At 50.7% G+C, this 70,243-nt stretch overlaps 4 protein-coding genes across 4 annotated transcripts; 2 read left to right on the top strand and 2 right to left on the bottom strand.

Moving 5' to 3' along the window:
- Positions 1 to 12,144: 12,144 nt before the first annotated feature.
- LOC147412412 (olfactory receptor 14A16-like) lies at positions 12,145 to 13,110 on the bottom strand. Its single transcript, XM_086481402.1, has one exon. The coding sequence runs from the start codon at positions 13,108 to 13,110 to the stop codon at positions 12,145 to 12,147; it is 966 nt and encodes a 321-aa protein (XP_086337528.1).
- Positions 13,111 to 21,962: 8,852 nt separating this feature from the next.
- Positions 21,963 to 28,930, top strand: LOC147412411 (olfactory receptor 14A16-like). The gene is made up of 4 exons (XM_086481401.1): positions 21,963 to 22,032; positions 22,532 to 22,748; positions 27,454 to 27,582; positions 27,967 to 28,930. Exons 1-4 carry the CDS (start codon positions 21,963 to 21,965, stop codon positions 28,928 to 28,930), a joined length of 1,380 nt encoding a protein of 459 aa, XP_086337527.1.
- Positions 28,931 to 43,452: 14,522 nt separating this feature from the next.
- LOC147412410 (olfactory receptor 14C36-like) lies at positions 43,453 to 44,244 on the bottom strand. Its single transcript, XM_086481400.1, has one exon. It carries the CDS (start codon positions 44,242 to 44,244, stop codon positions 43,453 to 43,455), a length of 792 nt encoding a protein of 263 aa, XP_086337526.1.
- Positions 44,245 to 60,842: 16,598 nt separating this feature from the next.
- On the top strand, positions 60,843 to 61,778 carry LOC147412409 (olfactory receptor 14J1-like). Its single transcript, XM_086481399.1, has one exon. The coding sequence runs from the start codon at positions 60,843 to 60,845 to the stop codon at positions 61,776 to 61,778; it is 936 nt and encodes a 311-aa protein (XP_086337525.1).
- Positions 61,779 to 70,243: the final 8,465 nt, after the last annotated feature.

Below are 70,243 nucleotides of genomic sequence, written 5' to 3'. Positions count from 1 at the left end.
ATTGGGGCTGGTCTTGTTTAACATCTTTGTTGGTCATCTGGATGAGGGGATTGAGTGCTCCCTCAGTGAGTTTGGAGGTGGCACTATATTGGGTGGGAGTGTTGATCTGCTCGAAGGTAGAGAGGTTCTGCAGAGGGATCTGGACAGGCTGGATCAATGGGATGAGGCGAATGCTATGAGGATCAACAAGGCCAAGTACCCGAGTCCTGCACCTGGGTCACAACAACCCCACACAGCGCTACAGGCTGGGGATGAGTGGCTGGAAAGCTGCCCGGCAGAAAAGGCCCTGGGGGTGCTGGTCGACAGGTGGCTGAACATGAGCCAGCAGTGTGCCCAGGTGGGGAAGAAGGCCAACAGCATCCTGGCCTGTATCAGCAATGGTGTGGCCAGCAGGCGTAGGGAGATCATGGCGCCCCTGTGCTCTGCACTGGTGAGGCCACACCTCAAATCCTGTGTGCAGTTTTGGGCCCCTCACTGCAAGAAAGACGTTTTGGTGCTGGAGCGTGTCCAGAGAAGGGCAACAAATCTGGTGAAGGGTCTGGAGAACAGGTCTTGTTAGGAGCGGCTGAGGGAACTGGGGTTGTTTAGTCTGGAGAAGAGGAGGCTGAGGGGAGACCTTATTGCTCTCTACAACTACCTGAGAGGAGGTTGTAGTGAGGTGGGGGTCAGTCTCTTCTCCCATGTAAGAAGTGATAGGTCAGGGGGAAATGGCCTCAAATTGCACAAGGGCAGGTTTAGATTGGATATGAAGAAATATTTCTTTACTGAAAAAGTGGTCAAACACTGGAACAGGCTGCCCAGGGTAGTGGCGGAGTCACCATCCCTGGAGGTGTTCAAAAAACATGATTCTATGATTCCATGATTGTTGCATCTGTCCAGATATTTGCAACGCTCATTTAGGTGACATCTGCTGCAGTACTTGCTAAAATAGACAGCTAAAATAGACAACTAAAATATGCTGTTGATATTAAACTGGGAGGAGGGGCTGACACGCCAGAAGGCTGTGCTGCCATTCAGCGAGACCTGGACGGGCTGGAGTGGTGGACAGAGTGGAATCTCATGAGGTTCAACAAGGGCAAGTGTAGGAACCCGCACCTGGGGAAGAATAACCCCCTGCACCAGTACAGGCTGGGGGGCAACCTGCTGCTGGAGAGCAGCTCTGCTGAGAAGGACCTGGGAGCTGTGGTGGACAGCGAGTTAACCATGAGCCAGCCATGTGCCCTTGTAGCCAAGAAGGCCAGTGGTATCCTGCGGTGCGTGAAGAAGCGTGTGGCTATCAGGTGGATGGAGGTTCTCCTCCCCCTCTGCTCTGCCCCGGTGAGGCCAAATATAAAGTACTATGTTCAGTTCTGGGACCCCCAGGTCAAGAGGGACAGGGAACTGCTGGTGAGACTCCAGTAGAGGGCTACAAAGATGATGAGGGGACTGGAGCATCTCTCTTTTGAGGAAAGGGATAGGACCCTGGGTCTGTTTAGCCTAGAAAAGGGAAGAAATTTTTTGTGCGCATCACCTCCTATAACCATTCTACCTGCAAAGCCAAAGCAAGAAGTATTGCCATAGCTAGAACCTACCAAATCTAATTCCTGCGGATCCCGCGGTAATGTTTTGTTGAGGTGTTGAATGATCAATGCCGTTGTCAACCCCGTCTTATTTTTACCTCCTTTTTTACAATTAGGCAGAACCTGGGTTTGTTTGAATATTGCAAAGCATGTGCAATTGACAACACTTTCGATTAAGATGGAACTATTTGAGACAAACCTGGTCCAATCTTGCGGATCGAAATATGGAACTCCAACAAAGCATGTTCGGAAAGGATCAGAAGGAGTGGCCATAGATAGACAAAAGGCATTGTTCCCTGTTTCATTGGCCCATGTTACCCACATATTCTGTCGGATGTCAATTCTATGCAGAGCAGTTGTCATCGTCAGTAGACTGCAGGCTATCACTGTTTGTCTCCACATCCTTGTTTGTGTCCGGTATATATGGCCTCACCCACTTTGCTGGAACCCACAGTGGTCCATTACCTGTAAGTAAGCACATATATCCCCTACCCATTACTTTTAATTCTGCTGGTCCTTCCCATTTTCCTGTTTTTAAATCCTTATAGAGCACTAGGCCTCGTGTTTCTTCCTTCCAGCACGAACCCATTCCTCTGCCGTGCATTAACATAGGTGGCTCCTCACTGTTCCCTGCTAAACGTAAAAAATTCAAAACATACAATGCTTTCATTAATCGATCATTAGGTGACCAACCCTGGGTTCCTCCTTTTTGTTTTAACAACATCGCTTTTAGTGTCTGGTGAGAGCGTTCAACAATTGCCTGACCGGTAGGAGAGTGAGGTATACCTGTATGATGGTTAATACCCCAAAGATTGCAAAAGCGTGCCAAGCGAAGTGAAGCGTAAGCAGGTGCATTATCTGTCTTAATTTCAAGTGGAATACCTAAAACAGCGAAGCATGCATAAAGATGTCGCTCAACATGTCGTGTGGTTTCTCCAGTCTGTGCGGTAGCCCAAATTGCCATAGAGTAAGTATCTATACAAACATGCACATATTTCGAACGTCCAAATTCTGCAATATGAGTTACATCCATTTGCCATAGCTGAAGTGCATGCAATCCTCGTGGCTTGACACCTTGACCCAGACCAAAGCCTAATTTCTGACATGAAGCACAGGATTTAACTATACCTTGTGCATCTGCTAAGGGAATATGGAATTGTTTGTGAAGCACTTTAGCTGACTGATGGAAAAAATCACGAGACATGCGAGCTTGTTGAAATGCATCTACAGGTGGTCCTGCCCATACAGGCGCTACTAACTGATCAGCACGGTTATTTCCTACTGCCAAACCTTCATTAGCTAGATGACTACGAATACGCATGATAAAGTAAGGATCAGAATGCATGTTCAATAAATGCAGTAACTGACTTAACAATTTGCCTAAAATTGGATTAGATACTGTTTTTAGCATAGCTCTCTCTAAACGACGCACTATACCTACTACATACAATGAATCAGAAACAATATTAATAGGTTGTTGCGTCCAGTTTGAAAATGTCCGTACCACCGCTTGTAGTTCAAGAGTCTGTAGTGAATCGTTTGAGTCTCCTTGGATGATGTGTTCCTCCCAGGTACCTGTAGGTGATTGCCATGTACTGACAGCCTTTTTTGATTTTCGTCCTGCATTGGTGAATATTGTAAGTCCTTCCACTGGAACCTCAGATAATTTTGGAGTTGAAACAAAATCTTGATTAGTTAAAAATGTTAACATTTTGTGAGCAGGAAATTGATCAGTTAATTGGCCTGAAAAGTCACATAATGATGTTTGTGATTCCATAGAATGTCGTAAATTCCAATCAAGCCAGACAGATGCTACTGGTAACACTATTATTTCTGGATCTTTCCCTGAAATCTCTAGTAGTCGTGATCGTCCTTTCATAATCAGAAGAGCAAGTAATTCAATTCTTGTTACAACAGTTTTATGTAATTGCCTAGGTAAGAAAAGCCATTCCAAAATTGATAAAGGGTCAGTTTTTGATTTGTCCCATTGCATAATAAAAGCAAATGGATATTTTCTGTTTTGACTAGAATTAACAACCATTAACATAATTGGTTCGTTCTTTACAAATCTTGATCCATAATGAGATGTTAATTTTGCTGAAATTGTTTGTAATGCAGTTTTTTGAGATGGGCCGATTTCTCTAAACTCATTTGCATGACTGCTCGTTCCCAACAGTTGAATCAGAGGGCTTAAATCATCATTAGTAATTCCACAAATATTTCGTACCCACTGGGTGTCACCAACCAATCTTTGTACATCTGACAATGTTTTAATGTCTGTTTTCAATTCAATTTTCTGTGGCCTTATTTGAGAGTTATAATCCATCCTAAATAGTACCATGGAGCTTTTTCTTGAATTTTTTCTGGAGCAATTTTCAATCCTTTTTCTCCTAATTGGGCGATGAGTTCAAATATGAGCATTTTTGTGTCCAGGTGTTCCCCAGCAATTAATATATCATCCATATAATGATATATCAAGTACTGTGGATACTTTTTCCGAATTGGTTCTAGCGCCCAGGCCACAAACATTTGAGACATTGTAGGTGAATTTTTCATGCCTTGTGGCAGCAAAATCCAATGATATCTTTTTGCTGGTTCAGCTCTATTCACAGAGGGTACTGTAAAGGCAAAACGTTCCGCATCATCTGGATGTAAAGATATTGTGAAAAAACAATCTTTTAAATCTATTACCAGTAAATTCCATTTTTCTGGAATCATGGATGGCAATGGTAAGCCTGGTTGTAAGGCTCCCATATCCTCCATTACTGCATTTATAGCTCGTAGGTCATGTAGCAATCTCCACTTTCCATTTTTCTTTGGTATTGTAAAAATTGGAGTGTTCCATGGACTTACTGACTGCACAATATGGCCTGCACACAATTGTTCTTGTACTAATTCCGAAATTTTGAGCAGCTTTTCACGGGTGAGCGGCCACTGATCAATCCACACTGGTGTCTTTGTTTTCCAATGTATCTTGAGGATAGGCTGCTCCCCAGTAGCCGCAACTAAAAAGGGTGAGTCACAATTTGTGCTTTCATTTGGCTTAGTAGGTCTCTACCTACCAGTGTAATTGATGTATTCATGACATAGGGCCTAGTAGATACCTGCGCCCCATCTGGAAATGTGAATAAAATTACTTCTTTGCTAATTCTAGTGGATTGTGTCCCTCCAATACCAAACACACCCAATTGAGAGCTAAGAGTTGGCCAAGTAGTGGGCCAATTGTGTGCAGCTATGATTGTAACATCAGCGCCAGGATCAATTAACATTTTTCTAGTTATTTTAAGTCCATCTGGTCCTGTCATCATTATCATCATTTCAGGTTTTGTCCGTTTTAGATCCAAAGCAAAGTATACGTCTGGTCGACCAATAGAGCTGAACCCTCCATCGTTGCGTTCGATGTCATTGGATGAAGGTACACAGGCATGGAAAGGCACTTGTTGAGCAATTTTGCCACCTTTTGGAATAAGAACAGGTGGAGTTAATGTATATACCATGATTTTAATTATCCCTGTGTAGTCTGCGTCAATAACTCCTGGTAATACAAAAATACCTTGACGTGATGTGGATGACCTGCCAATTAATAATGCTGATAGTCCCTTTCCTAATGGTCCCTTTAAATTTGTGTCTATTAAGGCTACTTCAGTATTGAAAAGTGTTGAATCTATTGTGGTTTCCAGATCCACTCCGGCACTTCCTGAGGTGGCAGCATGGAGGGAACTGATTCCGGATTTGATTTTTGAGTCAGAATTGGAGAGTGTGCAGGTAATCCCTGATTTACTGTCATCACACGAGGGAATAACGCGCTCGATTTCCAGTTTCCCTGCCTATGGCAGTCACGAGTGTGGTGATTATCCTTTTTGCAATTTACACACCAGTTTTTACCAGCGTGTTGAGCGTGCTGTTTACATTGGCTCACAAGGTGACCCATTTTTCCACAATTGAAACATTTCTTTTGCTTACTTCCTGCCATTCTATTAAAGAAGGGTCGAACTGCACTGTATACCACAGCAGCAAGCATAGATGCAGTACCAGTAGTGCGTTCTACAACTTCAAGCATATCCGCTACTTGAGCATCTCTAGGTAGTGTACTTAAAACTCTTTTTGTTCTATCATTAGCATTTTCAAAAGCAAAAATTTTAAATACCTTTTCCTTCATTGCCTCATCCAAATCTGGATGACTTTTAATAACCTGATGTAAACGGTCAATGAAAGCAGAAAAGGTTTCTTGTGGATTCTGCTTAATATTGGCAAAGGAATATACTTTTCCTGGTTCCCTGATTGAAAACATTGCTTGGTAAGCTAACTGCTGTGATAATTGTAATGCCTCTCCTAAAAAACCTTGTTGTAAAGCCGCGTTTGCAAAAGGACCTTGGCCTGTTAGCATTTGTGCTTGTACCCCATACAATGGATCCCCTTGCTGCCTTGGTCGTGCAGCCTCCTGGTCACAGAGTTGTTGCCAGGCCTTGGAGAACATAAGCTGCTGAGAAGGGGACAAAAGAATGTTAGCAACCTGTTGTGAATCAAGTGGTAACAAAACACCTGCTGTAAAAATAGTTTGTAATAATTGCTGAGTATAACTAGATTGAAGCCCATATTGTGATACTGTTAAACGTGCTTTTTCAAAGATTTTCCAATCAAATGGTTCCCATTTTCTACCTCCTGCTTGATCTGTAACAATAGGAAAGGCAGACGGAAGAAAATTTCCTTCAATTAAAGCATCACGAATAACTCCTTTCCATCTTCATCCTGGTTCTTGTTCATTTAATAACGTATTTGAAAATGAAGTAGTTGGCACAGGCATTTCTGACAAAGGCACTGGTGGTGACGATGGTACAGCAAAAGAATTATTTTGAATAATAGTGTCCGGAGACTCTTGTGGATGTTTTTTATTATCATCTTCTCTAGTGTTCAATTCCGATAGCTTGTTCACGACTTACCGCAAAAGCTCATCAAACAGCTCTTTTTTTTTCTCTTTCGTTTTCCGGAAGAGAAAACTCTTCCTGTTGGCGAGAGGGGCGGGATTCTGGGTGGGATTCTGGGTGGGATTCCGGGTGGGTCGCTGTGATGCGGGGATAAGGGCGGGATTCTGGGCGGGTCACTGTGACACGGGGGTAAGGGTGGGATTCTGGGTGGGTCGCTGTGATGTCGCCATAAGGGCAGGATTCTGGGTGGGTCGTTGTGTCGTCAGGATAGGGGTGGGATTCGGGTGGGTCTGCTGGTTCTCGTACTTCCCCCTTTTCTTTGCCCACGCCCCCTGGTAGTTTTTCCACGTTCTCTTCTGAGTCCCTTCTCACTGCGATCGGGTCGGCGCCATTATGGCGCACCTCCTCCTCCGAGGGTGCGGTCCCCGCAGAGGCCCCACTAGCCCCCAAACTCGCTGTCTGTGTCTGATTAGCAGGGGTCAAGGGAGGTGGAACAGGAACAGAAATTCACGTAGAAAAGGTAGAAGTAGTAGTTGTTGGCAAAAAATCGCCTGAGGAGGGGGTAAAGGCAGCAAAGGCAGAAGCTGCAGCAGCCCTTTCAGCTTTCATACTATGCAACATCTCCATAAGCAATTTCCATAACGTGGCGTACTTGCTGCTTCTTTTGCTCTTGCTCCCCCCGAGCTTATATCTTCCCATAACTCTTTCCCTATGGCCTCCCACATAGCGAGTTCAAAAGCAACTCCCATGGAAGAGATTAAACTTCTATTCCATGCCCATAATAACAGCCCTTTAAGAGCCGAGGATTCATACTTGAGTCCTCTCACTCAGAGTATGTGCTGGAGCAGATTTAGGACAGCCTCCTGTTGCTTGTCCAACCCCATCTGTCTCCCCGACCGCTCACCTGGTGAGGGTGAGATTCCATAACCGTTTCACGATGAGGTGCGCACCTTCCTTTTCTCTCCTCCTTCCTGGTAACTATGTGAGTCACCGCTTAGCGACTGGGCGGATCGCTGATACTCTTTGTATCTTTTTTTTTTTTTTTTTTTTTTTAATTACTCCGCCGGGGCAGCGGATCTCTTTCGGTCGGCCTTCCACCCTCTTCCTCTCCAAGTATTGCAACTTTGTTCTGAGGAATCTGAGGGTCCCTGTTCGGGCACCACTTGCGGGAGCTGCGTGAGGACACTGACACAATCAATGTGATCTAACAAGTGAACCTTTATTTCCGTGTTTCCAGTGCAATTTATAACCCTCCACCACACCCAATAAATACTGATTGGCTTCATCGCAAATAACGGCCCATAGTCCAACCCGACTGGCCACATTGCGAGTCCTGTTCAAATCACGTTCACAAATGTTCACACCCATCTTCTTCAAGAAATTAAAACTGCGTCATTAATGGCGGCTGTCTCTTCTCCTGCCCCTGTAAGATGTTCATGCCCCCTGCACCGCAAGTTGTTTACGCTTTCAGCAGTTCCGGTACGTCCCAGCTCGGATTCTCTGGAAAGGCTGGATTGTTCACATGTCCCTTATTTCATGAGTGTCCTCCCACACACACCAATCTTTGTCATTAAGATAAAGACTGGGAAATGACACTTGTTACATGACCTGAGGCAGATCAACGCTGTGATAGAAAGTATGGGAGCCTTACAACCCGGAGTCCCCTCTCCCACAATATTTCCATCAAATTGGCCGATAATTGTAATGGATCTAATTGTTTCTTTACAATTCCCCTCGCAAAGCAGGATTGTTTTCGCTTTGCTTTCTCCGTTCCAGCTATTAACAATAGTGCACCCACGCAACGCTGTCACTGGACTGTCTTGCCTCAGGGAATGAAGAATAGCCCTACTATCTGTCAAATGTGTGTTGCAGGGGCACACTCTCTGGGGTTCGTGAACAGCCCCCGCAGATACTGGTGTATCATTCTATGGACGATATCTTGATTGCAGGGACTGAGTTGACAATTTAGAAGGAAGTGGTCAATGAAGCGTTGAAGGCCCTACAGTTTTATGGACTCGAGGTAGCACCTGAAAAAGTACAAGAGGAACCCCCTTGGCGCTACCTGGGGTGGAAAATAATGGAACGAACTGTAGAACCCCAGAAGGTGGTCTTGAAATGGGAAATCACAACGCTAAATGATCTGCCAAAAATCTTAGGTGCTGTCAATTGGGTTAATCATTACTGGGAATCAATAAAGATACTTTACATCCTTTGTTCATGTTGTTGAAGGGTGGCCCTGACTTGGATTCGTGACGTAGTCTAACACTGGAAGCGCAACAAGCTCTAGCCCTTGTTGAACTTGCAATTCAGTCAAGGCAAGCGGGCCGACTAAGGGAGGGTCCTGGCCTCCAACTTTTTATTATAAACACATCCTCTCAACCCATGGCATTATTAGGACAATAGGTGGAGACTGAAGCAGACCCCCTCATCCTCATAGAGCGGATCTTCCTGCTACATCAGCCAACAAAGACCATTATAACCAGGGCAGAGATGTTTGCAATGTTAATATGTAAAGGGCGGAAACGGGCAGTACAATTACAAGGACAAGAAGTATTAATTCTCTATGTACCATTTACAAAAGACTGTCTGGGATGGAGAATGGCAAATAGTCTACCCCTTCAAACTGCGCTGCTGAATTTTACTGGAAATATCAGTATTCATTTACTGTCACACAAATTATTCGTGTCTTTTAAAGACATGCACATCATCGCCCGACCCTGACGCAGCCGAGTTCCCGTACCTGGGCGCACAGTATTTACCGATGGCTCAGGAAAATGAGGACGAGCAGTGATAGTTTGGAAAGAAGGATGAAAATGGGAGAGGGAGATTCGTACAGTCTCAGGAATGCCCCAAATTGTAGAACTGGTTGCAGTTATTAAGGTGTTCCAAAGGTGGAGTGAACCTTTGAACATAGTCACTAACTCACAGTATGTTTGCAGGCTCGTTCAAAGAATAGAAAAAGCTTCATTAAAAGATGTCAATAATGAGCAGTTATTTTCCCTGTTTAAACAATTATGGAGTTTGATCAGCAACCGGGTAAGTGATTTTTACGTCCTACATATACGAGGCCGTACTACTTGACCTGGAGCTATAGCAGAAGGGAATTGGGAAGCAGACAGATTGACTGCCCTGGCCTGGGCGGCGCCTACACCACAAATCTTCAAACAAGCCCAATTATCACATGAATTTTTCTACCAATCTGCTCGAGCTCTTCAAAAACTACTTTGTTTTTTTCTGCAATGATGCTCATGCAATTGTGCGTATGTGTCCTGATTGTCAACAATTTGCGGCCGCAGGCCCAACTGGAGTTAACCCTCGAGGTCTCCAAGCACTTAAATTATGGCCATCAGATGTGACACGTCTCAGAATTGGGAAGCCAGAAGTGGGTACGTGTTTCAGTTGATACCTATTCAGGGGCGATATGGGCAACAGCTGAATGCAGGGAAAAAAGCAAGGGACGTTCTTAGACACGGGACTGCTGCCTTTGCAGTATTAGGAATACCAGCAACTATAAAGACAGATAGTGGTCCCAGATATAACAGCAAAAAGACACAAATGTTTTCACAAATGTGGGGTGTAAAACACGTCATGGGCATTCCACACTCTCCACAAGGACAAGCAATCGTTGAACGCACTCACCAAATTGTAAAAAACATGCTGCAAAAACCAAAAGGGGGAATGCAGGGGGAAAGCCCGCAGATAAGCTTATGGAAAATGGTCTGTGTCTTGAATTGTGTAGACCTTAGAAACGACATAGGGGACCAACAACCACCTCTAATTAAACATTTTTTAAGCCTAGGTTCCGGAATGTCAGATATACTAAACCCAAATGTGAAGGTTGGGGTGCGTTTGCTACAGAGAGGGAAATGGGAAGGACCATTCATGTTAATAACGTGGGGTAGAGGGTATGCTTGTGTTTCCTCAGATGAAGGACCAGAGTGGATTCCAGTGCAGTGTGTAAGGCTATGGCTTGAAAAAACAAAATATGGGGATGGCGATCTACCTAATCACGCTGCTGGGAGTGGAAGTGTTGATCACATCAATACAGACTATGGGACATATGATGAAGACGCTGACACCCCAGAACAGCAGTAACATACGGGTATCTTTGGCTCATGCCTTGAACCAGACAGCCTTCTACGTCTTGATGGCACAACCAGAACAGCCTTTTCACACGTGCCTTGTTGGACTACACATAGATAATGTAGAAGTAATTGGGAAAGAAGTAACTGCATTACGAGGGTTGATAGGTGTGCATTGTAATGCAGCTAGCATCCTCATGACTCCTTTAGCTACCTTATTAAACAATCGGGGCCTGAGGGAACGGTTGGAGATCTTAATCAAGGTTGGGTTATTGATTTTATGTATAATCACATGTATAATTTTAATATTACCATGTTTCTTATCTTGCATATAGGGAATGATCCTCTGAACGTTAGTAACTGTCTATACGGTAGAAAAACGAAAAGGGGGAATTAAGGAGGAACAAGGGATGGAAAGAGTTGACAGGATTCAGGCAGGTCCTGCCCTGAGCCTTGAAGAAGAGTAAAGGAAGAGAACAGGGAAGTAAATAGGTGCAGACCCTTAGACTCGAGAAGAACACAAGCCGGCAGGACAGCACCCAATGGTGCTAGTGGTAGTGGCGCGTGGACAATGCCTGTACACCAGTCACAGCTTACTTAGTGGTGGTTGTACTAGTAGAGAAAAGGATATAATGATGCTGTGGCAAACAATAAAGGTCTTCAGTTTCTCCCCAATAGGAGTCCGTGCCCTAAATCCTCCCCAGCTCAATGCTGTTTCCTGTCGGGGGCACTCGCCAGCCCAGCCAGCCCAGCCCAACCCTCAATCTTGACTCCTTTCTGCCGTCTCCCCAGTCGAGCCCAGCAAAGCAGCTCTGCTAGGACTGGTGTCACAGAAGGAAACGGAGGCCACAGAGAACCTTCATCCAGCCGGCATGCTGAGGAGATCCCCAACCCAGGTACCTTGCAGACCCACGTGCCAAACTTGCTCCCCACGACAGCAGGAGAAAACTGGCCTCGGGGATCCTCAGGAAGGTCCTTTTGACCCAGGGAAAGGGCAGCCTGACCCAAGCTGTCACCCACACCACAGGGTTTCTCTTTCCATGTCCCCCCTGCACACACACACGGTGCCCTGCTCTTCTCCCAGGACATCCCATCTCCTCACAGAGACTTTTCCCTACAGAGCTCATCTCTGCTGACCTGGATGGCCATTCCTGCACGCCCTCCCCAGGCTCCCCACAGACCCTGAACTGCTGGTGCTGCTCTGCAGAGACAGTGGGCTGTGGTGGCCAGGACCATGCTGGTGAGGCAGAGAGGCAGACCCGGCTCAGGGTGGCTACTGCCCCCTCCACCTCTGCACACAGATGCTGACCTTGCAGCTCCAGAAAAGAACTTGGAGAAAGGAACTCAGACAAACAAGTCGGTGCAGGGCCCTTTATTTGGTTTAAACACACAGACAGCACAGCTCCTGATTTACACAAAGTCTCTGAGGCACACAAGGCAGGCAGAGACTGACATAGAAATAGGATGAAGAATGGCAACATTTTTGAGGACAGAATACTCCCCAAGCAAGCTAAACCCCAAAGAAACCAAATCAAACAACCCACCAAAGAGAGGCTGGGCCTGTAATGAGTTCCATTACTAGTGATATGCAGGGGAAGATGGGCAGTTCATTGGTGCTCCTGCAAAGCAACCGGTCATCAGTTTCCTCAGGGCGTCCTTGAGCTCCTGGCTCCTCATGCTGTAGATGAGGGGGTTCACTGCTGGAGGAACCACCGAGTACAGAACTGCCAGCAGAAGGTTCAGGAGTGGTGAGGAGATGGAGGGAGTCTTCAGGTAAGCAAAGAAGCCAGTGCTGAGAAACAGAGAGACCACGGCCAGGTGAGGGAGGCAGGTGGAAAAGGCTTTGTGGCGTCCCTGCTCCGAGGGGATCCTCAGCACGGCCCTGAAGATCTGCATGTAGGACACCACAATGAACACAAAACACCCAAAGCCTAAACAGATACCGACCACAAGTACCCCAACCTCCCTGAGGTAGGTGTCTGAGCAGGAGAGCTTGAGGATCTGGGGGATTTCACAGAAGAACTGGTCCACAGCATTGCCCTGGCAGAGGGGCAGTGAAAATGTATTGGCCGTGTGCAGGAGAGCATAGGGAAAAGCAGTGCCCCAGGCAGCTGCTGCCATGTGGACACAAGCTCTGCTGCCCAGGAGGGTCCCGTAGTGCAGGGGGTTGCAGATGGCAACGTAGCGGTCGTAGGCCATGACTGTGAGAAGACAATACTCTGCTGTGATCAAGAAGACAAAGAGAAAAACCTGGGCAACACATCCTGCGTAGGAGATGGCCCTGGTGTTCCAGAGGGAATTGGCCATGGCTTTGGGGAGAGTGGTGGAGAGGGAGCCCAGATCAAGGAGGGAGAGGTTGAGGAGGAAGAAGTACATGGGGGTGTGGAGGCGGTGGTCATAGGCTACAGCAGTGATGATGAGTCCGTTGCCCAGGAGGGCAGCCAGGTAGATGCCCAGGAAGAGCGCGAAGGTTAAAAGCTGCAGCTCCCGTGTGTCTGCAAACGGCAGGAGGAGGAAGTGGGTGATGGAGCTGCCGTTGGACATTATTTCACTGCAGGAATAGGAGACTGTTGAAAGAGGAGAAGACATTGACAAGCGAGGACAGATTTCATTGAGCCAGTCTTATGCAATTTCTTTCTGATAACCCCCATAATGGCTTCTTTTTTAAGGGTAAATTCAGTCATTTCCTTTTTGTGAGGTCAGGATTGATGAGCAGGGGCTCTGCCCATGGGCTCCAGAGAAGTCAGACCTGTGCTATTGCAGAGGTGACAAACAGCCCGTGCATTCGGTAGGTGTTCCTGGCAATGGGTGCCTTCAGTCGAGTGACAGGCATTTGCCTCAGTGACCATGTGACAATTGTCCCTATTTATTCCAGTGTGATGGAGTCAGCACCCAGACCAGCTGTGTCTGAGAGGGAAGAGCCCAGGGAGGGACCCAGCCCTTCCAACTCTGCTCTCCTGAACAGCAAAGTCTGGGTCGGAATCACTCACGGCCAACACAGAACCTTTCTCACCCCCATTTTCCATCTCCAGGCTCTCTCCAGACATGGTAACAGCACCGTGCCTGTGGGGGAGAACGGGGCTGTCACTACGTTCCCACCCTCCCCTGCTGAATTGCCCCGAGCATGAGGGAAGTGCACTTCAACCTCTTCACCTCAGGGATGTTCTGAGGTGCCGGAAAGACAGTGCCCAGCACCTCCCGTAGGGAGGATCAACTTGTTTCCAAGTCCCACACCCTGCATTGCCCACAGCCCCCCAGGATCAGTGACTCAAATGCATCTGAGATGCCTAACGCTCCCCCCACAACCCAGACCTTCCGAAAGCAAGAAAAGGAGCAGCAGGAATTGGAGAAAAAAATGCAGAGCAATACCCTGATCCTTCTGCAAATGGGGAACAGGAGAGGAAGACAGCTGGCACTCGGGAAAGCCTTCTCCTTACACAGCAGAGCACAGCACCTCCACGTTGGTGACATCCCAGGCCGGTTGCTCTCAGTCCCTTTTCTCTGCACTAGGAAGAGGTTTATATGTCAGAAGAGATCAGTCTTTGCTGGGGATCTGTCCTTCCACTCACAGCTTCTCCCCACAGCTCCATGAGGAGCTCCCAGGGGCAGGATGAGTGCTGATGTAGGCTGGTGACAGAGTCCATGCCCAAGGTCACAGACCCCCATGGTGAAGACCCCCTGCTTGGAAGGACAGCCCTGGTCACCCCTGGGTCCACACCCACCTTCACACGTTCAAGCCATCCCCACCAACATTCACACCCCACAGCCATCCCCACCAGAAGGCAGCCGTCACGCCCTGTCCCTCTCACACTGCACTAGGGAAGCCCTGCTCTGCAGCCCGTCTTCCTCTTCTCCATCACAGACAGATCCCAGAGGTTGGACACATTCAGCAGATCCTGCAAGGAACCACCGACACATCGCCCTGCACCCAGAGACTTACTGTGTCAGAGGCTGGGAAGAGTTCTCCTCCAGTGAGCTCTCAGCCATCCTCCCACTCTCCCCTGCCTTCAACCTCTCTCTGCCCCGCTCCTTTCTCCTTGGTGCCCACAGGCAGCCCCCTCAGCCCTGCTGCGCTTGGCAGAGCAGCTGCTGCTGGGCAGAGCTGTCTCCCTGCAGCTCTGCCTGCTTGCTAGGAGCTCTCTCTGTCCCAGGAGCCCAGCCCAGATCAGCAGCACAGCAACAGCCCAAGAACTTTTTAATTATCTCTCCGGTGGTTTAGTGTGAAGTTCATGGATCACAGAGACTGAGAGGAAGTTGAGGAAACCTCTGGAGGAGTCAAAGTCAGATGCAAACTCCAAAGTTTCTTGGAGCACTAATGGGTTCCACAGAGGGATGTTACTGACAAATCTTCCTTCTGGGCTGGTTGAAGAAGAAACCTGGATTCAGTGAGGACAGATAGGCAAAGGCAAGGTGAAGGTGGCTCTGATGCTGAGTAACCCTTGGTGTGCTTTATCAAGCCAAAAGAAAGCCCTGACTCCCCAGCCCCTGCAAGGCAGACCCTGTCCCTCACCCATTCCTCAGGGTTCTTCCTGGGGCAGGGTGATGTGGGGATGTGCAGTGCCAAGGGCAGGGCCAAGGTCCTCTGCTTCTGGGGTTGTCCTGGGTGGGCTGAGGAGGCACTGAGGTGCTGGTGCCATAAGGCTGAGGTGTCTTCTGGTAGGCCTTGGGGGCTGAGACAACAGCCCTAGCCAAGGGGAGAAAGACCTCGGCTCTCTTGGGGGCTTTGTGTCTTGCCAGAGCCCTTGACCATCTCCACCACAGGATGTCCTACAGTGTCCCACACCCGCGCTTGCCATTGCACCGTGCAGATCAGACTGTGCCCAGGAGAGGCCTGAGCAACACCTGAGGGACCTGTTCTCCCTTCCCAGAGGCTGGAGGTCAGGACCTGTAGCCTTCATGGAACACCCCCAGGTTTCCTCAGCATCAGAGCCACCTTGACCTTGCCTTTGCCTGCCTGGGACGAAGGGAGCTCCTGGCAAGAGGGCAGTGCTGCCGAGAGCTCTGCAGTGTCCCTCTCCTCCCAGAATCACAGAACCAAGGAGGCTGGAAGGCAGCCAGCCACCACCTTTTCTGGGCTTCCCCTTCATGCTTGGTTTTAGCCAGCAGCTCCTTTTTCAACCATGCCAGTCTCCTGCCACCTTTATGTGACCTCTAGCATGTCACGACGGAGCATTCTGGATCGAGAAGAGGAGATCCTTGTCATCAAACAGCTCTCTGCACCCATCTTCTCTGCAGCATTGTAGCCCATGGATTCTTCTAAGAAGTTCTCTCAGCAGGCCAAAGTCTGCTGTCCTGAGGTCCTGCTCTTTGCTTTCTTCCTTTTTCTCAGGATGGTCCACTCTACCTTCTCACCCCGGACTTTTCCATTCCTCACCAGCTCTTCTTTGTTTGTAAATGTTGTGGGTTTACCACAGCAAGAAATTAGCACTGTCCTGCCGCTTGCTCTCCTCCTTTTCCCAACATCAGTGGGACAAGGGATGAGGAAAGGAAGAGTAAAATCAAGAAATCTTGGGGGTTAAGATGGTCACTTGGGGTCATTGGCCAGATTATTTCTTCCCCCAACCTCTTGCACCCTCACCCCGCTATTCACTGCTGGGGCACAGTCAGAAACAGAGAAGGCCTTAACACTTTTCAAACACTTTTCAGAAACTGATAGGTCATTAGTGTGTTTTCAGCATTGTTTTGGTCAACAAAACTGAGACATAGCGCCACGGGAGCTTACATGAAGAGAAGTAAGTTCAGCCCAGCCAGACCCAGTCCAGTCTCCACCTGTTATTCCATCCCTTTTGTGTCATAGTCCGGTCCCACAGTATCCAAAAGACCCTCATATACAACCACCCCCTACCAATCACGCTGTTTACAGACAGCTATCATTGCTCTAACTATGGGCCACTCCTCTTAAATGTCCATGAAATTGTCCGTGAAGTGTCCACTGAGTTCATGTCATCCATAACTTCAGTTCTCTTAGGTATAGGGATTATGCAGGTTGGGAAAAGTGTGTTGTGTGGAGTTACTGGTCACGACAACTTGCTCAGGTTGGATCAAGTTAACTGGCTGGACAGCCGAGAACAGGGTAGTGGTGAACGTAGTTCCATCCAGATGGTGACACAAGCAGTGTCCCCCAGGGCTCAGTATTGGGGCCGGTCTTGTTCCACATCTTTATCAATGATCTGGATGAGGGGACTGAGTGCTCCCTGTGTGAGTTTGCAGATAGCATTAAGTTGGGTGGGTGTATTGAACTGCTTGGGTGTAGGAAGGACCTGCAGAGGGTTCTGGACAGACTAGATTGACAAGCTGAGGCCAATGCTATGATGTTTGAACACGGCCATGTGCCGGGTCCTCAATTTGGGTTACAACAAACTTCGGAGGAGATATTCAAAACCCACCTGGACGCAGTCCAGTGTGACTTGCTGTGGGTGAACCTGTTTTAACAGGGGGGTTGGACTAGACGATCTCCAGAGGTCACTTCCAACCCTCACCTTTCTGTGATTCTGTGATTCTGTGACCTTGAGGAGAGGAGCCCGGGCATGATGAGGGAAGCCGCAGTAGCCAGTGGCAAATGCTGACCATGAATAAGGCCTGCTACACACAGGGCTGTATTAGGGGGAGAGTGGCCACCCAGACAGGAGTTATCATGGCCCTTGACTGAGCACTGGTGTGGCCACATCTGGATTAGTGAGTCTGCATGTGGGGCACTCTGTTCTGGAGGAAAGGGAAGGAACTGGAGAAGCTCCAGACAGGAATTGCAGTATGGAGCTAGGGGCCTGTGTGGAGGGCTGAGGGACCTGAGCTTCTTTAGGCTGATGAAGTGCATGCCCAGGGCTCTATAATAACTGCTTGAAGGTTTCTTCCAGAGATGATGGAGCTTTTCTCCTGTAGTGGGAAGAGAAGGAAACCTCCACAAAGTGCCGTTCGGAAGGTTCAGACTGCATGTGAGGAAAAAGAAATCTCCCTCCAAGGGTAGCCTTGTGGTTGAAGTGATGCTCCATAGGGACTCTGGATTCAGCCCACGGCTTTGTGTTTCAAGGAACAGGCGGTGAGGGAGGAGAGACATCAGTAAAGGTCTAGAAATGCTGAGGGCAGAGCTGTGTGGGAAAGCAAGATGGGTGTGTGCAGCCGGCAAGGGAAGAGGGGCAGGCGTGGCAGAGTGCAGGACAGCCTGCAGCAGAGATGGCCGAGGGCTCTGGCAAGGCTCAAAGGCCCAACAGGAGCAAGGCCTTGGGCCCCTTGGCTATGGCAGTGGCCTCTGCCACCAAGGCCTCCCAGGCAGAACTTTCCGTTTCTCCTTGCCCGTTGCTTGGGGAAGGCGGGAGGGCTTGTCCAGTTTCCCTGCCTTTGGCACTGCTCCCCCTCACACCCCACTGCCCCCGGGAAGAGCCCTGAGCCCCCCGCGAGGGGCAGGATCTGCCTGCCCAGGGCCTGAGGGTCAGGGTTTGGACTTTCTGCTGGGTGAAACAAAGCCAGGGTTTTCTCAGCACTCCAGCCCCCTGCACAGGGCCTTTGCCTGCCTGCAAGCACAGCCTCCAGTTCTCTGCTCTAAGGAGTCCCTGGGGAGGCTGTGTCAGCAGTGGCCCTCAGTGGGGCCAGTCAGTCCTTCAAGGGACTTTGGGGTTTGCTTCTGACTTTGACGACTTGAGCAGTTTGCTCAGTTTCCTCTCAGTACCTGAGATTCCTTTACTTAAGGCCAAATACCCCATGGGGCTCATTAAAAGACAGAAAGCTCTAAGGAGCTATTTCTCTAACTTTCATTTTCTTCAAGTCTTCGAGATTTCTACAGCTAATTGTAGTTCTTTCAGAATGTAGGTACAGAGGAAAACTGAATAGTGCACCTTATTGAAATTAATTTAAAAGTGTATTTTTAATCAATTGTCAGTTTAGAGAAGACGTGATAGTAGGATTCTGTAATTGATATAGATGCAGAATGTCTCCTCAGCAGGTCTGGACAGCTAGGAACAGCAGTCCCTTGAGGTCTGACACTGTACGGACAGCTTTGCTGCTCACCTCCTCTACCTCCTCATTGCTGTGTTTGTTCAATGGGGATTTACATCCTCTCTTAGCTCAGACTTCTCCACTCAAGTCTGCAGACAAATGTCACATCTCCATTGCACCAGCTCCCCCCTGCTTTCCTTAGAGAACTGCCTGCACACAGGCACAGAAGGCCTTCTCCCATGTGCCAACAAAGAAAAGGAAAGCAGGACCAAGTCTCATCAACAATAAAACACACTCCTCAACCGTGTGCTAAGTACAAGGTGTCTCTAATGAGGTGCCTTTGACAAGGGATAATCCTATAAGAAATGTGTTAGATCGATAGAAAGGTAGGTATAAACATAATGAAAGAGTTGGCGAGAGAAAAGTAGACTACTGAAATGCTTTTAGTCCCTGAAGTTCAAAGCAGCTTCATAGGTGAGATATGTCTGAATGAACAAGCAGTAAAGGAAGGAGAAAGCTGAAGAATAATTGAAAAGGCATTTTCCTGGGCAGTTGTCATCCGAAAAGGTGACTTTAGAAATGGTCATATTATCAGGACAGGTGAAAATACAAGAAAAGGCAGAGAAATCAAATACAGCGTGTGACAGGCAGAGTAGTGGTAATGCAGTTCCAGGGGAAGATCACCATTGCTTTGGCAAAGACCCAGCTGGCCCCTGGCCTCACACCTCCTCACCCGCCATGGCCACCACCAGCACCAGCACAAGCCAGCTGCCTGCTCCTGCTGGGACTGACACAAAGCCTCCAGTGACATCCCCAGCAGCGGCACAAGCCTGCTGCACACTCCTGCCCTAGCAGCTCCTGAGCCATCAGGGACAGCAGGAGGAGCTGCACAAGGCAGGGGCTGCTCTTGACCTGTCCCCTGTGCAGCCACCTATGACGCCACCCAGCACGACCCATTTAGCTTAGTATCCCGTTTTAATGTGAAGCAAGAACAGCGTGGGTAGCACTGACCCAAATGTTCTGAATTTTCCTTCCACAAAGGAACCTCAGAGCACTCCGGAGAGTCTGGCGGCTCTAAGCGACCCATGCAGTACTTTAGCCCTCCGGCAGCCTGTTCTGGGCAATAAAAGCCTTCATGTCTGAGCTGCGAGTGTAGTTCACTCACACGCACCTCACTCAAAAAACCAGAGGTGGGGAATGCTCCACTTGCACTTTTGACACTGACACTTCCTTACGGAGCCGGTTACCACGTCTGCCCCAGCCAACCGCAGCTTCTTCCGAGCAGTCATGGGGATGAGTTTTCCCCCAGAGAAGTTCTTCAGGCAGCTCAAGGGATGTTTTACTTCATTGCTGGGCGTCACATGTCAGTGATTCACTCCAAAGGTTACGAGCTGACCCCTGTTACACGCCCCACAAACGCAGACACTCCACAAGAAGCGGACACCTGACTAGGATGAAAGATTCCACAGTGAGGAATGATTAAGGCCCTGCCTGGAACCTCCTCTATTACTCCTGAATTTGACACCTTCTGGATGGAAGAACTAAGGCTAAAAATGTGCTCTACTGCCCATCGGAACACGCACAGAGTTTCAATGTAATAAAAAGCATTACAAAAGAAAGCTGACAAATCCTTCATGCAATTGGAATTTGAGAAGTAAGCTTGCACTGAACAAGGCAGAGCTCTCCTACATGTTTTCTGATTCCTAAGGTCCATTTCTTCCCAACAAACGTATGAAGAAACTGTAAACAGTTTGCCACCTAATTTTAATAGAATCATTACAGCAGTATTAAAAAAAAAAAAAACCCACAACCATAAAAACCCTCACACTCAAGGATTTCAGGAAATAGATATTGTCAGCAATAAATCCATTCCTTTAAACAGGAAGGCAGATACAGAAAATGACACTCTGCTGCCACAGAAAATGACATGACATTTTCTCAAGATGAAACTCAAACATATTAAACATCAGTCGCTGAGATCAGCTGCTTGGGGATGGGCCCAGCCAGCAGCAGATCTCGGTGTTCAGGAGCTTTCCAGAGGTTTTCCTGCTGTAGGGAAACACGAGGGGAGCGACGAGACCCGCCCGGAGCCAGCAGCTCTTGCGGGGAGAGGCGGAGGGGCTGTTGGCATGGCCAGAGCAACGGCTGTCACCGGCTGTCACTGCCTGCCCACAACGGGAGCCTGCGGGGAGCAAAGGAGCGGAGCGAGCAGCTCCCGCGGCATTGTGCGGGGAGGGCGCTGAAGCTCCGCCAGTTGGAGAGGCCGAGGGCGCTCATCCTCCCTGACCCTCGAGGCAGAAGGGTGGGCACTCGTGGCAGAGCCAAGGCTGCAGCTCTGGCTGGACACTCTGCACCACCGGCCCCGGCGGGGACCAGTGCCTCCAGCCAGACGGAGCTGCTGAAGGGAGAGGCTGCGGTTCAGCCCTCAGCCTGGGGGAAGTGCCTTGACCTTCCTCCTGGGGAAGGGGTGGGGAACAAACGCAGCTGCAAAAGCTGTGCTCAGGTGGAGGACCTCCTGCGGCAGGCAGCTGAGCTGCAGGAGATGGTCACGAGGCTGCGGAGCACCAGGGAGGCAGACAAGGAGAGAGCTAGCTGGATGCAGGGGAACGCAGCAGCGGAACCACAGCCTCTGGCCAAAGAGCCTGAGGTTCTTCCACCAGCACACCCAAAACCGCTCCCTCCGGCCAAAGAGCCAAAACTCTGCCACTGGCACACCCAAAACAGGGGGAAGCCAACCCTAGTGCAGATTGCGAACTGGTGCAGGGAAGATCCAGAAGGAGGAAGAAGCCTTCCTCAAAGCCTGAGGTGCTCCTGCAGAACCACTTCATGGCTCTGCAGAATGAGGGGGGACATAGACAATGCCTTAGAGTTGGGGAAGGCGGATAGATTGGTTCCCTGAATTATAACCAGGGCAACCAAGAAAAAGTGTTGGGTAATAGTAGTGGGGGACTCTTTTTTGAGGGGTACTGAAGTGCTTGTTTGCCGACCCGCTGTCTAGAGAGGTTTGGTGTTTACTGGGGGCTGGGATTAGGGATGTCACAGAGAGACTACCAACCTGGTACCTCCCACAGAGCACTCTCCGTTGCTGCTGTTTCCTGTGGGTACCAGTGACACAACCAGAAGCAATCACAAGAGCATCAAGAGGGATTCCAGAGCCCTAGGAGAGGCAGTGAAGGACTCAGAGGCCCAGGTCTTCTTTTCCTCAGTCCTCCCAGTCAAAGGAAAGGCACTTGAAAGAGCCGCCAGCTTCAGGAAAATCCATGAACGGCTGAAGGAATGCTGCCATAACCAGGGCTTTGGCTACTTGGACCACAGGAGTCCCTGTGAGAAGCCTGGTCTCCTGGCGGCTGATGGGGTATATGTCTCAGAGAAGGCGAGAACATCTTTGGACAAAGGCTAGCCCATCTAGGAAGGAGGATTTATGCTAGATTGGCTGAGGGAGGGGATCCTCAATCCATTCCGCTTCGATGCCAGTGCCAGAAATAGATGCCCTGGCCCTGGAGACGGATCGCACACCAGTGAGAGAGCACATCAAGTGTAAGAGAAGGAATTCCAGCCAGCAAGCACTCCAGCTGGGAAGTCGGCTTCACTGCGGGGAGGGGCCACACATAAATGCCTCTGTGCACCTCATGGAGCGTTGGGAACAAACAAGAGGAGTGAGAGGTGTGTGCACATCCACAAGGCTGTGATGTTACAGGCATCACTGAGACGTGGTGGGACAGCTCCTATGACTGGAATGTGGTCATGGATGGCTGTGTCCTTTTCAGGAAAGACAGGCCAACAAGGCGAGGTGGGGGAGTTGCTCTTTACGTGAGAGAGCAACTAGAATGTGTTGAGTTCTGGCCAGGGGTGGATGAGGAGCGAGCTGAGTTTGTGGGTGAGAATGAAGGGACAGGCTAGCATGGGAGATACTGTTGTGGGGGTCTGTTACAGGCCACCTGACCAGGATGAGGAAGTGGATGAGGCCTTGTACAGGCAGCTGGCAGCAGCCTCACAATCACAGGCCCTGGTTCTCATGGGCGTTTTTAACTACCAGATATCTACTGGAAGGCCGACACAGCCAGCCATTCACAGTCCAGGAGGTCCCTCCAGTGCATCGATGATAACTTCTTGATACAATTGGTGGATGAGCCAGCAAGGAGGGGAGCACTGCTGGATCTCCTCCTCACTAACAAGCCAGGTCTAGTTGAAGCAGTGAAGGTCAAGGGCAGCCTTGGCTGCAGCGACCATGAGATGATGGAGTTCAGGATCTGGTGTGATAGGAACAGAATAGCAAGCAAGATCACAACCTTGGACTTCAGCAGGGCCAACTTTGGCCTTTTCAAGCAATTGCTTGGGGAAATCCCATGGAACACGGTACTAGAAGGTAAACAGGCCCAAAATAGTCGGTTTATGTTCAAGGACCAGTTCTTCTAAGCTCAAGAGGTGAGCATCCCAGTGGGTAGGAAATCAAGAAAAGGAACAGGAGACCCGCGTGATTAAACAGGGAACTAATGGTCCAACTCAAGTGGAAGAATAGAGTCTATAGATCCTGGAAAGGGGAATGGCCACTTGGGAGGACTGTAAGGCTCTTGGAAAGCTAAGGCCCCCTTGGAGTTTAGCCTTGCAATGAGGTCAAGGACAGCAGAAAGGGCTTCTTCAAATACACTAAAGATGAAACTAACACCAGAGGCAATGCAGACCCACCTTTGAATGAGGAGGGTGCACTGGTGACAGAGGTTATAAGGAAGGCGGAGCTACTGAATGCTTCTTTGCCTCTGTCTATACTGCTGGAGACTGTCCTCAGGAGTCCCATACCCCTGAGGCCCCAGAGGAAGTCAGGAGAATTTGCCTTGGTTGATGAGGACTGGATTAGGGATCAGTTAAGCAAGCTGGACATACATAAATCCATGGGCCCTGAGGGGATGCACCCGCGAGTGCTGAGGGAGCTGGCGGAAGTCATTGCTAGATCACTCTCCATCATCTTTGGTAAGTCGTGGGGAACAGGTGAGGTGCCTCAGGTCTGGAGGAAAGCAAATGTCACTCCAGTCTTCCAAAGGGCAAGAAGGAGGATTCGAGTAAGTACAGCTCTGTCAGCCTCACCTCCATCCCTGGAAGTGTTCAAGATGAGGTTGGAACGAGCCTTGAGCAACCTGGTCCAGTGGAAGTAATCCCGGCCATAGCAGGATGGTTGGAACTCGATGATATTTGAGGTCACTTTGAATCCAAATAATTACGTGATTCTGGGTTTCTATGTTTCCATCATTGACTTCTGCAAAGTCACTGGGCATCAGCAACTTGTGTTTCTCTTCAATGTGGATCCATCTGTTACTTTTGGGAGAACAGAGGTGTCCTTTTCTTTGTTGCACACTTGTTCTTCTCAGTAAGGGGAGGTGATAAGTCTTGGGTCTCCAGATAATGGTGCAGAAATTATATGGGAACAGTGTTCCTGTGTCCTAACGCCTGTGCAATCTGATGTGGAATTGTGGCATCAGAGGAGAGAAGTTGATGGTGAGGAGATCCTGAGAGATGCCCTGAGGCAGCCAGTCCCTGGGTGTCAGGGTGTGTAGGCAGGTGCCTAGGGTGGTTATCACCTCCCAATGCCTGTTCTTTGCAGCCTGAAAAGGCAGGTAATCCCGCTACATGGACACACTACCTAAGAGAAGGGTGCCTTGCCTACCCCAGTGAAACCCATGAGCCACTGTTTGGTGCTGTCAGAAGAGCATGGTTGAGATATGGACCCAAGGCACCTCTGAGGATTCCATGATTGTGACACAGACATAACAATGGAGGACACCATGTTTGGGGTGGGAACCCAAACCACACTTGAGGGCACCAGGGATGAGATAGGGACCCAAGCCCCAACTCACTAGAGGAATCACCCCAGCAGATGTCCAGATGGGCTTGAGATCGAGGAGTGGACCTGACCACTGAAGCCATTGCAGGTGTTATTCAGGAGTGTGACACATGCACCATAGTCAAGTGAGCCAAGCGAGCAAAGCCTCTCTGGTGTGAAGGATGGTGGCTGCGATATCAATCCAGAGAGGCCTCACAGATGGGTTATATCACACTGCCACGAACCTGCCCAGGCAAGCGCCATGTGCTTACTGTGGTGGAAGTGACAACCAGATGGTTGGTAACATGCCCCGTGACCCAAGCCACCCCCCAAAACACCATCCTGGGCCTTGGAAAGAAAGTGCTGTGGCACCCCAGAAAGACCTGAGGCAGACAGCAGGATTCCTTTCTGAAACACCCTCAGAAGCCCCTGGGCCAGGGAACGTGGCAATGATTGGGTGTGCCACATCCCCTGTCACACACCAGCCTCCAGAATGATTGACCAAGAGAAGGGACTGTTAAGGGCAAGGTGAGAGCAAAGTGTGTTGGGAAATAAAAGGGGTGGGATGCAGCCTGGGCAGAAGCTGTTGCTGAAGATTTTTTGCACAGTGTCAAGGACTGTTCTGTTTCTGACTTTGCCCCACCAGTGAATAGACCGGAGTAGTGAGGGTGCAAGAGGTTGGGGGGAGACACAACCAGGCCAATGACCCCAAATGACCATCTCAAACCCCAAGTTTTCTTGCTTTTTACTCTTCCTTTACCCCCATCCCACTGAGGTTGGACGAGGGAGGTGATCAAGCTTCAGGGTGGTGCCTAATTTCTTCCTCAGGTTAAACCACAACATTTATAAAAAAGGAAGAGGTGGTGAGGAATGTAAAAGTCCAGGGTGAGAACTTAGTGTTGAGGATCCTGAGAAAAGGGAAGAAGGCAAAAAGAGAAAAGACTTTGGCCTGCTGAGGGATCTCCTTGGAAGAATCTCATGGGCTACAGCCCTGCAGAGAAGACGGGTACAGAGCCTTGTTTGATGCTCAAGGATCTTCTCACCATGATCCAGAATGGTCCGCCTATGACATGCTGGAAGTCACATAAAGGTGGCAGGAGGCTGGCATGTCTGAGAAAGGAGCTGCTGGGTAAAACCAAGCATAAAGACAAAGCCCAGAAAAAATGGCAGCTGGCTGCCTTCCAGCCTCCTTTGTTCTGTGATTCTGGGAGGAGAGGGACACTGCAGAGCTCTTGGCAGCACTGCCCTCTTGCCAGGAGCTCCCTTTGTCCCAGGCAGGCAAAGGCAAGGTGAAGGTGGCTCTGATGCTGAGGAAACCTGGGGGTGTTCCATGAAGGCTACAGGTCCTGACCTCCAGCCTCTGGGAAGGGAGAACTTGTCCCTCAGTCGTTGCTCAGGCCTCTCCTGGGGACAGTCTGATCTGCACAGTGCAATGGCAAGCGCAGGTGTGGGACACTGTAGGACATCCTGTGGTGGAGACGCTCAATGGCTCGGGCCAGATGACAAGCCCCACCCCCCCACACCCCCCCCCCCCGAGCCAAGATCTTTCTTCCCTTGGCTAGGGCTGTTATTTCAATGCCCAAGTGCTACCAGAAGACCCCTTCACCTTACGGCACCAGCCCCTCAGTGCCTCCTCAGCCCACCCAGGACAAACCCAGAAGCAGAGGACCTTGGCCCTGCCCTTGGCACTGCACATCCCCACATCACCCTGCCCCAGGAAGAACCCTGAGGAATGGGTGAGGGACAGGGTCTGCCTTGCAGGGGCTGGGGAGTCAGGGCTTTCTTTTGGCTTGATAAAGCACACCAAGGGTTACTCAGCATCAGAGCCACCTTCACCTTGCCTTTGCCTACCTGTCCTCACTGCCTCCAGGTTTCTCTTTCAACCAGCCCCCAGAGAGGCTTTGTCAGTAACGTCCCTCACTGGAACCCATTAGTGTTCCAAGAAACTTTGGAGTTTGCATCTGACTTTGACTCCTCCAAAGGTTTCCTCAACTTCGTCCCTCAGTGTCTGGGTTTCACGGACTCGGCGACAAAACCACCAGAGAGATCATTAAAAAGTTCTACTACTGTTGCTCTTCTGTTGAGCTGGACTGGTCTCCTGGGACAGAGAGAGCTCCTAGCAAGCAGGCAGAGCTGCAGGGAGACAGCTCTGCCCAGCAGCAGCTGCTCTGCAAAGCGCAGCAGGGCTGAGGGGGCTGCCTGTGGGCATCAAGGAGAAAGGAGCGGGGCAGAGAGAGGTTGAAGGCAGGGGAGAGTGGGAGGATGGCTGAGAGCTCACTGGAGGAGAACTCTTCCCAGCCTCTGACACAGTAAGTCTCTGGGTGCAGGGCGATGTGGTGGTGGCTCCTTGCAGGATCTCCTGAATGTGTCCAACCTCTGGGATCTGTCTGTGATGGAGAAGAGGAAGACGGGCTGCAGAGCAGGGCTTCCCTAGTGCAGTGTGAGAGGGACAGGGCATGATGGCTGCCTTCTGGTGGGGATGGCTGTGGGGTGTGAATGTTGGTGTAAAGCCAGGGGTGCCAGGACTGTCCTTCCAAGCAGGGTGTCTTGAACCCAGGGGGCTGTCACCTTGGACAGGTTCTCTGTCATCAGCCAGCATCAGGACTCATCCTGCCTCAGGAACTCCTCATGGAGCTGTGGGGAGAAGGTGTGGGTGGAAAAAGAGATCTCCAGCAAAGATCTGTCTCTCCTGACACATAAAGCTCTTCCTTCTACAGAGAAAAGGGACTGAGAGCAACCAGCCTGGGATGTCACCAACGTGGAGGTGCTGTGATCTGCGGTGTAAGGAGAAGGCTTTCCCGAGTGCCAGCTGTCTTTCTCCTCTTTTCCCCATTTGCAGAAGGATCAGGGTATTGCTCTTCAATTACTCCTGTTCTTTTTCTTGCTTATGGAAGCTTTGGGTTGTGGAGGGTGTGTAACGTATCTCAGCTGCATTTGAGACACTGTTCCTGGGGGCCTCTGGGCAATGCCGTGTGTGGGACTGGGAAACAAGTTGAGTCTCCCTTCAGGAGATGCTGGGCACTGTCTTTCAGGCACTTGAGCATCTTCCTAAGGAGAAGAGGTTGAAGCACCCTTCCCCCATGCTGGGGACACCTCAGCAGGGGAGGACGGGAACCTCGTGACAGCCCCAATCTCCCACACAGGAACACTCCTGTTATTATGTCTGGAGAGAGCCTGGAGATGGAAAATGGGGGTGAGAAATGTTCTGTGTCAGCCATGAGTTATTACAACTCAGACTTTGCTGTTCAGGAGAGCAGAGTTGGAAGGGCTGGGTCCCTTCCTGGGCTCTTCTCTCTCAGACACAGCTGGTCTGGGTGCTGACTCCATCGCACTGGAATAAATAGGGACAATTGTCACATGGTCACTGAGGCAAATATCTCTCACTGGACTGAAGGCACCCATTGCCAGGAACACCTACCGAATGCACGGGCTGTTTGACACCTCTGCAATAGCACAGGTCTGACTTCTCTGGAGCCCATGGGCAGACGCCTGTTCATCATTCCTGACCTCACAAACAGGAACTGACGGAAAGTCCCCTAAAAAAAAGAGAAGTGATAGTGGGCGATATTTTTGAGAAATGACATAAGACTGGCTGAGAGAAATCTGTCCTCACTTGTCAATGTCTTCTCCTCATTCAGCAGTCTCTCTTCCTGCAGTGAAAGACCATCCAATGCCAGCTCCATCACCCAGTTCCTCCTGGTGTTTGCAGACACACGGGAGCTGCAGCTCTTGACCTTTGGGCTCTTCCTGAGCATCTACCTGGCTGCCCTCCTGGGCAACGGACTCACCATCACTGCTATAGTCTTTGACCACCACCTCCACAAACCCATGTACTTCTTCCTCTTCAACCTCTCCCTCCTCGACCTGGGCTCCCTCTCCACCACTCTTCCCAAAGCCATGGCCAATTCCCTCTGGAACACCAGGGCCATCTCCTACACAGGGTGTTTTTCCCAGGTTTTTCTATTTCTCTTTTTTATTGCAGCTGAGTATTTTCTTCTCACTGTCATGGCCTACGACCGCTACGTGGCCATCTGCAAACCCCTGCACTACGGGACCCTCCTGGGCAGCAGAGCTTGTGTCCACATGGCAGCAGCTGCCTGGGGCACTGCTTTTCCCTATGCTGTGCTGCACACGGCCAATACATTTTCACTGCCCCTCTGCCAGGGCAATGCTGTGGACCAGTTCTTCTGTGAAATCCCCCAGATCCTCAAGCTCTCCTGCTCAGACACCTACCTCAGGGAGGCTGCGGTGCTTGTGGTCAGTGTAATTTTTGGCTTTGTTTGTTTTGTGTTCATTGTGGTGTCCTACGTGCAGATCTTCAGGGCCGTGCTGAGGATCCCCTCGGAGCAGGGACGCCACAAAGCCTTTTCCACCTGCCTCCCTCACCTGGCCGTGGTCTCCCTGTTTCTCAGCACAATGTTTTTTGCCTACCTGAAGCCCCCCTCCATGTCCTCTCCATCTCTGGACCTGGTGATGGCAGTTCTGTACTCGATGGTGCCTCCAGCAGTGAATCCCCTCATCTACAGCATGAGGAACCAGGAACTTAAAGATGCCATTAAGAAATTGATTCTTTGCACATTTTTCAACAGTGAAAAAATGACTACCTCTCTCCAAAAATGATTCATGAAATATCTGATTCCAGACTGCTCTGGTCTTTTTTCAGTGAGGTTTGGTTTCTTTGAGGTTGGAATATTTTTTTTATCGTTGGATATTTATGTTTTTTTTTTCTTGTTTTTGTTGTTCTTACTATTGCTGTTATTGCTGTTATTTTCATTCATGGCTACTTTGTTACTAGACACATATTTGCATTTGCATCACTCTGCCTGAGTCATGGACGTGTTTTGAGTCACTTCATGCCCGTATAAATGTGTGTCTGGCACTGGCTCAGAGTTTTGTTGTTTCACGTCAGTTTGCTAATAAAATGTGATCCCCCTGGTGCAGTGCTTTCAGGCTGGGCACTTTGTCCAAAGCAGCCTGAGGACCTGCACCTCTCAAGTTCCTCTTCCTCCACGGTATTTGGAATAAAAAGCTCAGGGTTCACAGAATTTTAGAGACATAGTGCTGGACTTACGAGTCACTCGTGGGTGTCTGGTGACATGTAAGGTGGTGAGTGTAATTGAGGGATGTACCCAGGGCCCTCCCACAGGTGACACTAAAGTCACCCATCCTCTAGGAGGGGAATGTAGAGGTGCCGGGAGAGCTGGGCAGTTCTGCAGGGACAGCATGTTCTTGGGGATGTGTGGAGATGGAAGTGGGCTGCAAAGATGGGGTTTTGTGCTGAGAGTCCAGGGCATGTGCAGACCTCCTCTGGGCACTCTCCAGTTCCTCCCACCTGTCTACAGCAGGAATTCCCACAGAGGGACACACTAGACCAGGTGTGGGCACCCCAGGGCTCACTGGACGGGGATGAAAACTCAAGACGTCTGGGTGGACACGCTGCCCTTAATGCATCCCCCTGTGCAGCTGGCCTTGTTCGTGGTGAGTGCTCACTGCTGGTTGTGCGGTGTCCCTCATGGTGCCCAGGCCATTCTCCCCTGCGTCACCGCTCAGCCACTCATGTCCCAGCTGGACCTGATTTATGGGCTTGTTCTTCCCCCCAATGCCACTTCTCCTTGTAAAACTTCAAGAAGTTTTCCACTCATCCTAGAAGGGATCTCAGGACTTAAGGCAAGTAAACCATTGACAGTGGAGAAAGAACAGTAAGGGTTGGGCAGTAGGCATGTTAGGTAATGTTAGTTTAAGACGTAGACCTAGGTAGATTCACCACAGCATGGGTCCCTCCAGGAGCCCGTCTTAGACCGTCTATGTAGGAGCTGGTCCCAGGATTTCCTCCTTTTCCTGTTCCCTCATGCACCGACAAGCACACAAGTAAATGTCTCTCTGCAGCACAGAACCACAGAACTATTGAGGCTGGAAGGCAGCCAGCTTCCACCTTCTCTGTGCTTAATCTTTATGCCTAACTTCAGTCAGGATCTCCTTTCTCATCCATTGCTGCCTCCTCCCACCTTGGTGAGGATTCCTATATGTAGGGTGGACAGTTCCGGGTCATGAGGAGCCGACCTTGACCATCAAAACAGCTCATTGCAGAATCCACCTACCCACAGGCATCTCCCCATCTAAGGCTATCAACATTTCCTTCTTTAACTCTTATGCAAATCAGTCTTACAGTAAGAAAATCTATTACCTTTCTTAAGATAACTCTATGTAGTTCCCAGTGTATACTGATTTAACATGCTTGAGGAAGCAAACTAAAGGACACCAGCTCATCACAAGGACCAGAAGAACAGCCCTGCCATGGAAAGAAGGCCTTTGTTTCTTGGAATCTTAGAGCTGTTCATGAAGATAAAGGATACCCCTGGAGAACCACGACAACGCTGGCATCCCAGCCTCTCTAATGCATCTGTGAAACCCTCCCAGTGTCTGCCATCAGACAGAAATAACTATCACAAGACCAACTCCAGGCACATCTGCATCCGTACACAAGCAGGAGAATGCTGACGGATGGTGACGCTGGAGAAGCAGAGCTGCTTTTGAAGTTTTACTAGGATTAGTAATTGGTGGTGTGTGTGTTAATTAGCAATTAGCTAAACCGCCTTCTACCATGAACAGTAGAAGAACCCCCTGTAAAACCATGTTTGGTGTACCCTAGTTTAGCTCAGACACCTCAAGCACATTAATAAATATTCACCCGCTCTAACTCTGTACTTTGTGTCCCAGCCTCTCTTTGTGGTCAGCATGGGTCAGGTGTAAATTTTGACAACCCAAGTGACGGATTGCCACCACTGCAGTGCAGCAAGGTCTGGCCCTTCTCTAGCCAGCAGCTGCAGACCAGTGCAGGAACACACGGCACATCACACCCGATCTCCACTCGTGTCCCTGCACTCTCAAACTTCTCTTTTTAAGCTCCACCAAACTTTCCTCACCCCCATGATAATACAGTCAAGGAACAGAGAAACACTTTTCCCAGTGGGCCTGGCAGCAGCACCTTCTCTTTCCTGGAGACCACCTTCACCTCCACCAAAGGCCCTCAGGGGCAGCACAGACCCCACTGACAGCAAACCCATGTCTTGCCAGGGATGCACTTCCCAGCCCTCTTTCTCTTTGCCCTTGGGGACAGCGGGATTTGCTCCCTCCCTTGGCATCCAGGTGCAGCTTTCTTTGTCCATCTGCTGCCCACTCGACCGTGTCTGTGCTCTGAAGCAAAGCCTTTGCACACACGGGGACTTGGACCCTCTGTACCAGGTTTTCCTAAGACAAGTCAGGGCTTGGCCGGGAGCCACAGCTGAGGTGCCACAGCCCACATGTGCACCAATGCCCTCGACCAGGGGTGCAGACAAGCTGGGAGAGAGACTGTGCTTTTTGACATGCATTGAGTAACGTCCAAGGTGTGGTGGGAAAAGTCACATAGCCTGGAGTTCTGCAACAGATGGGTGCCAGCTTTTCACAGAATCCCGGAATCAGTGTATGGTGGGGTCGGAAGGGCCCTCTGGGTATCATCTAGTCCAACCCCCCCTGCTAAAGCAGGTTCACCCACAGCAGGATACACTGGCCTGCGTCCAAGTGGGTTTTGAATATCTCCAGAGAAGGAGATTCCACAACCTCCCTGGGTAACCTGTTCCAGTGCTCTGTCACCCTCACAGTGAAAGTTTTTCCTTATGTTGAGACTGAACTCCCTGTGCTCCAGTATATGCCTGTTGCCCCTTCTCTACACCATCAAAAAAAGCCTGGCCTCATCCTCTGAACTCCCGCCCTATAGATATTTATAAACGTTGATAAGATCTCCTCTCAGTCTTCTCAAGGTGAAAGAGCCCCAGGTCTCTCAGTCTTTCCTCAAAAGAGAGATGCTGCAGTCCCCTCATTGTAGCAACCCTCCACTGGACTCTCGCCAGTAGTTCCCTGTCACTCTTGAACTGCTGGGCACAGGACTGGACACAGCACAGCAGATGTGGCCTCCCCAAGGCAGAGCAGAGGGGGAGGACAACCTCCCTCCACCTGCTGGCCACGCTCTTCTTCATGCATCCCAGAATAACACTGGCCTTTTTGGCCACAAGGGCACATGGCTGGCTCATGGTTAACTTGTTGTCCACAACAACTCCCAGGTCCTTCTCTGCAGAGCTGCTCTCCAGAAGGTTGACCCCCAGCCTGGACTGGTGCAAGGTGTTATTAGTTGCTCTTTTCTCTTGTCCAGGGATGTCCCTGTCCCCAGAGAGCCTTTCCACAGAGAACTGTGTCCCTGCTGGCCCTGATGGCAACTCCTGCTCGCTCCACATGCCCACCACATGGCCCCAAGCTGGTGGTGCTGCTCTGCAGGGTGAGGGTTTCAGGGGTCCAAAATCCATGGGAAGACAATCCCAGGCAGATCCCTGTGGATCACGGAACTTCTTCAGGGTCACTGGGCAATCACAGGTGAAGTCTCAGCACAGGCTCATTCCTAACACCTCACCCCGTACACTCCTCCTCTGAGCCCATACACAACCCAAGCACGGCAGCACGGCCTCATGGTGGGTATTTCTTCAGCCTGTTCTTAATTGCAGCTTTGGAAGAAGACCTCCAACCTCAAGACACGAGCGCTGAGGAAATGCCCTTTTATTACAGAGATACAGCACAGCAGACCAGCTGTACCATCGTGTCAGACACACGTCCAAAGGCCTCTGGGTCAGACAGACTGGGTTCCTGCCTTTGGAGAAGTGGAGTGGCTTCAGACATTCCTGAGCAAAGAGAGTTCTCCTGGGTGAAATGCCCAAAGCACAGGAGGTTGCTGAGGTAATGGGGAATCACTTGTGAAGAACCATTGGCAACTTATTGCTGCCGACAGACAAGTGATTGAAGCAGCTTCTTCAGTGTGTCCTTGATCTCCTGGTTCCTCATGCTGTAGATGAGGGGGTTCACTGCTGGAGGAACCTCTAAGTACAGAAAAGACACCACAACATCAAGGGATGGGGAGGAGATGGAGGGGGGCTTCAGGTAGGGAAACACACCAGTGCTGATAAACAAGGAGACCACGGCCAGGTGAGGGAGGCAGGTGGAAACGATTTTGTGCAGTCCCTGCTCCGAGGGGATCCTCAGCACGGCCCTGAAGATCTGTACTTAGGACACCACAATGAACACAAAACAAACAAACGCTAAATAGACAGTGACCACAAGAACTGCAACTTCCCTGAGGTAAGCATCTGAGTAGGAGAGCTTGAGGATCTGGGGGATTTCACAGAAGAACTGGTCCACAGCATTGCCCTGGCAGAGGGGCAGTGAAAATGTATTTCCCGTGTGCAGCACAGCAGTGAGAAACCCACTGCCCCAGGCAGCTGCTGCCATGTGGACACAAGCTCTGCTGCCCAGGAGGGTCCTGTAGTGTAGTGGTTTGCAGATGGCAACGTAGCGGTCGTAGGCCATGACTGTGAGAAGAAAATACTCTGCTGTCATCAAGAAGACAAACAGAAAGAGCTGGGCAACACATCCTGAGTAGGAGATGGCCCTGGTGTCCCACAGGGCTTTGGCTTTGCAGAGAGCGGCGGAGACCAGGCCAAGCCAAGGAGGGAGAGGTTGAGGATGAAGAAGTACATGGGGGTGCGCAGGTGCTGGTCACAGGCTACAGCAGTGATGATGAGTCCGTTGCCCAGGAAAGCAGCCAGGTAGACGCCCAGGAAGAGCCCGAAGGTCAAGAGCTGCAGCTCCCGTGTGTCTGCAAATGGCAGGAGGAGCAACTGGGTGATGGAGCTGCTGTTGGACATTTGCTGCTGTCAGGTGTGGGGGACTCTTCAAGGATGGAAACACAATAAGTTAGCAGAGACTTTCCAAAACACGAAAGCCAGTTCTCACACGCCCTCCCACTGTTACACACACACACACATTTCTAGAAGCTTTTCCTTCAGCTCTGTGGCTGGAGCTCTCGTTGGTGTGTCATGAGGAGCAGGACCTGTGCCTGCTGGCAGCCAAGGAGTTATCCTGCTCTGCAGCAGGGGGTTCACGGGAGAGGAGGGGGCAGAGACCAGTCCTGGGGTTCGACTTTGTCAGCTGAAAGCACTCCTAATACAAAAGGGCTGGTCAGCACCTGCACTCCCCATGCCAAGGAACCAGGAGGGCAGAAGGCAGTCAGAGAGGTTTGGGGGGGTTTTACAGCTCCCCCATTTCCCCTGGGTAGTTTTCCTGGATGCCAGAAACCCTCAGCACTTCTGCTGCACTGGAAGGCATTGCAAAGCCGTGTGAGGCAGGAGGATTGCCTGTGGTTTATTGCGGAGTGAGGGGAGCTGGTCTGCCCCTCCGCCTTGTTCCCAGCTGCCCTGGGCTTGCACCTTTCTCAGATGGAGGAGGATCACAATCCCATGTTACCCTGAAAAGCAACTCGACACTGCTGAGAGCAGAGGGATCCAGTGCACACCACTCAATGTCCCACTCTTTCTCAAGGTCCCAGCACCCCACTTCTATCCAAGGACACTCTTGCATCATTTCACCAACCCAACAGTATTTCCACACTTGTGAGATCTTTCTGTTCTCCACGTGGCATTCAGATAAAACAGAGGTTCTACGGGACAGGTTTGCATCCTGGAGGGCAGACCAAAGCTGGCAAGGACACCTCAAGGAGACAGCCAAGTGACCTAGAGATGGCATCTCAAAAAGGAAGAGTCAGCTCCTACTCTGGCTCCACGGACTGCATGGACCAGACCCTAGAAGGTGACAGGACATCTGGGACACTTGTTCCAAGGACACACCTGGATGGGACAACACCCAAGATCAGTGTGTGACTCTGCAGATGAAGCTCCCATTCCCAGAGAGACTGACAGCAAGAACAAGAGAACAATGCAAATAACTGAGAGAAGGGAAAATGCAGGGAGGGTCCAGCTGAGAGAGGCCAGGGCAGAGGCAGCCGCACACGCAGGGCAGCGTCCCCCTGCCCCAGCTGGCCACACCGCCGCCCAGACCCCAACATGGCCGGGCAGCTGCTCTCATCCCCTGTGCTCTGCAGAGGGCCCTGGGCACGGGGCTGGAGAGCTGCAGCACGGCTCTGCTGGAGCTCTGGCTGCAGAGGAGCTGCTTCATGGCTTGGACCCCCAGAGCCCAGAGGGCAGAGGCTTTGGTGGGTGGGAGAGGAGGCAAGGGGGCTGGCTGAGAGGAAGGGCTCTGCACTGGTGGGGATGTCCAGGGGTTTTCTGAATTCTCCCTTCTACAACATTCCTGGTTTTAGTTTCCTCTCATTCCCAGATCATATCCCTGCTGCCTGGAGATTTTTCTTCTGGGAGGTGTTTCCTTGGCCCTTGTCTTTTCCCTGCCAGCACTCACAGGTCCCATCCCAACTGCTGTGCACTCATCCCAGCCCTACACACACCCGACTGCTTGTAGGGGACTTGTTAGGGATGTCTACCTGTTTGCAGGTAGAAAGGGGCAGGTCAGAACAACCCTGATGGGTCCAGCAAAGGTGATGCTCTTGCTGGGCCATGTCAGCCACGCCTGCCTTGCATGTGGGCTGGCTGGGCTGCTCCACACAGAGTGCAGTCCTAAATTCTTGTCCCACACGAGGCTGGGAGGACATCCCCTGCCCTGCCCTGCCCTGCCTTGCCCTGAGGGGGTGATCAGCAGCCGATTGCACAGGCAGGGCTGTTGGTCAAGCATGGTGCCCAGCCCGTGATGGGTTGGCTGTGGGGGCACATGGCCAAGGGTGGGGGACTGGTGCAGCCCAGCCTGGGGCTGTGGTGCCCAGCAGCGATACATTGCCCATCTCCATCTGGCACTGCTGCTTCAGAAAGACCAAGTCCTGGTGCTTCTGCTCTACTGCACGCTCCCGCTGCTGCAGATGAACCAGCCGCTCGCCGTTCATGCCCCTGCAAGAGTCCACATCCAGCTGCAGCGCCTGTATCGAGCCCAGCACCCATGTTGGCTCCAGCTGCTGCTGCTGTGTGTCCCGGCATGCTTGGGGCTCCCCTTGCTGTGGCCCTAGCACCGGCACTTGCCTTTGCCCCTCGAACATAGCACGAGCAACATCTGTCTGGCTTGCTGCTGTGGCCAGCTCGTCTTGCAGCTCCTGCCAGGCGCTGGGGCTGGACGACAGCGCTTGCAGTCCAGGTTTTGGTCAGCAGTGGAGCGTGTTGGTGACTGTTGGGTGCGGACCTCTTCCCCTGCCATGGTCTACTCAGCGGACTCATGACGGTTCATTTGCTGTGATCTCAAAGTGCAAAATTAAGGCAACAACACCAAAGGGGTTTGATACAATCAAACAGTGAAACTTTGTTGTTCGCCTGTAAAGCGGCGTGCGATAGGTAAAGAGGGTGAAAGGAAAGGGGAAATAAAGTGAAAAGAGGACAGAGATCGATAGCTACCACAATGGGTCCAAGGTGTCCCTATGGTCCCAGGCCCAGGTAGCGTCCCACCGATCCTAACGATCGTCGTGACCCTTGGTGGGGAAAGCTTCCAAAGTTTGGGTGCTGAAGAGCCATCGTTTACGCCCAGCAGCAGCCCTTGCTCCTCCTCTGTATCTCCGCCTTTTCTTGGCTCCATCGATGCTGATCAATTTTTCTTGATAACAGTTCTCAGGCTCGTCCCTGGCACCGGAGAACAGCACAGCACTCGTGAGACAAAACAGAGCCGTCTTGCCTCTGCAAGGCTCCCTCCTTCGGCTGTTATCTGCCCCCACAAGGTTTCTAGAAGGGAGAAGCAGATACCAGCACTCTTATCCTCTTATCCTTTTGCTATTTCCTGCCAGATGAACAAGTTTCTCAGCTCCCATCCTTGCTCTGTTCAGGGCACAATGACCTCATAAGCCTGGCATTCCGTTCCCAGGATCAGTAACTCCTTCTCAGGCAGGCCGTTGTAAACTCATGTCAAGATCTTAGCTTACATTTCGGGGTGCTTTACTGTCCACATCCCTGATGACAAGGTTGAGACAATGCTGGTTTTGGATCAAATCTTACTCATGTTCAGAAAGTATTTTTTGTTATGCTCTCTACTCCAAAATGAAAAATATAAACTCAATTCATTTGCCTACAGATTTTCAAGGGTATTTTTCCTCAAAAAGGTGTTTTTTACTCATCGATTGTACTTGCCTAGATCACATAAATCAGTACAAACAAGCAAGTCTACCTGGTGGGACTTTCCATGGTAGGATGTTTCTCTTTTATCAGTCTGTCCCTGTTCTTCTTATTCAGCGGAACAGACATAAGTCAGTCACGTATTGCTAACAGACCACCTGGTCCAGCATACAAAACCACTGGCCCTGAGTCTTGTGAAAAACAGGACCGAGCTGGAAGAACAGGAGCGAGTTTGTGAAAAGAACTCTTGCTGATAGACCACCTGGTCTATCAGAGTAAACAACAGGCCCCATGTCTTGTGAAAAGCAAGTTCAGAATCTTGGGAAAAAGGAGGCCGAGAAACAGGGCCAAAATTGGGAAAGAAAAGGAAGGTAACATTCCATTGCTAAAAAGAGAGAAAAAGAAGGAAAAAGAGGCATTTTCAGTGCTTGCTGAACATGAAAAGGACTAGGTCAGAAGTCCATGTTTGCATTGTACACCTGAGACACAAGCATACACACTGTGTGCGGGTGGGGAGGTGAACCCAAGCGAGCACAAGGGCCATCAGCTGTTCCTGGGGGTGCCATGAAAGCCTGTGAGACCGACAGTGTCTTGAGGTCACTTCCCGTGGAGAGTAACATGCCCTGGGAAAGCACCAGAATGCAGCCCTGGGATGCGCTTCCTTGAACCACGGTCCCCGTGTCTGTTCCTCACGTCATGGGGCATCTCAGGCGAATGCAAAGCAGGGCGATACCCCCCAGGGCCGAAGGGCCTCCCAGCCTCTGGGAGTGGCAGCAGAAGGTCGGAGAGACACTGACTGCTGCAGCACACTGCCTCTGTGTGTGCAAGGGAAGGACTCGTGTCTCTGATCACCCGTGGGTGTATGAGCAATGCACAAGGCCAGAGGAGATGTGGGCACCTGACAGAGCTCTGACATTTCTGTGTGTGACTCCAGGAACAAGCCCCACCGTCCCAGTGACGTTCATCTCAGCTGCCTTGGACAGGATCCTTGCAAGTGCTCCTGTCTGCTACGTCCCCCTTGCCTGTGATTCTGGATTGTGCCCTCCCAAGTGCCAGAGCAGCAGAAAAGTTCTGGGGTCCTTGGAAAAGGCAGACATCCAATCCATCTTCAAGAAGGGCAGGGATGAGGATTGCTAGAATTAAAGCCGGTCAGCCTACCTCAGTGCCTGGGAAGGGGATGGGGTCCGTGCTCCTGCAGCCATCTCCAGGCACCTGAAGGAGAAGAAAGGCACTGCTGAACCACAACGATTAGGGGAAACAAGGACACCTTGTGTACCTGGCCTTTCACACGACCTTTGACATCATCTCCCACAGTCTCCTTAGAGCCTACGGACGCTCTCCGGGCTGATGGAGCGGAAGGTACAGTGGGTGGGAAGTTGGCTGGATGATCAGGCCCAAATGTCACCAGTGGTACAAAGCTCTCCTAGAAGCCAGTTGTAACCGGAATCCCTCAGTGTTCAGCATTCGGGCCAACACTGTAGAATGTCCTTCCTTTCCCCCTGTATGATGGAGCTCCATGCAGGGAGAGGGCATGGACATGGATTGTCATGTGCCTTCTGCCTGAGTACCTGACAGGACAGCAGCAGGCATGTGGTTTGGCCGTGTTTCTCCAAGAAGCTGAAAGAGCAGGTTCAGAAGATGACGGTGAGGTTACTTCTGTCTGGTCAGGTGAAAGGCCACAAGAAGGAGGATGAGTTAGGCTGGCTGCTTGAAGGATGCTTTCTGAGGTTTTTGATCTTTCCTTGGAAGCAGGAAAAAGCAGGAGAAAGAAAAACTGCTACAAGGTGCAGCTTGGAAAGTGGAGACTGGGCATGAGGAAGAAGAAATGTGCAGAAGAGCTCAGAGAGTGGTCATCAGCAGTGCTGAGTCTACTTGGAGGCCTGTAACTAGTGGTGTTCCCAGGAGTCAGTGCCAGGTCAAATCTTATTCCCTGTGTTTATCAACCACTGGATGAAGGGACGGAGTGCACCCTCAGCCAGTTTGCTGACAATACAAACTGGGAGGAGTGACTGACACGCCAGAAGGCTGTGCTGCCATTCAGCGAGATCTAGACAGGCTGGAGAGGTGGGTGGGGAGGAACCTCATGAGGTTCAATGAGGGCAACTGTAAGGTCCTGCACCTGGGGAGGAATACCCTCTGCACCAGTAGAGACTGGGGATCGACTGCTGGAGAGCAGCTCTGCAGAGAAGGACCTGGGAATTGTGGTGGACAGCACATGAGCCAGCCATGTGCCCTTGTGGCCAAAAAGGCCAGTGGTATCCTGGGGTGTGTGAAGAAGTGTGTGGCCAGCAGGTGGAGGGAGGTTCTCCTCCCCCTCTTCTCTGCCCTGGCGAGGCTACATGTGGAGTACTGTGCTAAGTTCTGGGCCCCCCAGGTCAAGAGGGACAGGGAAATACCAGTGGAGGGCTACTATGGTGAGGGGACTGGAGAATCTCTCTTGGGAGTAGACCCGGGTCTGTTTAGCCTCCAGAAGACTGAGAGGAGATCTTATCAATGCTTAAAAATATCTACAGGGTGGCAGTTGAGAGGATGGGGCCAGCATTTTTTTGGTGGTGCCCAGTGGCAGGAGAAAGGGCAACAGTCATGTACTGGAGCACAGGGAGTTCCACCTCTCTATATGGAAAAACTCATTTACATTGAGGGTAACAGAACACTGGTAACAGGCTTCCCAGGGAGGTGTGGAGTCTCCTTCTCTGGAGATATTCAAAACCCACCTGGACACAGTCCTGTGTGATCTGCTCTAGGTGAACCTGCTTTAACAGAGGGGTTGGACTAGATGATCTCCAAAGGGCCCTTCCAACCCCCACCCTTCTGTGATTCTGTGGTTCTGTGAAAAGCTGGCACCCACCCATTGCAGCACTCCAGGCTATGTGACCTGTCCCACCACGCCTTGGCTGTGTTACTCCATCCATATCAACAAGCACAGGCTCTCTCCCAACTTGCCTGCACCCCTGGTTGAGGGCATTGGTGCACATGTGGGCTGTGGCACCTCAGCTGTGGCTCCCGGCCAAGCCCTGACTTGTCTTAGGGAAACCTGGTGCAGAGGGTCCAAGTCCTCATGTGTGCAAAGGCTTTGCTTCAGAGCACAGACACGGCCAAGTGGGCAGCAGATGGACAAAGAAAGCTGCACCTGGATGCCAAGGGAGGAGCAAATCCCGCTGTCCCTAAGGGCAGAGAGAAAGAGGGCTGGGAAGTGCAGCCCTGGCAAGACATGGGTTTGCTGTCAGTGGGGTCTCTGCTGCCCCTGAGGGCCTTTGGTGGAGGTGGAGGTGGACTCCAGGAAAGAGGAGCTGCTGCTGCCAGGCCCACTGGGAAAAGTGTTTCTCTGTTCCTTCACTGTATTATCACGAGGGTGAGGAAAGTTTGATGGAACTTAAAAAGAGAATTTTGAGAGTGCAGGCGCACGAGTGGAGACGCGGGTGTGATGTGCCGTGTGTTCCTGCACTGCTCTGCATCTCCTGGCTAGAGAAGGGCCAGACCTTGCTGCACTGCAGTGGTGGCAATCCGTCACTTGGGTTGTGAGAATTTGCACCTGACCCGTGCTGACCGAGGAGAGAGGCTGGGACACAAAGTACAGAGTTACAGAGGGTGAATGTTTATTAATGTGCTTGAGGTGTCTGAGCTAAATTGGGGTACCCCAAACGTGGTTTTACAGGGGGTTCTTCTACTGTTCAAGCAATCAGGCGCAACACAGCTTGATTAATAGCTAATTAACACATACACTACCAATTACAAGTCCTAATAAAAATTCACAAGCAACTCTATTTCTTTAGCAGAAACATCCATCAGCATTCTCCTGCTTGTCTCTGGATGGTGACGTCCTTGGAGTTGGTCTTGGGATAGTTATTTCTGTCTGATGGCAGACACTGGGAGGGTTTCACAGATGCATTAGAGAGGCTGGGATGCCAGCGTTGTCTTGGTTCTCCAGGGGTATCCCTTATCGTTCATGGACGGCTCTAAGATTCCAAGAAACAAAGGCCTTATTCCCATGGCAGGGCTGTTCTTCAGGTCCTCGTGATGAGCAGGTGTCCTTTAGCTTGCTTCCTCAAGCATGATTAATCAGTATACAATGGGAGCTACACAGAGCTATCTTAAGAAAGGCAATACATCTTCATGCTGTAAAGATTGATTGGCATAAGATTTAGGGAGGGATATTCTGATAACCTTGGACCAGGTGGATTCCTGAGGGCAGGTGGATTCTGCAGTGAGCTCTTTTCATGGTCAAGGCCAGCTGCTCATGACATGGAATTGTCCACCACAACACACAGGAATTCACATCAAGAAGGGAGAAGGCAGCAATGGATGAGAAAGAAACTCCTGAACAAAAATCAGGCATGAGAAGTAAGCACAGAGAAGGTGGAAGCTGGCTGCCTTCCAACCTGAATGATTCAGTGATTCTATGCTGGAAAGACAAACTCCTGGAGGGATCAATGCTGCCTGTTTGTCTGTCTGGATTTACATCTTAGAGTGGCACAGCCCAGCATGCGTATAGCCCAGTCCTCACGTCTCCTTTCTCCAACTGTCCCTGGTTTAGCTTGACCTAGAGACCTGCCAAGGTCCCTTCCAGGGATGAGTGAATGACCCACCACGGGTCTCCCCTTGATGATGATACAGAGAGATCTCAGGTGCCCCATGACCACAGAAGTAAGCAGACAGAACTTTGGTGCACTCAGCTGTGGCTTTTTCGTCCCCCTCAGTCATTGACTCATGGCTGGCAGGCAGGCAGCCCCAAACAGGCCTCATCACATCCTGAGCGGAAACTTCGCGTTTCCTTTTTCCTCTTTCCCACTCCCAGGTTCTTCCCTTTCATCATCCTCATACAGATCCCTCTACAAACAGCCCAGCTCTGTTCTTTCCCCTCTGGCCCGGTTTGCTTCCTTTGTGCCCTCGTAGAGCGTTCCTCAGATCATTGTCGTGCTGATTCTGACCTTACCCAGTACAAACTAGTAACTCCTCTTCTTGTCTGTAGTGTCTTGCAACTCCTTATGCTGTCATCTTGTGGGGATGGCTCTCCACATCCAGGGTGAGCCACCTGCACACAAACATTAAGTGCTGACCAAATGGAGCTTCAGGCAGACCTTCAGGAGCTCTGTGATTCAGCCAACAGGAACCTCTGAAGTATTATAAGGAGAAGTGGCAATGGTGGGGAAGAATAAGCCCATAAATCAGGGCCAGCTGGGACATGACTGGCTGATCAGTGACCCAGGGGAGAATGGCCTGGGCACCACGAGGGACACCATACAAACAGCAGTGAGTACTCACCATGAACAAGGCCAGCTGCACAGGGGGATGCATTAGGGGCGTGTGGCCACCCAGACATCTTAAGTTTTCATCCCCCTCCAGTGAGATATGGTGTGGCCACGCCTGGTCTGGTGTGTCCCTCTCTGGGAACTCCTGCTGTAGACAAGGGAGGAGGCACTGGAGAGTGTCCAGAGGAGGTCTGCACATACCCTAGACTCTCAGCCTCAAACCCCATCTTTGCAGCCCTCTTCCATCTCCACACATCCCCAGGAACATGCTGTCCCTGCAATACTGCCCAGCTCTCCCAGAAGTTCCACATTCCCCTCCTAGAGGATGGGTGACTTTAGTGTCTCCTGTGGGAAAGACCTGGGTACATCCCTCAATTACACTCACCACCTTACATGTCACCAGACACCCACTGGTGACTCCTAAGTCCGATCCTATGTCTCTAAAATGCTGTGAATCTGGAGCTTTTTATTCCCAATACCATGGAGGAAGAGAAACTTCAGAGGTGCAGCTCCTCAGGCTGCTTTGGAGAAAGAGCCCAGCCTGAAAGCACTGCACTGAGAAAATCTACTTTTATTACTGAGCTGCTGCGAAAGAGGCGACTCTGAGCCAGTGTCAGACCCACATTTATAAAGGCACCAGGTGACCCAAAGTAGCTCCAGGCCTCAGATGAAGTGACACAAATGCAAACATTTGTGTGATTAAACTTATAACCATGAATGACAACAACAGCAATAATAATAATAACAACAATAATAATAACAATGACAACAAAGAGAATCCCCAAAACAAAAATCAAACAACCAACAAAATCCAACACCAAATAACCAAACATAACCAAAAAAAAGCCAAGGCAGTCTGGAACAGATACTTCGTGAATCACTTGCAAAGAGAGGTAGTAATTATTTCACTATTGGAAAACGTGCAAGGAAATAAATTCTTAACAGCATCCTTGAGCTCCTGGTTCCTCATGCTGTAGATGAGGGGGTTCACTGCTGGAGGCACCACCGAGTACAGAACTGTCATCACCAGGTCCAGAGATGGAGAGGAGATGGAGGGGGGCTTCAGGTAGGCAAACATGACTGTACTAAGAAACAGGGAGACCACGGCCAGGTGAGGGATCCAGGTGGAAAAGGCTTTGTGGCGTCCCTGCTCCGAGGGGATCCTCAGCACGGCCCTGAGAATCTGCACATAGGACACCACAATGAACACAAAACAAACAAAGCCTAAACAGACACCAACCACAAGTACCCCAGCCTCCCTGAGGTAGGTGTCTGAGCAGGAGAGCTTGAGGATCTGGGGGATTTCACAGAAGAATTGGTCCACAGCATTGCCCTGGCAGAGGGGCAGTGAAAATGTATTGGCCGTGTGCAGCACAGCATAGGGAAAAGCAGTGCCCCAGGCAGCTGCTGCCATGTGGACACAAGCTCTGCTGCCCAGGAGGGTCCCGTAGTGCAGGGGTTTGCAGATGGCAACATACCGGTCGTAGGCCATGACTGTGAGAAGAAAATGCTCTGCTGGTATAAAAAAGACAAAGAGAAAAACCTGTGTAACACACCCCGTGTAGGAGATGGCCCTGGTGTTCCAGAGGGAATTGGCCATGGCTTTGGGGAGAGTGGTGGAGATGGATCCCAGGTCAAGGAGGGAGAGGTTGAAGAGGAAGAAGTACATGGGGGTGTGGAGGTGGTGGTCAAACGCTATAGCAGTGATGATGAGTCCGTTGCCCAGGAGCGCAGCCAGGTAGATGCCCAGGAAGAGCCCGAAGGTCAAGAGCTGCAGCTCCCATGTGTCTGCAAAAGCCAAGAGAAGGAACTCTGCGATGGAGCTGCCATTGGACATTATTTCAATGCAGGAATAGGAGACTGTTGAAAGAGGAGAAGACATTGACAAGTGAGGGCAAATTTCTCTGAGCCAGTCTTACGTCATTTCTCACAGATACAATGGCTTTTTTTTTGAGGGGGGAACTTCGGTCTGTTCTTTTTTGTGAGGCCAGGATTGATTAGCAAGGGCTCTGCCCATGGGCTCCAGAGAAGTCAGACCTGTGCTATTGCAGTTGTTTCAAAGAACCCTTGCATTCAGTAGGTGTTTCTGGCAATGGATGCTTCAGTCGAGTGACAGGCATTTGCCTCAGTGACCGTGTGACAATTGTCCCTATTTATTGCAGTGCGCTGGAGTCAGCACCCAGACCAGCTGTGTCTGAGAGGGAAGAGCCCAGGGAGGGACCCAGCCCTTCCAACTCTGCTCTTTTGAACAGCAAAGTCTAGGTTGGAATCATTCATGGCCGACACAGAACCTTCCTTACACCCATTTTCCATTGGCTCTCTCCAAACACGCTAACAGCAGCATACCTGTGGGGGAGAATGGGGCTGTCGCTATGTTCCCATCTTCAACCCATGGAGATGCTCAGGTCCCCGAAAGAGGCTCCCAGTGTCTCCTGAAGGGAGAGTCACCTCATTTCCATGTCATACACGCTGCATTGCCCATAGTCCCCCATGATCAGTGTTTCAAGTGGATCTGAGTTACCTTATACTCCCCCTAACCCCAGAGCTTCTACAAGCAAATAAGCAGCAGCAGGAAAAGGAGAAAAAAGTGCAGAGCAATACCCTGATACTTCTGCAAATGGGGACCAGAAGAGGAAGACAGCTGGCACTCAGGAAAGCCTTCTCCTTACACAGCAGAGCACAGCACCTCCATGTTGGTGACATCCCAGGCTGGTTGCTCTCAGTCCCTTTTCTCTGCAGAAGGAAGAGGTTTATATGTCAGGAGAGATGCACTTTTGCAGGGGATCTGTCCTTCCACCCACAGCTTCTCCCCACAGTTCCATGAGGAGCTCCCTGGGCAGGCTGAGTGCTGATGCTGGTTGGTGACAGTGTTCCTGCCACAGCAAACAGCCCCCTGGGTTGAAGACACCCTGCTTGGAAGGACAGCCCTGGGCACCCCTACCTACACACCCACCTTCACACCCTCAAGCCATCCCTACCGGGCTTCACACCCCACAGCCATCCCCACCAGAAGGCAGCCGTCATGCCCTGTCCCTCTCACACTGCACTAGGGAAGCCCTGCTCTGCAGCCCGTCTTCCTCTTCTCCATCACAGACAGATCCCAGAGGTTGGACACATTCAGGAGATCCTGCAAGGAGCCACCATCACATTGCCCTGCACCCAGAGACTTACTGTGTCAGAGGCTGGGAAGAGTTCTCCTCCAGTGAGCTCTCACCCATCCTCCCACTCTCCCCTGCCTTCAACCTCTCTCTGGCCCGCTCCTTACTCCTTGGTGCCCACAGGCAGCCCCCTCAGCCCTGCTGCTATTTGCAGAGCAGCTGCTGCTGGGCAGAGCTGTCTCCCTGCAGCTCTGCCTGCTTGCTAGGAGCTCTCTCTGTCCCAGGAGCCCAGCCCAGATCAGCAGCACAGCAACAGCCCAAGAACTTTTCAATTATCTCTCCGGTGGTTTAGTGTGAAGTTCATGGATCACAGAGACTGAGAGGAAGTTGAGGAAACCTCTGGAGGAGTCAAAGTCAGATGCAAACTCCAAAGTTTCTTGGAGCACTAATGGGTTCCACTGAGGAACGTTACTGACAAAGCCTCCCTGGGGGCTGGTTAAAGGAGAAACCTGGAGGCAGTGAGGACAAGTAGACAAAAGCATGGTGAAGGTGTCTCTGATCCTGAGTAAACCTTGATTTCTCTTGTCAAGCCAAAAGACCAAGCCCTGACCCCCAGCCCCTGCAAGGCAGACCCTGTCCCTCACCCATTCCTCAGGGTTCTTCCTGGGGTAGTGTGATGTGGGGATGTGCAGTGTCAAGGGCAGGGCCAAGATCCTCTGCTTCTGGGTTTGTCCTGGGTGGGCTGAGGAGGCACTGACGTGCTGGTGCTGTACAGTTAAAATGTCTTCTGGTAGGCCTTGGGGGGTGAGACAACAGCCCTAGCCAAGGGGAGAAAGACCTCGGCTCTCCTGGGGGCTGTCCTGGTTTGGGCTAAACCAGAACTAATCTTATTTTAATAATTTAACTTTTCAGTTAAGTCTCCTCTAACCAATGTCAATTTCTGAAACAGCAGCATGTTTTTCCAAACAGTGACTGCTCCCAGCAGTGACAAGGCCTGATGTTTATAGTTCATACCAAGGAATGGGATGCAGAGAGGCCCTGGCTTATAGTTGTTCTTGTAGCGACCAAGGTCACTGCTAAATCTTGTACTGCGTGTTGGGGTGTCAGGAGTTAAAATGGTTGCAAGCATGAAAATGGTCGCACCTGCAGGGAGGAGCGAACTGGACAGGTGACCCAAACCTGACTCACAGAGTATTACATCCCATAGATGTCATATTCAGCTGAAAGATCACGAGGGTCCAAATCTCTCTTCTTCGATGGCCGACATCTGAGGAGGACTCTGTCTGTTCTTCTGTCGTCGATTCTGACCTGTGTGTCCATGAATCCAGTGCCTGAGTCCAGCTCCTGCGTCCCATCCCTGTCTGCTGCCGTGTCCAGCCTGGGACTGCCCCAGTGCCAGCCCTGAAGTATGGTGGTGACGTATCGTCATCAGGCTGGGGGGAGTTGGATTCGGTATCGGTTTTGTATGAATTTGTACATATTGTATGTATTTCATTATTTGCTTCTTCTTATTATTTTCTTTTCTTTTAATGTTATTGTTTCATTAAAGCTGTTTCACTTTTCTTTTCCAAACCACCAAGTCTCTCTCCCTTGTCCTCTCTCCATTTCCCTTTTGAGAGGAGAGATGGGTTAATAGAGAGCGTCTGTCATTTGTTAGTAGCTAGCCCAGCCTCAAGCTGTGACATGGGGTTTTTGTCTTGCCAGAGCCCTTGACCATCTCCACCACAGGATGTCCTACAGTGTCCCACACCTGCGCTTGTCATTGCACCGTGCAGATCAGACTGTCCCCAGGAGAGGCCACAGCAAGACCTGAGGGACATGTTCTCCCTTCCCAGAGGCTGGAGGTCAGGACCTGTAGCCTTCATGGAACACCCCCAGGTTTCCTCAGCATCAGAGCCACCTTTCCCTTGCCTTTGCCTGCTTGGGACGAAGGGAGCTCCTGGCAAGAGGGCAGTGCTGCCAAGAGCTCTGCAGTGTCCCTCTCTTCCCAGAATCAGAGAACCAAGGAGGCTGGAAGGCAGCCAGCTGCCACCTTTTATGGACTTCCCCTTTATGCTTGGTTTTAGCCAGGAGCTCCTTTCTCAGCCATGCCAGCCTCCTGCTACTTTTTTGTGACCTCGAATATGTCAAAGCGGACCATTCTGGATCATGAAGAGAAGATCTTTGAGCATCAAACAGCTCTCTGCACCTGTCTTCTCTGCAGGGCTGTAGACCTTGGGATTCTTCCAAGGAGGCACCTCAGCAGGCCAAAGTCTGTTCTGTCTTTGCCTTCTTCACTTTTCTCTGGATCCTCAGCTCTAACTTCTCACCCTGGACTTTTCCATTCCTAATCAGTTCTTCCTTGTTTGGAAATGTTGTGGGTTAGCCCCATCAAGAAATTAGTCACTACCCTGCAGCTTGCTCACCTCTCTCCTCTAACCTCACTATGACGAGGGAAAAGAAAAGGAAGAGTAAAAGCAAGAAAAGTTGGGGGTTAGATGGTCATCTGTGGTAATGCCTGGTTGTGTCCTCTCCCTATGTCTTGCACCCTCACCCTCCCAGTCTGTTCTCTGCATGTGCGCAGTCAGAAACAGAGCAGGCCTTGATGCTGTGCAAACACTCTTGAGCAACAGCTACAACATTTGTGTGTTCTCCGTATTGTTTTGGTCACAAATCAAACACAGCACCATGAGAGCTTCCCTGAAGGAAAGTAACTCCAGCCCAGCCAGGCCCAGTCCAATCTCCACCCCTTATTCCATCCCATTTCTGTCATAGTCAGGTCCCACACTGTGCAAAAGCACCTCACCTGCCACCACCCCTTCCCATCATGTGATAGACAGACAGCTATCATTGCCTTATCTATGGGTCACCCCTCTCAAATATCCATAAAAGTTTCCATAAATTGTCCACTCAGTTCATGTATTTCATGACTCTGGTTCCATTTAGTATTGTGGTTACTCAGGACAAGAGAGTGTTTTGTGCGGTGTAACTGGTCATGAACCCAGCTCAGGTTGGGTCATTGCTGCACTTTGCCAGCTTTTTGCAAGGTCCATTTAGGTGATATCTCCTGCAGTACTTCCTAAAATATACAACACAAGTCATGAGTTATTTTCCACCAGGGTTAAATCTACTGCAGGTACACGTCAGATTTTCCAGACAGCAATGCAGTGTACCCTCGTCCTTGAGCAAAAACAATCCCACAATCAGGCTGGCCTTTTCCTGAGGAAGGAGCCACCCATGCTGTCTTTCCAAAACAGTTCTCTACATGCACTCTGGGTACTTACCTCCTTCTACAATAGGCAGGTTTTTGTTTGGGAAGGGCCAGGTCGGTCAGTCGATCCTCTGGTACTAACTAGGCAGGTGCCTTCTGCGCAGGCTGCAGACCACCGCTTGTATTTTCCAGCCCACTTTGCTCTCACTCTTGTCCTTAACAGTCCCTTCTCTTGGTCAATCATTCCGGAGGCTGATGTGTAACAGGGGATGTGGCACACCCAATCATTGCCACGTTCCCTGGCCCAGGGGCTTCTGAGAGTGTTTCGGAAAGGAATCCTACTGTCTGCCTCAGGTCTTTCTGGGGTGCCACAGCACTTGCTTTTCAAGGCCCAGGATGGTGTTTTGGGGGGTGGTTTGGGTCATGGGGCATGTTGCCAACCATCTGGTTGTCACTTCCACCACAGTAAGCACATGGCGCTTGCCTGGGCAGGTTCGTGGCAGTGTGATATAACCCATCTGTGAGGCCTCTCTGGATTGATATCGCAGCCACCATCCTTCACACCACAGAGGCTTTGCTCACTTGGCTCACTTGACTATGATGCGTGTGTCACACTCATGAAAAACGCCTGCAATGGCTTCAGTGGTCAAGTCCACCCCTTAATCTCAAGCCCATCTGGACAGTGAAGCTCTCCCTAGATGTCCTGACCCTACATGATTCCACCAACTTATGACTAGTTAACTCTCGTGTTCCCAGTCTAGGTCCACCTCAGCCACTTCCATTGTTGCACCCGGTCTACTTGCTTGTTGTTTTATTGTTCGCCAGGGATTTCTCTGTCACTTCCCTTGTCCCTGGTGAGTGACTCCAGCTGTTGAACTTCCTCACCCTCTAACTCCTGACTGGTGCCCCACCATTCCAGCAGTGGAGCAGCCAGGCACCGCTCTGCTTGCCTGTCTGGCACCTGTTATATTGCTGCATTTCTCCAAGGTCTCTCAAGTTCAGTGACCTCGTAGTTTTGGTCTCTTTTGGTGAATTTTCTCAATTCTTCCTTCTATATCCATGCCAAAGAACAGCTTCATACTTCAACTTGTTCTCCTGCCTTACTAATAGATGGTACAGACCTGTCCACCTCTGTGTCTAGTGCTGCTTCTTTACTGCTGGAGTGATTCCTCTAGTGAGTTGGGGCTTGGGTTCCTATCTCATCCCTGGTGCCCTCAGGTGTGGTTTAGGTTCCCATCCCAACCATGGTGTCCTCCAGTGTTATGTCCGTGTCACAATCATGGCATCCTCAGAGGTGACTTGGGTCTGTATCTCAGCCATGCTCTTCTTACAGCACTGAACCGATAGACACAGGACAAGCCCCAGAACAGCCCTAGGAGCTGTTTGGTTTCACTGGGGTAGGCAAGGCACCCTTCTGTTAGGTAGTGTGTCCATGTAGCGGGATTACCTGCCTTTTCAGGCTGCAAAGAACAGGCACTGGGAGGTGATAACCACCCTAGGCACCTGCCCACACACCCTGACACCCAGGGACTGGCTGCCTCAGGGCATCTCTCAGGATCTCCTCACCATCAACTTCTCTCCTCTGATGCCACAATTCCACACCTGATTGCACAGGCATTAGGAGACAGGAACACTGTTTCCATATAATTGCTGCACCATTATCTGGAGACCCAAGAATTATCACCTCCCCTTTCTGAGAAGAACAAGTGTGCAACAAAGAAAAGGACACCTCTGTTCTCCCAAAAGTAACAGATGGATCCACATTGAAGAGAAACACGAGTTGCTGATGCCCAAAGACTTTGCACAAGTCAATGATGGAAACATATAAACATAGAATCATGTAATTGTTTGGGTTCAAAGTGACCTCAAATATCATGTAGTTCCAACCATCCTGCTATGGCCGGGATTACTTCCATTGGACCAGGTTGCTCAAGGCTCCTTCCAACCTCATCTTGAAGACTTCCAGGGGTGGAGGTGAGGCTGACAGCTCTGTAGTTACTCGAGTCCTCCTTCTTGCCCTTTTGAAGCCTGGAGTGACATTTGCTTTCCTCCAGTCCTCAGGCACGTCTCCTGTTCCCCACGACTTACCATAGATGATGGAGAGTGATCTAGCAATGACATCTGCCAGCTCCCTCAGCACCCACGGGTGCATTCCATCAGGGCCCATGGGTTTACGTATGTCCAGTTGCTTAACTGATCCCTAACCCAGTCCTCATCAACCAAGGCAAATTCCTCCTTTCTCCTGACTTCCTCTGGGGCCTCAGGGGTCTGGGGCTCCTGAGGACAGTCTCCAGTAGTACAGACAGAGGCAAAGAAGGCATTCAGTAGCTCTGCCTTCTTTGTATCCTCTGTCACCAGGGCACCCTCCTCATTCAACGGTGGGCGTGTATTGCCTCTGGTGTTAGTTTTGTCTGCAATGTGTTTGAAGAAGCCCTTTCTGTTGTCCTTGACCTCATTGCAAGGCTAGACTCCAAGGAGGCCTTAGCTTTCCAAGAGCCTTACAGTCCTCCCAAGTGGCCATCCCCTCCTTCCAAGATCTATAGACTCTCTTCTTCCACTTGAGTTGGACCATTAGTTCCCTGTTTAACCATGCGAGTCTCCTGTTCCTTTTCTTGATTTCCTACCTACTGGGATGCTCACCTCTTGAGCTTAGAAGAACTGGTCCTTGAACATAAACCGACTATTTTGGGCATGTTTACCTTCTAGTGCTCTCTTCCATGGAATTTCCCCTAGCAATTGCTTGAAAAGGCCAAAGCTGCCCCTGCTGAAGTCCAAGGTTGTGATATTCCTTGTTCCTACCACACCAGAATCTGAACTCCACCATCTCATGGTCGCTGCAGCCAAGGCTGCCCTCGACCTTCACTGCTTCAACTAGACCGGGATTGTTAATGAGTAGGAGATCCAGCAGTGCTCTACTCCTAGTTGGCTCATCCACCAATTGTATCAAGAAGTTATTATCGATGCACTGGTGGAACCTCCTGGACTGTGAATGGCTGGCTGTGTAGGCCTTACAGCAGATATCTGTGGATTTAAAATCCCCCATGAGAATCAGGGTCTGTGATTGTGAGGCTGCTGTCAACTGCCTGTACAAGGCCTCATCATCTTCCTCATCCTGGTCAGGTGGCCATCTCCCATGCTAGCCTGCCCCTTCATTCTCACCCACAACCTCAGCTCGCTCCTCATCCACCCCTTGCCGGAACTACATACATTCTAGTTGCTCTCTCGTGTAAAGAGCAACTCCACCACCTCGCCTTGTTGGCCTGTCTTTCCTGAAAAGGACACAGTCATCCATGACCACATTCCAGTCACATGAGCTGTCCCACCATGTCTGTGTAACTGCCACCAGATCATACCCTCTGTACCACACAAGGGCACATGGCTGGCTCATGGTCATCCTGCTGTCCACCAGGACCCCTGCCTGTCTTTCCTCAAGAGCCTACACCCATCTGTTCCTACACTCCAGTCATAGGAGCTGTCCCACCATGTCTCATTGATGCCTGTAACATCACAGCTTGTAGATGTGCACACACCTCTCACTCCTCTTGTTTGTTCCCCAAACTCCGTGAGTTGCATAGAGGCATTTATGTGGGCCCCTCCCCCCACTGAAGCCAATTTCCCAGCTGGAGTGCTTGCTGGCTGGGATTCCTTCTGTTACACTTGATATGCTCTTTAACTGCCCTGCAATCCATCTCCACGACCAGGGCATCTATTTCTGGCACTGGCCTCAAAGTGGGATGGATTGAGGATCCCCTCCCCAGCAAATCTAGTTTAGAGCCCTCCTTCCTAGATTGGTTGGCCTTTGTCCAAAGATGCTCTCCCCTTCTCTGAGAGATGTACCCCATCAGCCCCCAGGAGACCAGGCTTCTCACAGGGAGTCCCGTGGTCCAAGTAGCCAAAGCCCTGGCTGTGGCACCACTCCTTCAGCCGTTTGTTGATTTTCCTGAATCTGTTGGCTCTTCCAAGCCCCTTGCCTTTGACTGGGAGGACTGGTGAAAAGATGACCTGGGCCCCCGAGTCCTTCACTGCCTCTCCCAGGGCTCTGGAATCCCTCTCGATGCTCTTGAGATTGCTTCTGGCTGTGTCACTTGGTCCCACAGGAAACAGCAGCAAAGGAGAGTGCTCCATGGGAGGTACCAGGTTTGGTAGTCTCTCTGTGACATCCCTAATCCCAGCCCTGGGTGAGCACCAAACCTCTCTAGAAAGCAGGTAAGCGAACAGGCACCTCTACCCCTTAAAAGAGAGTCTCCCACTGTTATTACCAGTCGCTTTTTCATGTCATGTCATTTTCTGTGTAACCAGACTCTCATTGTCTGTATCTGCCTTCCGACTTTTAGGGACTGGATTTGTTGCAGACAGTATCTATTTCCTGAAATCTTTGTGTGTGAGTTTTTTGATTGTTTTCTCTTTTTTTTAAGACTACTCTAATCTTTCTATTAAACTGAGGTGGCTACTTGTTTACAGTTTGCAGCTGCTGCTGAGGTCCCAGGTGCCTGGGGAGTTGGGAGAGCAAGAGCTTGCAGCTGGGTTGTGCAGGGGCTTGTGATGGCCATGGTGGCTGAGGAGGTGTGAGGCCAGGGGCCAGCTGGGTCTTTGCCAAAGCAATGCTGATCTTCCTCTGTAACTGCACTACCACTACTCTGCCTGTTACGCGCTGTATTTGATTTCTCTACCTTTTCATGGATTTTCTCTACCTTTTCATGGATTTTCTCTCTCCTGGTAAAATGACCATTTCTAAAGTCATCTTTTCAGATGTCAACTGCTCAGGCAAAGGCCTTTTTCATCATTCTTTAGGCTTCTCCTTCCTTTACACTTTGTACTTTCAGACACCTCTCACCTATGCAGCTGCTGTGAGCTTCAGGGACTAAAAGAATTTCAGTAGTTTAGTTTTCTCTCGCCAACTCTTTCATTAGGTTTGTATCTACCTTTGTGTATCTATCGATCTAACACATTTCTCATAGGAATATCCCTTGTCAAAGGCACCTCATTAGAGACACCTTGTACTTAGCACACGGTTGAGGAGTGTGTTTTATTGTTGATGAGACTTGGTCATGCTTTACTTTCCTTTCCTTGCACATGGGAGACGTCCTTCTGTGCCTGTGTGCAGGCGGTTCTCTAAGGAAAGCAGGGGGGAGACGGTGCAATGGAGATGTGACATTTGTCTGCAGACTTGAGTGGAGAAGTCTGAGGTAAGACAGGATGTAAATCCCCGTTGGCCAAAGACAGCAATGGGGAGGTAGAGGAGGTGAGGAGCAAAGCTGTCCGTACAGTGTCAGACCTCAAGGGTCTGCTGTTCCTAGCTGTCCAGAGCTCCTGAGGAGACACTCTGCAGCAATATCAATTGCGGAATGCTTCTGCCACCTCTTCTCTAATCTGAAAAGTAAAAAAAAATACACTTTGAAATTAATTTTAATTGGGTGCATTTTTAAATTTTCATCTGTAACAACATTCCTAAAGGATTCCAATTAGCTGTAGAAATCTCAAAGTCTTGAAGAAAATGAAAGGAATAGAAATATCTTGTTAGGGCTTTCTGTTTTTTAATGAGCCCCATGGGGTATTTGGCCTTAAGTAAAGGAATCTTAGCTCCTGAGAGGAGACTGAGTAAACTGCTCAATTAGCCCGAGTGAGAAGGAAACCTCAAAGTCCCTTGAAGGACTGATTGGCCCCACTGAGGGCCACTGCTGACACAGCCTCCCCAGGGACTCCTTAGAGCAGAGAACTGGAGGCTGTGCTTGCAGGCAGGCAAAGGCCCTGTGCAGGGGGCTGGAGTGCTGAGAAAACCCTGGCTTTGTTTCACCCAGCAGAAAGTCCAAACCCTGACCCTCAGGCCCTGGGCAGGCAGATCCTGCCCCTCGCGGGGGGCTCAGGGCTCTTCCCGGGGGCAGTGGGGTGTGACGGGGAGCAGTGCCAAAGGCAGGGAAACTGGACAAGCCCTCCCGCCTTCCCCAAGCAACGGGGAAGGAGAAATGGGAAGTTTTGCCTGGGAGGCCTTGGTGGCAGAGGCCACTGCCATAGCCAAGGGGCCCAAGGCCTTGCTCCTGTTGGGCCTTTGAGCCTTGCCAGAGCCCTCGGCCATCTCTGCTGCAGGCTGTCCTGCACTCTGCCACGCCTGCCCCTCTTCCCTTGCCGGCTGCACACACCCATCTTGCTTTCCCACACAGCTCTGCCCTCAGCATTTCTAGACCTTTACTGATGTCTCTCCTCCCTCACTGCCTGTTCCTTGAAACACAAAGCCATGGGCTGACCCAGACTCCCTCGGGGGGCCTCTTGCACCACAAGGCTACCCTTGGAGGGAGATTTCTTTTTCCTCACATGCAGTCTGAACCTTCCAAGCAGCACTTTGTGGAGGTTTTCTTCTCTTCCCACTACCCAGAAAAGTTCCATCATCACTGGAACCACCCTTCAAGCAGTTATTATAGAGCCCTGAGCATGCACTTCATCAGCTTAAAGAAGCCCAGGTCTCTCAGCCCTCCACACAGGCCCCAAACTCTGTCCTTACAGATCCAATCTGGAGCCTCTCCAGTTCCATTCTTTAGTTCAGTACAGAGCACCCCACTTGCAGTCACACTAGTCCAGATGTGGCCACATCAGTGCTCAGTCAAATGTCATGATAACTCCTTTCTGGGTGGCCACGCTCCCCCTAATACAGCCCTGTGTGCAGCAGGACTTATTCATGGTCAGCATGTGCCACCAACTAATGCCACAACCCTTGTCATGCCCAGGCTCCTCTCCTCCTGGCCACAGAATCACAGAATCACAGAAGGGTGGGGGTTGGAAGGGCTCTCTGGAGATCATCTAGTCCAACCCCCCTGCTAAAGCAGGTTCACCTAGAGTAGGTTACACTTGTCTGTGTCCAGGTGGGTTTTGAATATATCCAGAGAAGCAGACTCCTCAATGTCCCTGGGCAGCCTGTTCCAGTGCTCTCTCACCCTCAATATAAGCAAGTTTTTTCCATATGTTGAGGCGGATCTTTATGTCCTACAGTTCGTGCCAGTTGCCGCTTGTCCTGTTGATGGGCATCAGTAAAAACAGCCTGGCCCCATCCTCCTGACAGTCACCCTTTAGATATTTATAAGTGTTGATAAGGTCCCCTCTCAGTCTTCTCTTCTCTAGGCTAAACAGACCCAGGGTCCTAGTCTTTCCTCAAAAGAGAGATGCAAAGAACATCGTATTTGTAGCCCTCTGCTGGGGTCTCACCAGTAGTTCCCTGTCCCTCTTGACCTGGGGGTCCCAGAACTGAACACAGTACTTTATACTTGGCCTCACCAGGGCAGAGCAGAGGGGGAGGAGAACCTCCATCCACCTGATAGCCACATACTTCTTCACGCACCGCAGGATACCACTTGCCTTTTTGGCCACAAGGGCACATGGCTGGCTCATGGTTAACTCGCTGTCACCCCAGCTCCCAGGTCCTTCTCAGCAGAGCTGCTCTCCAGCAAGCCAACCCCCAGCCTGTACTGGTGAAGGGGGTTATTCCACCCCAGGTGTGGGTCCCTACAATTGCCCTTGTTGAACCTCATGAGATTCCTCTCTGTCCACCTCTCCAGCCTGTCCAGGTCTTGCTGAATGGCAGCACAGCCTTCTGGCGTGTCAGCCCCTCCTCCCAGTTTAATATCAACAGCATATTTTAGTTGTCTATTTTAGCAAGTACTGCAACAGATATCACCTAAATGAGCGTTGCAAAAATCTGGGCAGGTGCAACAATCATGGAATCATAGAATCATGTTTTTTGAACACCTCCAGAGATGGTGACTCCGCCACTTCCCTGGGCAGCCTGTTCCATTGTTTGACCACTTTTTCAGTAAAGAAATGTTTCTTCATATCCAATCTAAACCTGCCCTTGTGCAATTTGAGGCCATTTCCCCCTGACCTATCACTTCTTACTTGGGAGAAGAGACTGACCCCCACCTCACTACAACCTCCTCTCAGGTAGTTGTAGAGAGCAATAAGGTCTCCCCTCAGCCTCCTCTTCTCCAGATCTCCCTATTCCTGCTGGCCACACCATTGCTCATACAGACCAGGATGCTGTTGGCCTTCTTGGCCACCTGAGCACACTGCTGGCTCATGTTCAGCCGCCTGTAGACCAGCATCCCCAGGGCCTTTTCTGCCGAGCAGCTTTCCAGCCACTCTTCCCCAGCCTGTAGCGCTGCATGGGGTTGTAGTGACCCAGGTGCAGGACTCGGGTACTTGGCCTTGTTGATCCTCATAGCATTCGCCTCATCCCATTGATCCAGCCTGTCCACGTCCCTCTGCAGAGCCTCTCTACCTTCGAGCAGATCAACACTCCCACCCAATATAATGCCATCTCCAAACTCACTGAGGGAGCACTCAATCCCCTCATCCAGATGACCAACAAAGATGTTAAACAAGACCAGCCCCAATACTGAGCCCTGGGGGACACTGCTTGTGACCAGTCACCATCTGGATTGAACTCCGTTCACCACCACTCTGTGCTCAGCCCTCCAGCCAGTTACCCTGACCCAACCTGAGCTGGTTGTCATGACCAGCAACTCCACACAACAAATCTTTCTTGTCCTGAGTATCCACCATGCCAAATGGAACCCAAGTCATGGATGACATCAAAGGAGCGGGCACTTTATGGACAAGTTCATTAACATTTGTGACAGGTGGCCCGTGGTTAAAGCAATGATAGCTGTCTGTACACAGCATGATTGCAGGGGGATGGTTGTATATGAGGGTCTTTTGGATAGTGTAGGACCGGACTGTCACAGAAATGGTATGGAATAACTCATGGAGATTGGACTGAGTCTGACTCGGCTGGACTTAATTCTCTTCAGGAATACTCCCATGGTGCTGTGTTTCACATTTGTGACCAAAACAATGCTGAGAACACACGAATGTTCTAGCTGTTTCTGAACAGCTAGAGTTTACACAGCGTCACGGCCTTCTCTGTTTCTGATTGTATCCCTGCAGTAAATAGAGGGGTGAGGGTTGAAGGGGTAGGGGAAAAAAAATCAGGCCAATGAACTCATATGACCATCTTATCCCCCAAGTATTCTTGCATTTACTCTTTTTTCCTCTTCCCTTGTCCCACTGAGGTTGGAGGAGGGAGGTGTGCAAGCTGCAGGGTGGTGCCTAATTCCTTGCTGGGGTTAACCCAAAACATTTACAAACAAGAAAGTGCAGGGTAGGAATTTGAAAGTCTGGGGTGAGACGGTAGAATGGACAATCCAGAGAAAGGGGAAGAAGGCAAAGAGCAGGGCTACAAAATATCAGACTTTCGCCTGCTGAGAGACTATTTTAGAAGAACACATGGGCTACAGCCCTGTAGACAAGAAGGGAGCAGAGAGCTGTTTGATGCTCAAGGATCTCCTCTTCACAATACAGAATAAACAACCTTGATATGCTGGAAGTCTCTCTCATAAAGATGGCAGGAGGCTGGCATGGTTGAGAAAGGAGCTGCTGGCTAAAACCAAGCATGAAGGCGAAGCCCAGAAAAGGTGGCGGCTGGCTGCCTTCCAGCCTCCTTGGTTCTGTGATTCTGGGAGAAGAGGGACACTGCAGAGCTCTTGGCAGCACTGCCCTCTTGCCAGGAGCTCCTTTCGTCCCAAGCAGACAAAGGCAAGGGAAAGGTGGCTCTGATGCTGGGGAAACCTGGGGGTGTTCCATGAAGGCTACAGGTCCTGACCTCCAGCCTCTGGGAAGGGAGAACATGTCCCTCAGGCGTTGCTCAGGCCTCTCGTGATGACAGTCTGATCTGCACGGTGCAATGGCAAGCGCAGCTGTGGGACACTGTAGGACATCCTGTGGTGGATGGTCAAGGGCTCTAGCAAGACAAAAAGCCCCCAAGAGAGCTGAGGTCTTTCTGCCCTTGGCTAGGGCTGCTGTCTCAGCACCCAAGGCCTACCAGAACACCCCTTCACCTTACGGCACCAGCACCTCAGTGCCTCCTCACCCCACCCGGGACAAATCCAGAAGCAGAGGACCTTGGCCCTGCCCTTGGCACTGCACATCCCCACATCACCCTGCCCCAGGAAGAACCCCGAGGAATGGGTGAGGGACAGGGTCTGCATTACAGGGGCTGGGGAGTCAGGGCTTTCTTTTGGCTTGTTAAAGCACACCAAGCCTTACTGAGCATCAGAGCCACCTTCACCTTGCCTTTGCCTACCTGTCCTCACTGAATCCAGGTTTCTCCTCTAACCAGCCCCCAGGGAGGCTTTGTCAGTAACGTCCCTCAGTGGAACCCATTAGTGCTCCAAGAAAATTTGGACTTTGCATCAGACTTTGACTCCTCCAGAGGTTTCCTCATCTTCCCCTCAGTGTCTTAGTTTCACAGCCTTGGCACCAAAACAACCAGAGACATCATTAAAATGTTCTTGTGCTGTTGCTCTGCTGCTGAGCAGGGCTGGTCTCCTGGGACAGAGAGAGCTCCTAGCAAGCAGGCAGAGCTGCAGGGAGACAGCTCTGCCCAGCAGCAGCTGCTCTGCAAAGCGCAGAAGGGCTGAGGGGGCTGCCTGAGGGCACCAAGGAGAAAGGAGCGGGGCAGAGAGAGGTTGAAGGCAGAGGAGAGTGGGAGGATGGCTGAGAGCTCACTGGAGGAGAACTCTTCCCAGCCTCTGACACAGTAAGTCTCTGGGTGCAGGGAAATGTGATGGTGGCTCCTTGCAGGATCTGCTGAATGTGTCCAACCTCTGGGATCTGTCTGTGATGTAGAAGAGGAAGACGGGCTGCAGAGCAGGTCTTGCCTAGTGCAGTGTGAGAGGGACAGGGCATAACGGCTGCCTTCTGGTGGGGATGGCTGTGGGGTGTGAAACCCGGTGGGGATGGCTTGAGGGTGTGAAGGTGGGTGTGCAGCATAGGTTGTCCAGGGCTGTCCTTCCAAGAAGTACCTCTTCACCCAGGGGGGCTCTGACCAGGGGCAGGAACTCTGTCATCAGCCAGAGTCAGAAGTCATCCTGCTTCAGGAACTCCTCGTGGAGCTGTGGGGAGAAGCTGTGGGTGGAAGGACAGATCCCCAGCAAAGATGCGTCTCTCCTGACACAGAAACCTTTTCCTTCTGCAGAGAAAAGGGACTGAGAGCAACCGTCCTGAGGTGTCATCAACGTGGAGGTGCTGTGCTTTGCTGTGTAATGAGAAGGCTTTCCCATGTGCCAGCTGTCTTTCTCTCCTGGTCATTATTTGCAGAATGACCAGGGTACTGCTCTGCATTTTTTTCTCCTATTCCAGCTGTTCCTTTTCTTGCTTTTCAAAGCCCTGGGGTTTGGGGCGATTGTTGAAGTATCTCAGATTCATTTGAGACACTGCTCCTGGGGGCCTCTGGGCAATGCAGTGTGAGACTTGGAAACAGGTTGAGTCTCCCTTCAGGAGATGCTGGGCACTGTCTTTCAAGCAACTGAGCATCTCCCTAGGGTGAGGAGCTTGAAGTCCCCTTCCCCCATGCTGGAGGCACTTTAGCAGGGGAGGATGGGAGTGGAGTGACAACCCCATTCTCCCCCACAGGCATGCTGCTGTTAGCATGTCTGGAGAGAGCCTGGAGATGGAAAATGGCTGTCAGAAAGGTTCTGTGTCCTCCGTGAGTGATTCAGACCCAGACTTTGTCGTTCAGGAGAGCAGAGTTGGAAGGGCTGGGTCCCTCCCTGGGCTCTTCCCTCTCAGACACAGCTGGTCTGGATGCTGACTTCATCGCACTGGAATAAATAAGGACAATTGTCACATGGTCACTGAGACAAATACCTCTCACTGGACTGAAGGCACCCATTGCCAGGAACACCTATCGAATGCACGGGCTGTTTGACACCACTGCAATAGCACAGGTCTGACTTCTCTGGAGCTCATGGGCAGAGCCACTGCTCGTCAATCCTGACCTCATAAAAAGGAAATGAAAGAAGTTCCCCCAAAAGTAAGAGAAGTCATTGTGAGGGATATCAGTGAGAAATTACATAAGACTGGCTCAGAGAAATCTGTCGTCACTTGTCAATGTCTTCTCCTCTTTCAACAGTCTCTCATTCCTGCAGTGAAATAATGTCCAACGGCAGCTCCATCACCCACTTCCTCCTCATGGCATTTGCAGACACGCGGGAGCTGCAGGTCTTGACCGTCGGGCTCTTCCTGGGCATCTACCTGGCTGCCCTCCTGGGCAACGGACTTATCATCACCACTGTAGTTTGTGACCCCCACCTCCACACCCCCATGTACTTCTTCCTCCTCAACCTCTCCCTCCTTGACCTAGGCTCCCTCTCCACCACTCTCCCCAAAGCCATGGCCAATTCCCTCTGGAACACCAGGGCCATCTCCTACTCGGGATGCGTTACCCAAGTCTTTCTATTTCTCTTTCTCATTTCAACAGAGCTTTATCTTCTCACCGTCATGGCCTACGACCGCTACGTTGCCATCTGCAAACCCCTGCACTACGGGACCCTCCTGGGCAGCAGAGCTTGTGTCCACATGGCAGCAGCTGCCTGGGGCACTGGGTTTCTCACTGCTCTGCTGCACACGGCCAACACATTTTCACTGCCCCTCTGCCAGGGCAATGCCCTTAACCAGTTCTTCTGTGAAGTTCCACAGATCCTCAAGCTCTCCTGCTCGCACTCCTACAAGAGTGAAGATGGACTTCTTGTGGTTAGTGTCTGTTTAGGCTTTAGCAGCTTTATCTTCATTGTGGTGTCTTACGTGCAGATCTTCAGGGCCGTGCTGAGGATCCCCTCGGAGCAGGGACGCCACAAAGCCTTTTCCACCTGCCTCCCACACCTGGCCGTGGTCTCCCTGCTTGTCAGCACTGCCGTGTTTGCCTACCTAAAGCCCCCCTCCATCTCCTCCCCATCCCTGGATCTGGTGGTGTCATTTCTGTACTCAGTGGTGCCTCCAGCAGTGAACCCCCTCATCTACAGCATGAGGAACCAGGAGCTCAAGGATGCCCTGAGGAAACATTTTCAATCACTTGCATGTCAGCAGCAATGAGCTGCCCATGGCTTTTCACAAGTTATTTCCCTTTATCTCAGCAACCTCCTGTGCTTTGGGCATTTCACCCAGGAGAACTGTCATTGCTCAGGAATGTCGGAAGCCACTCCACTTCTCCAAAGGCAGGAACCCAGCCTGTCTGACCCTGACGCCTTTGGATGTGTGTCTGGCCCGATGGTACAGCTGATCTGCTGTGCTGTATCTTTGTAATAAAAGGGCATTTCCTCAGTGCTCAATGCTGGAGGTTGGAGGTCTTCTTCCAAAGCTGCAGTTAGGAACAGGCGGAAGAAACACCTGCCATGAGGCCGTGCTGCTGTGCTTGGGTTCTCCACGGGCTCAGGGGAGGAGGGTACGGGGTGATGTGTTAGGAATGGGCCAGTGTTGAGACTTGACCTGTGGGTGCCCAGTGACCCTGGACACAGTCCATGATCCACAGGGATCTGCCATGGCTTTTGGACCCTTGAACACCCTCACCCTGCAGAGCAGCACCACAAGCTTGGGGCCATGTGGTGGGCATGTGGAGGGAGCAGGAGTAGCCAGCTGGGCCATCAGGGACACAGTTCTCTGTGGAAAGTCTCTCTGAGGGCAGGGACAACCTTGGACAAGAGAAAAGGAGGAATTCTGTAATTATGAGGGCAATAAATGTTAAAAAGATGCTGATTTCTCCACTCAGCAGGTTGGGGCAGGCTGCTCTGTCACTGGGGCTGCAGGAGCAGTCTGGGGAGCCACCGGGCTTGGAGTCTTGTGCTGGGGAGAAGGGCTGACCCAGAGGGGCTGCTGGCAGTGGGCCATAAGGATCTCTTGGAGACATGAGCAGCAGACAAAGGGAGATGATGGCCTCCATCTCCTCATGTCTCACCTGAGCCCTGGAGCTGAAGGGAATCCTGAACCACCCTGTCTGTCCCCGAGGAGTTCCTGTCCCCGTCAGTGGGGCTGGGGCTGTGGAGGGGAGTGCCCAGAGCTCTGCCGCACCCTGGGGTGACAATTTTATGGGGCCAGTCCAGACTGGGCTGCTGTGCTGGGGCAGGGCAGGGAAAAGGTGAGGGCAGGTGGGGAGAGGTGAGGAGGGGCTGAGGTGGGCTGGAAAGAGCCCAGGAAAGGAAAATGCAAGTAGAGGTAAGTGGTATGTGGACAGGGTGGGGGCAGCCAAAGGGTGCTCCCAGGGCAGAGCCAGGCATTGTGCTGAAGGAAGCAGACACCAATGGTGCAGAAGAGAGGGGCCCAGTCTCTGCCCTGTTCCCTGGACACTGTTGGCCTTTGCCATCAAAGTGCACTGCTGGCTCATGCTCAGCTAAACACCCAGAATCAATTGCTCACTCCCTCCTTACACCCCCAGCGGGATGGGGGAGAGAATCAGAAGTGATAAATCAGTAAAACTCCTGGGTCAACACAAAGACAGCTTAAGAGGTGAAGCAAAATCTGTGTGTGCAAGTAAAGCAAGATGAAGAATTCATTCCCTACTTCCCACAAGCAGGCAGGGGTTTAGCCATTTTCAGGAAAACAGGGCTTCATCACAGGTATCAGTGCTGTGGGGAGACAAACACCATGACCACAAATGTCCTTTTCATCCTTCCTTCTTGAGCATGGCATCCTATGGTATGCAATATCCCTCTGGTCATTTTGAGTCAGCTGTCCCAGCTTGTGGGATACCTCCAGCCTACTTACTGTGAGGGAAGGGGGTGAAAAAGAGCTCTGTAGGGACTGCTCAGCAGTAACCAGAACACTGGTGTGTTATCAGCGCTGTGTCAGTAACAGAGCCAAAGCACAGCTCCATAAGGGCGACTGTGAAGAAAATTAACTCCATCCCAGCCAGACCCAGGACAGAGTTACAGGTCATGGCGTCAGGGTGAGAAATGGAGAAAGTCTCATACAAATGTCCTGAGGAAGTCTATAGATCACAGAACATGAGTTATTTGGGGACTCAACCTCCTTGGTATTCACGGGACCAGTTCTCAAGGATGCAAACAGTCAGGGGGCTTGTGGAGAAGTTCCTGACGCCAAATGGGCAAACCAGTGTAATGCTGGCCTGGACCTGGTGCTCCCAAAAGAGGAAGAGCTGGTCATGGATGGGAAGACCAGTGCCAGCCTTGTTTGGAGTGGCTGGAAATGGTGGTCTCCCAGATCGGGAAGGATGTGGAGAAGGAGAAGAGCAGAGCACAGACCCTGTATATCAGGGAATGAGAATATGGGCTGTGGAGGGCACTGGCAGGTGGGATCCCATGGGGCAGGGACAGGGCCCTGAGAGCATCCACAGACCTTCCTGTCCCTGACCAGCCTCCCCTGGGGCCTCCAACCCACACCTCTCTCCATCAGCCCAGGAGGCCATTGAAGCCAGGCCTGAGTTTCAGCCCCAGCTTCATCTCTGCTGTAGGTGTCGTGCTCTCCAGACATGGCCATAGACACAGCCTTGCATGGCCATGGACCTTGTGGATTCAGACTTGCAGACTCACTTCCCGCCTTGGCTCTCAATGGCTTGGACTATGAAATGACACCGTGGCCCTCCAAGTCCTAGGGCCTTTCCGCTTCCTTTCTTGCCATCACTTGGTCAGGCTTTGGGAGGAAACGGAGGAAAAGCAGGTGAAGTTTCTGGGTGTCAATGAGTGAAAGGGGGGGAGCAAAACTGTGATCTTCAGCTCCTTTCTTGGAGGCCTTAAATCTTCCCCAGGATCCTGAAAGCTTTGTGTCTTGGTTTGAAAAGACAGGTGTCTGTGGAGGAAGGCGGGAGCCTCCCTTGAAATGGAAAGTGCAACCCCTTTCCCTCCAAATTATTATAATTTGGAAATTAACGGGCCTTCAGGCAAAGATATGGGGAATAGGAATAACAGTTCTTTACTAATATATATATATATATAACACAAGGCAGGGAAAAACAAACAACCCACTGGTTTACACTGACAGAGTCAGGAATACAACCTGACACCCTGTTAGGGTGGCAGTAGCAGTCCGATAAGATGCTGGCTGCAGTCCTCCTGAAGTGATGGGTGTAGTTCTGTGGAAGCAGCAATCAGGTAAAAGAGTCTGGTCTTCCTCCGAAGGTCCAGTGGTAGGTAGGTAGCTCTTGTCCTCTGGAACTCCAATGGGGGGAAAAGCTCCTCTGGGAATCCAGTGGAAGAAAGGCTGCTAGGGTGTTCAAAATCTCCGTTTTTATTTGGCATGGACTGCTTGGCTCCTTCCCCCCCCTCCCCAGGCGGAGCATCTCACAATGGGATGGGGAGTCGTGAGGCAGTTCCTTGATGGGCCATTAACAGGAGATAGCCCAGGAGCGAGTTACCGATGGGTCAGGCGATAAGGCATTGTTGTGCCCAGTAACAGGAGATAGTCCAGAGGGGGGAGGCAGGGAGCACCGCCCCACCTGGTCTCAACAGCTCCTGAAGATGGTAATAGAATATTTTTTTTTTTCCTTTTGTCACATTTTACACTGTAACCCAGGACACTTTGATATCCCTCCTCCTCCCTCTCTTGTAGCATGTAATTTGGGGGATTTGTTGACATTCTGTCTACAGCCTCCAGCATCCCATGGCCTGGGGATATCTCATTTCCTTAAGTAGCCAAGGTATTGTTAAATGAAATAGTATCTCGATTTGGAGTTCCCACAGTCATTTCCTCAGATAGAGGGCCGCATTTTTATGCAGAAGTTCTTCAACAAGTGAGCAAGCTATTGGGAATCGATTGGCAATTGCATACTCCATACAAGCCACAAGCAAGGGGACAAGTAGAAAAAATGAATCATTTAATTAAACAACAAACTGCTAAAATATGTCAAGAAGCTAACTTATGTTGGTATCAAGCATTGCCAATAGCTTTGCTCAGAATACCTGTAAAGCCAAGAGCTAAGGAATAACTAAGCCCCTTTGAAATATTATATGGGAGGCCATATCACGCTGGATATAAAGGGGAAGATCTGAATCAAATAGGAGATTCTTACCTGCAGAATTATATATCTTTGGGAAAGCAGTTAAAGCAAATCAATAATAATGTATTAGGAAAAAGAACTAGAGGGTTAGACCACCTGATACACTCTTTTAACCCTAAAGCTGGGTTTATATCAAAAATTTTGCAGCTGATCCCCTTCAAGAAAAATGGGGTAGGCTGTATCAAGTGTTGTTAACAACTTTTACAGCCATCAAGATAGAAGAACGACCGGCCTGGATTCACTATTCCCATGTGAAGAGAGCACCTCAGCAAGGATGGACTTCTGAGCTGATAGGACCGTCTAAACTCAAACTGCACAGGCAGAATGAGGGTTAGTAATGTGTTGACATTGGTAATGATGGGTACTGCCAACGCATGGGAAGAAAATGATTTATTGTAAGCTGTCTGCAACAGAATTTGCAGAAGGAACAAAGGAAGGGGGGGAATTGTAATAAAGAATGGCTAACTAGCCTTTAGAAAATGAGATTTTAGAAAATTATCTTTTAGAAAAGAACTGCTGGCCAGCCTTTAGAGACAGGGAGGAAGGCCGATTTGTACTAACCCTTATGCTGATCCATTGCTGACTGACTAATGCTATAAAGATAAGAATGAAGCTGAATCCGCCAAGCGAAGGACATCAGGTGGAATCCTCCGATCAGACTGTGGGGCTCAAGGAACACAAAGCGCTGAGCAGGAGAGATACGGAGGGCAGCGAGAGAGAGCTGGTTCTGTGAATTGGAAAAGACCCAGGATGGTACAGGGCATGCGCCACAGGACAAGTTCAACCCTGAGGAAGACTCAGACCTTCATCCCCAATGACTACTAAGGACCCCCAAAAGGAGTCATAAATTGGGCTGACTGAGGCGGGACTGTGGGAGGAACTTAATGAATTCCAGGAAATAAATAGAATAACCCAACCTTTTCTTAGAAATGTAATGAATAAACACGAAAGCTGTAACTATAAGGCAAGAATCCTAAAGTTTGGGCACGCACGAATGGAAAGAGCCATCCCCTGTGCTGCCCAGCGCCACAATAAATAATCCCTGCTTAATAACACTGAGTTGTTAGTGAGTTTTCTCAGATTTATCTCTGGCTAAGAATGTCCTTAGTTCAAACTCTGACTATTGCTTATTACACTCCTGCCCAGCACCAGTTACAAGTGTGGCCGCATCTTCCTGAAACCCTCCCCACAGGGACTGGCAGGTCACTCTGAGGTTCCCAAGGCCTTCCCTTCTGCAGCTGGAACAAGGCCCTTTCCCTCACTTTCTCCTCCCAGGCAAGTGCTCCAGCCCCTCAGCATCTCCATGACTCTCCACTCAACTTGCTCCCAGTTATACACCTCTTCTTCCCTGCTGTGCTGGGCTGGCTCTGGCCAATAGCCCAGCAGACACCCAACTGCTCCCTTTCCCCTTCCCTTCCACAGTGGAGGCCCAATAATTAACACAGCAGTGTCCTGGTGCTCTACGAGGGATGAGCATGGGGAGACAATCACTTCCCTCACGCTTTTGGCAAGGCTGCTATTTCTACACTCCAGGACACTGCTGGCTGCCTTTGCCACCAGGTCGCATGGTGGGATCGTGCTTTGCCTTGTGTCCCCCAGCACCACCAGGGCCTTTTCTGCCGAGCTCCTCCCCAGCCAGGCAGCTCCCAGGCCCTGCAGCTGCAGGGTGGTATTCTGTCCCAGGTGCAGGATCTGCCCTTTGTCCTTCTTGTGGCTCATGAATGTCCTGACAGGACAGTCCTCCTGCCTGTCAGGTTGGCCCTCAATGGCATCCCTAGGCCACAGTAATGATCCTCTCCATTCAGTGCCATTGACAAGTGTGATGAGAGATGCCTCCTCTGGGTCATGGGCACAGATGTTTAACTGCCCAGGGCACAGCAGGGTCGCCTGTGCTGCCCCACCTTGCCCCAGTGTGTTCCACTGGCCTCCAGGCAGGGTCTGACCCCTTCACCACTGCTCTCTCAGCCTCATCATCCAACTGGTGTTTACTCATCTGTTTCTCTGCCCATCCCCACTGGAATGGCCTGACTTGGGTAGAAGAATGTTGAGGGAGACCACGCCAAGGGTTGGGCTGAAGCTGAGGCAAATGGCAGCCACTTTTTATCTCCTCATGCACAAGTGCAGGCTGTCAGGTTGGTGAGGCATGAGTGACCCTTGGAGAGTCCATGTTGGCAGTTACTCTCGTAGTGAACATTCACCCAAGAGGACTCTCACTGATGTCACACTCCTCCCCAAGGTCAACTCGTACAGCCTGGCGTTCCCTGGATTGCATCTCTGGATTCTTTCAAAGATTGGTTCTCCTCTCTCACAAGAGGCCTCTGCCAATCCCATCACCTTGCCAAAGGGATATTCCAAAGAAATATCCATCTTCCCCTGTATCTTCACTGCCACTAATCTGACTGATCTACAGTGTATTTAATTTCTTTAATCTTTCAGATATTTGCACCTGTCCAGGATACAACGACCATTTCTGAAGTCATCTTTTCAGATGCAGACTGGCCAGGAAAAGGCCCTTCCCATTATTCTCCAGCTTTCTCCTCCCCTTAATCTGTTCCTTCGGACACCTCTCACCTATGTTGCTGTTTTGAGCTTCAGGGAGTAAAATCTTACACGTCTTTCAACAGTCTAATTGTCTATTTAGTCAACCCTTTCATTGTGTTTATAGCTGTCATTTTGTATCTACCTGCCTCAAATATTTCTCATCAGATTATCGCTTGTAGGAAGTTCAACCTCATTAGAGACAGCTTGGGCGGAGCATGTGCTTGCGGAGTGTGTTTTATTGTTCATGAAACTTTATCATGCCCCACTATACTCTGTTTGCACATCAGGAAAGTTCTTCTGTGCCCATGTGCAGCCAGGTCTCTCAGGAGAGCAGGCGGGAGGTGATGCAATGGAACTGTAACATCCAGCTGCAGACTGCAGGGGAGAAGGCTGATGTCACAAAAAGTAATGCAGGTTCCAGGGGACAATGAGGAAAATGGTGGGGTTGGGGACATGAGGTGCAAGGTTGTCCATACCGTGTCAGACCTCAAAAAAAATGCTTTTCCGACCAGTCCAGACCTCCTGAGGAGACCCTCTGGAGCATTAGCACTTGGAGAATGCTGCTCTAACTCCTTCTATGACAGAAAAGGCATAAGGTATAATCCTGAAAATAAAAAGTAAAATTATTAGATGCACATTGAAAACTTCCTCCTGAACTACACTCTGAAACAGTTCCAACCAGCTATAGTGAAGAAAGTTACAGAAAGATCAGCAGCTCGTTAGGGCATTTGGGGCTCATTACATGACCCTCAGGTACTGAGAGAAGCCTGACGAAACCTCTCCAGAAGTCAAAGTCAGAAGTAAACCCCAAAGTCCCTTGAAGTCCTGATTGGCCCCCCTGAAGGCCCTTACTGACAAAGCCTCCCCAGGGCCTCCTTAGAGCAGATCACTGGAGGCTGTGCTTGCAGGCAGGCCAAGGCCCTGTGCAGGTGGCTGGAATGCTGACAAAACCCTTTGCTTTGCTTTAGGAAGCAGAAAGGCCAAGCCCTGACCGTCAAGCCCTGTGAAGGCACCTCTGGACACCCTCCAAGTTCCATCTCACCAGCCTATCTGGCAGAGGCAACTGCTCTAGCCAAGAGGATCAAGACCTCAGGCCTCTTGGACCTTTCAGCCTTGCTACAGCCCTTGGCCATCTCTACTGCAGGCTGTCCTACCCTGCCCCAAGACTGCCCCTCTTTCCCTTCAGGCTGTTCACACCCTGCTTGCTTTCCCACCTAGCTCTTACCCCACCATTTCTACACCTTCCCTCATGTCTCTCCACTCTAGCCGGCCATTCCTTGAAACACAATGCCATGGGCTGATCCATACTCCCACTGGGTGACCTCTTGCACCACAAGGCTACCCTTGGAGTGACATTTCTTCTTTCCTCACCTCTAGTCTGAATCTTCCAAGCTGCACTTTGTGGAGGTTTCCTTCTCTTCCCACTACCAAGAAAAGATCCATCATCTCTGAAACCACCCTTCAATCAGGTGCACACTGCTCCTATAGTGTCCTGAGCCTCCACTTCAGCAGGCTAAAGAAGCCCAGAACATTCATCCTCCCTACACAGGCTCCAAACTCCAGCCTGGCAGATCTCCTCGGCAATCTTTCTGTTTCCTACCCATTCCTCCAGACAAGGCAGCCCTAAAGCCAGACTCCAGTAATCCAGATGTGGCCACACCAGTGCCAAGTCGAGGGGGATGAGAGGTCCCTTGTCTGGGTGGCCATGCACCCCCTAATATCAGCCCCGTCTCTGCAGCCCCATCTGCAGCTGGCCTTCCACACGGTAAGCGTGTACCACCGGCTCCTACGGCATCCCTCATAGTGCCCAGGCTCTTCTCCTCAGGGTCACTCCTGAGCTGCTCAAGTCCTAGCCTGCGCTCAGCTATGGTTTCACTCTGCCCCCATAAAGGACTCACCACTTCTCCTCACAAAGCTTCCTGAGGTTTCTAGTGCCAAACCCCGGAGATTTCCAAGGTCCCCCCGCAGTGAAGCACCATTGGACCAGCTCTTCATCTGCACCCACAGATGG

This window comes from Leptosomus discolor, unplaced genomic scaffold (genome assembly GCF_034619465.1).
Source record: "Leptosomus discolor isolate bLepDis1 unplaced genomic scaffold, bLepDis1.hap2 HAP2_SCAFFOLD_41, whole genome shotgun sequence".
NCBI lineage: Eukaryota > Metazoa > Chordata > Aves > Leptosomiformes > Leptosomidae > Leptosomus > Leptosomus discolor.
The sequence above is the reverse complement of the archived record's forward strand: the minus strand, read 5'-3'. Positions and strand labels throughout refer to the sequence as shown.

Coding starts and splice junctions, on each gene's coding strand:
- LOC147412412 (XM_086481402.1), bottom strand. CDS start 13,110: ATGTCCAACGGCAGCTCCATCACCCACTTCCTCCTCCTGCCGTTTGCA.
- LOC147412411 (XM_086481401.1), top strand. CDS start 21,963: ATGCCAGTGCCAGAAATAGATGCCCTGGCCCTGGAGACGGATCGCACA. Junction 22,033..22,531: donor AGTGAGAGAGCACATCAAGT/GTAAGAGAAGGA, acceptor TTTAACTACCAG/ATATCTACTGGAAGGCCGAC. Junction 27,583..27,966: donor AGCAGAGTTGGAAGGGCTGG/GTCCCTTCCTGG, acceptor CTCTTCCTGCAG/TGAAAGACCATCCAATGCCA.
- LOC147412410 (XM_086481400.1), bottom strand. CDS start 44,244: ATGTACTTCTTCCTCTTCAACCTCTCCCTCCTTGACCTGGGATCCATC.
- LOC147412409 (XM_086481399.1), top strand. CDS start 60,843: ATGTCCAACGGCAGCTCCATCACCCACTTCCTCCTCATGGCATTTGCA.